This window comes from Notechis scutatus, chromosome 3 (genome assembly GCF_049901735.1).
Source record: "Notechis scutatus isolate UNSWTSFEM ecotype Mainland chromosome 3, rNotScu1.2, whole genome shotgun sequence".
Lineage (NCBI taxonomy): Eukaryota > Metazoa > Chordata > Lepidosauria > Squamata > Elapidae > Notechis > Notechis scutatus.
The window spans coordinates 51,611,410-51,672,357 of NC_142011.1; the positions used below are offsets into that span (position 1 = coordinate 51,611,410).

At 36.6% G+C, this 60,948-nt stretch overlaps 2 protein-coding genes and 1 long non-coding RNA gene across 3 annotated transcripts; 2 read left to right on the forward strand and 1 right to left on the reverse strand.

Annotated features, from left to right (window-relative positions):
- The first annotated feature begins 18,491 nt into the window (after positions 1-18,491).
- On the forward strand, positions 18,492-24,969 carry MLN (motilin). Its single transcript, XM_026680333.2, has 4 exons — positions 18,492-18,611; positions 20,195-20,281; positions 23,829-24,035; positions 24,838-24,969. The coding sequence occupies exons 1-3, from the start codon at positions 18,495-18,497 to the stop codon at positions 23,991-23,993; spliced, it is 369 nt and encodes a 122-aa protein (XP_026536118.1). The 5' UTR covers positions 18,492-18,494; the 3' UTR covers positions 23,994-24,035; positions 24,838-24,969.
- A 9,014-nt stretch (positions 24,970-33,983) lies between these two features.
- LOC148131181 (uncharacterized) lies at positions 33,984-44,007 on the reverse strand. Its single transcript, XR_015748537.1, has 3 exons — positions 43,729-44,007; positions 38,786-38,901; positions 33,984-34,101 (listed from the first exon to the last, which is right to left on the reverse strand). It is a non-coding gene; the product is annotated as an uncharacterized LOC148131181 (long non-coding RNA).
- Positions 44,008-44,029: 22 nt separating this feature from the next.
- On the forward strand, positions 44,030-60,490 carry LEMD2 (LEM domain nuclear envelope protein 2). The gene is made up of 9 exons (XM_026680392.2): positions 44,030-45,124; positions 46,384-46,424; positions 47,005-47,080; positions 50,628-50,704; positions 51,314-51,393; positions 56,277-56,422; positions 57,535-57,636; positions 57,742-57,844; positions 58,366-60,490. Exons 1-9 carry the CDS (start codon positions 44,074-44,076, stop codon positions 58,514-58,516), a joined length of 1,827 nt encoding a protein of 608 aa, XP_026536177.1. The 5' UTR covers positions 44,030-44,073; the 3' UTR covers positions 58,517-60,490.
- Positions 60,491-60,948: the final 458 nt, after the last annotated feature.

Consider the following 60,948-nt stretch of genomic DNA (forward strand, 5'->3'; position numbering starts at 1 on the left):
ACAGATGGTTGGAAGAAGAAGTAAAGATGTACCTCACGCATCCATTACATGGTGAGATTCATGGATTCAATGAGGACCAAAAATTTCATTTTGCCCAGTGCTTTACAATTCATTGCACAATAGGCTTTATGTATATTAGGGAATGGGAAGAATTTGGAAGAATGATTGTTGCCTTTTAGCTTCTATTGTTTAAATACATTGCACTGCTTTCTTGTTTAATATCAGATATATTTTAGTGCAAGCCTACCTAATGTGGTAATTTCTAAACCAATGAACAAATATAACAACAATTATCACTTAATATCTACACTTTTCCAAATATTGCTATGCTTTCTAATAAAAATGTTTACAAAAAGCTATATATTCACAACAAGGGTACACATAAGGAGAAACAATATACAAAAATGCATGTTAATTGCCAAGCTATGTATAATAGGCAATTCTGCAACCAAATAATGTATCTGAGGATGAAAGTATAAAAAAATATGTACTGTATGAATTAATATAAGATTTTTTTCTTCCTATTACAATCTTATATTAAATGTATTGAAATAAACTTAGCATTTTAAAAAATAAGAAATTGGAACAATTTCTTCTAGTGAGAGATAATTTATGGTAGTTTTATACTGAAATAACAAAAGCCATGTTTAGATATTGTTATCTATCATCTGTCTATTAGAGTAGCATTTTATTCCCATAGTAGCCAATGAGATTCCTACAGAAGGCACCAGAAGAACATGATGATTTTAGCAGCACCCAACAACTTAAGTTGTCCAGCATTTGATACCAAAGGGTTTAGTACCTCTGACATTGGAAATAATTGTATTTGTATTAGTAGCCCTTATGTCTGTGAAAATTTCTTTGAGAGGGAGGAGGAGGAGCCAGGAGATTAGGCAATGGTTATATAAAAGGCAGCTGAGCCCAGGGTTCCTTCTGAGATATTGCCATACTCCAATTCTTTCTGTGACACAGTCGGGGTGGGATTCTACCAGTTCGAACCGGTTCAGGCAAACCCCTTGCTCCGAAGATCAGCTGACGGTGAACCTACCCCTGTTCTTTCCTGTGCTTTATTTCATTTTTTAGAGCACAGCTGATTTGCACAGCAGCTGTTTTATTCACAGGGACTGCAGTAGAAGGTAAGTATTAGAGCTTTTTAAAATGTGGAGCATACATTTGGTGCATGCGTACTCACGATCACTGAACCAGTTGTTATACTGGTGGAATCCCACCCGTCGACACAGTTTCCTTGACTATTGCCTAGTCTTCTTCTCCTCTTCCTCCTCCTCCTCCTCCTCCTCCGTCTCTCAAGCTACATTCTCATAGACCACTACACCTTTATAGACTTATTATCCATGAAAATTCCTTTTAAATAATCCAAGTTGGTGACCATTATTACAATTATTTTAATATCCCCTATTTACTATGTTTCCACCTCTATGCAATTAGATTACCATTTGGGTCTTTTGCATTAAAAACTAACAGCCTCTAGAACCTGTAGCTTTGGGCAAAGAAGCCTTAGTGAGTGGCATACATTTTCACCCTTCTGTAATGAGTATAGAGCCTATCTTTCTAATAGCAAGCTCTGCACTCATATAAAGCAAATGCTTCCACCACTGATTCAATACTCTTTAGGATATGTCAGCCAACGTTTTGCCACCAATGGTGGAGAAACCTGTCCTTCCCACTAGCCTTCTTGTCCTAATCCAGTATGACCAGCTACACTGGAAAGAACAGGAGTATAAATGGCCAAAGTATCTTCCAAGCGCAATAGACAAACAGAAGTTAAGCAAACATTATCATAGCTCCTACAGGCTTAGAGACAGCTCTAAGAAGATTGGATAAAATCTGGGATCAGTGGTACTACATTATTATGAGCTTATTTTTCCAGTTTATCCCACTATACTTGGAGACACCTGCAATCTCCAAAACCTTTCCTAATTTATTTGTGTAAAATGTTTTGCAGTATAACCTGCCCCAAGATCAAAGGATACTGGACAGCCCTGAAGTAATCTCATCTGCAATCATCAGGCTTGTTGAAACGTCGCTACAACTTTAAAAGCACAACTATAATGGCGTGGGAAAACACCCGAACAAAGCTGAATACCATACATATAGATACCTGCGAAAACTTAAGAAAACAAACAGATAGATAGATAGATAGATAGATAGATAGATAGATATAGATATAGATATAGATATAGATATAGATATAGATATAGATATAGATATAGATATAGATATAGATATAGATATAGATATAGATATAGATATAGATATAGATATATTCTGTATACAGAAACCTGATGATGGCAGATGAGATTCTGCTGAAACATTGCTACAACTTTAAAAGTACAACTATAATGACGTGGGAAAATACCCGAACAAAGCTGAATACCATATATATATGGTATAACCTAGGGAGCCATTGGGTTTTTTGTAAATTAGGATGTCCAGGAAGGGAAGTTGGTTGTTGGTTTCTGTTTCCATGGTGAATTGTATTTTGGGGTGTAGGTTGTTAAGATGTGTGAAGAAGTTGTCCAGTTTTTCTTTCCCGTGTGGCCAAATTACGAAAGTGTCATCTACATATCTGAGCCAGACAATGGCTCCCTAGGTAACACTATCTACTGGAAAAAAACATACACCAACCACTACCTAAATGCACAATCCCATCACCACCCTGCACAGATCAACTCCGTAGCCAAGACCCTCATCTCCAGAACCAAATGCCTAGCTGACAAAGACCACCTGAGAACAGAACTACACAGCCTCACTAACGTATTAATTTCCAACGGATTCCAAAGAAACACAATTACCAACCTAATCCAAAGAGAGATACCCAAAAAAAAACCAAGACACAGAACAAGACAACGGTATCACACTCCTCCCCTACATCAAAGGCACCACAGACAAAATCAACAAAATTCTCCACAAACACAATATCAGGACAGCCTTCAGCACTGACCAAAAATAGCCAACATCCTAAGAAACCCCAAAGACAAGATCCAGCTAGAAAACCAAGGAGTTTATGAAATACCATGCAACAATTGCCCAGCCACATACATTGGACAAACCAACAGGAGAATAAATGCACGCATCACAGAACACAAAAATGCAGTCAGAAAAGAAGAAAATACTTCCTCCCTCTTCCAGCACCTTAAAGCCACAGGACATGAAATTAATTTTGAAGGAACCGAATTAATATCCAACACTGAACACTCCAGCAAGAGAATAATCAGGGAAGCCATCAAAATAGAGAAACACCCCCACAACATGAATAAACGGGACAATACCTCCCGACTACCAGATATCTGGAAACTATCCCTTACCAACAAACAAGTCCCAGCCACAAAAACCAACACCAGACCCAAAACAACATGGGACACCACCGCCAATCCCCCTCATCAGACCCAGGCCCAAACCCATCCTATAAATGAAGGACAACCATCATCCAGAAACCAGACCATGGCTGCTTCACCAGCTGTCGCACCCCCCGACTCCAAAACCAAACAAGCTGACACATGCCAAGAACACAGACCCGGACCCCAAACTCGAAGCCAGACCAAAAACCCAGAATGCTACATCACAGCCACCCACTCAGGATATCACATCAGAAAACTCAGGAAATTACACCACAAGAAGTTGAAACACAGCAAACGACCCAGGAAATCACAGCACAAGATCAAGGACACCGCAGCAATAAAACTCACAAGGTCATCACACAACCCATTACCCAAGCCATTACAACACAGGAGGCTAATGGAAAAGAGATCAAAACACAAACGACCCAGGAGATTACAATGCAAGACCCAGGATACCACAACAAAAGAACTCGCAAGTCCATCACACAACCCATTACCCAAGCCGTTAAAACAAGGGAGGCTAATGGAAAAAAGATCACTACAAAACAAACGACCCAGGAGATTACAGCACAAGATCCGGGATATCTCCACAACAAACCTCACAAGGCCATCACACAGCCCATTATACCAACATCAACTCCACCAACCAATCAAAAGGCAGCAGCGCAGCCAACCAGCCCAGCACACCAGCCCCCACCCCAGTATTTATAGGGAGACGGCAGCTCCAATCACACACTGCTTGCACTGGCACGAAGCCGAAAGCACCAGCCTGAGGATGGCAAGTGGGACCTCGCCGAAACGTCGCCAAGATACTCTTAATCTTACATTGTAAATGCGTTGCCTTTAAGCTGAACAATCAAACTACCCAAAGAATTACCTGTTGCAAAGCTGAGTACCAATCTGCAAAATTGTGCTTTGGAAGGCCAGTTCCATCTGGGGAATAATGGTCTTTAATATCACTTGTATGTCAAAGATAAAAATTGGCTGTCCCCAAAGATCAAACACCAATAAATCTCATTCATGAATTGCAAATAAATAATAAAATTTAACTGCATTATGATTTGGGAAACAAAACAGGCATCTGTATATTGAAAGTATTGAGAAAAAAGTGCATTGGTATTATTCAAAAATCCCCACTAATTTTACAAAAACATGAGCAGGTATTTTCTTTCATGTTAGAGTCATAATACTGGCAGCTAATTTTCTTTAACAAGACAAGGAACATTACATCTAGGACTTCAGAACCAAGACAAAACATCAGTTGGCTTCTATAGGACATTTGTGAGAGAAAAGTAGTGTCAGCCTCAAGATATCTTCCTAATAAGTATATTCTGTCTCCTAACTGTTGCTTCTCTGCTGCTATGCCAATTTACTTCTTTCGGCTGTCATGAAACGGTGGGAGGGGGGAATCTTGGAGGGGAAGAAGGCAGGAGGTGTTTTGCATTCCTTTGCTGGGTTAGCAAGGGGAGGGGGGATTCCTTTCTTTAACTTTCCATTTCTTTGCTAGCCTCTGTCCCTTTTTGCGCAACTGCGAACTTTTATCAAAATATGTCAAGGTCAACTGACAGTAGCCTCATCACCACCTGGAGATGACCACATGATCATATTCGGAAGTTTTAATTGGAAGAATCATTTGAACTTTGGGGGGTGGGAGCAATTCTATTCCTTTGTATATGTGTTCTACCCGCCAATTTCTCAGTTTCGGAATTGGCTCTGTCGTTTCCACTTTATTTTCCAGTAAAAGGATAACTTTTCTCTACACCATGGAGTCTGAGTATTTCTTTCTTGGGATTTAAAGGGAGCACAGACTGACATTATTCCGAAACTCCCAGACATGGACGCCCCTTTCGTGATCCAAGCTGATGCGAGCGATGTGGGGGTGGTCTTACTTCAGTTAAACGAGAAGGGGACACTACAACCATGCGCTTACACCTCTCGTAAATTGACTGACACTGAAAGGAGGTGGGCTGTTTGGGAGAAGGAAGCGTTTGCAGTCCGCTGGGCTTTACTAGCGTGGAGGCATTTTCTGGAAGGAGCGAGGCACCCATTTGAGGTATGGACTGACCATAAAAATCTGGAAGCTTTAAAAACTCCTCAGAAGCTATCTCCTAAGCAAGTTAGGTGGGCTCAGTTTTTCAAGCGATTCAATTTCTCCTTGAAATATATTCCAGGGGGAAAATTTTTTATGGCAGATGCTTTGTCTAGAATGCCTCAATACAACAGTATTCGTAAAGAAGTGATAAGGCCAATCGTGTCCACTACACAGCGGGCTGCCCCCGTAGTTACCCACGCGCAAAAGAGAAAACAGGAGAGAGATTTGTCCACTGACCTGATGGAACGATTTAAGGAGGTTTTGAAAACGGATGAGTGGTTCCTGGCAAATGCGAATAACTGCACCATTCGAGATGGTCTAGCCTGGATAGGTGCGAAATTGTATGTACCTCAAAACCTGAGAAGCCAAGTGTTACAACAAACTCATGATTCCAAAGTGGCTGGTCATTTTGGGTTTGTAAAGACTCTACATTTGGTCAAACGGCAGTTCTGGTGGCCTTCGTTGAAAAAGGACATCGAGACTTATGTGGCGAGTTGTCCAGTTTGCGCTTCAGCAAAAAGACCTCCTGGTAAACCACCAGGTTTGCTGCAAAATGTGGCTCGGCCAACTGCTCCTTGGAAGGAAATTTCCATGGACTTTATAGTAGACCTACCCGAGAGCAGTGGACACACAGTCATTTGGGTGGTGACTGACTTGTTCTCCAAACAAGCCCACTTCATCCCTTGCTCCAAAATCCCTTCGGCGAAGACATTGGCCAGACTGTTCATTATTCATGTCTACAGGTTGCATGGTGTACCTGAGCATGTAGTTTCTGACCGAGGAGTCCAATTTACCTCGAACTTCTGGAGGGAATTTTTGAAGTTAATAGGCTCCACCCAGAGTTTAAGCTCCGCCCACCATCCTCAAACTAATGGGGCTTGCGAGAGAACTAACGGGGTGCTAGAGCAATACCTCAGATGTTACATAAATTATCAGCAAGACAACTGGGTGGATTTACTGCCTTTTGTGGAGGTGGCATACAATAACTCTGTTCACAGCAGTACGGGGTTTACTCCTTTCAAAATAGCAACGGGGCAAGATTTTGTGCCCATACCTGAACTGCCTGGTGAAAAACCCAGTGTTCAATCGTTGAGCAACTGGATATCTCAACTTCAACTTAATTGTCCAGTCGCCCGTAAAGCTTTAGACGAAGCGCACCAGTCTCATAAAAAATTTGCTGACAGAAAGCGAGCCCCGCAGATGTTGTATAAGGTGGCCGATAAAGTATTCCTCTCGACCAAATATTTGCAGACTACCCAGAAATCGAAGAAGTTGGGTCCTAAGTATGTGGGGCCTTTTCCCATTGAGAGGATTGTAAATCCGGTGACTGTTCAACTGACTTTACCAAAGACTCTTCGTCATATTCATCCGGTTTTCCACATCAGTTTGTTGAAACCCGAACATACCTGTACCCTGAGACCGACCCAGTCTGATCCCCCCGTACCACTGTTGATTGAGGGTGAACAACATTTCGAGATTAAAGAAATTCTAGACTCTAGGAAATGGAGGGGTCGTATCCAATATCTTGTAGCTTGGAAACATTTTCCTCCGTCCTATGCTGAGTGGGTTAATGAGAAAGACATTAGGGCTCCTGAACTGCTTAAGAATTTTTATGCCAAATACCCTGATAAACCATAGAGATGTATGCCAATGTTAACATATGATTATGGTATTTTTTCTTACAGGGACTAATGTCCTTCTTCTAGGGGGTCCGAATGTCAGCCTCAAGATATCTTCCTAATAAGTACATTCTGTCTCCTAACTGTTGCTTCTCTGCTGCTATGCCAATTTACTTCTTTCGGCTGTCATGAAGCGGTGGGAGGGGGGAATCTTGGAGGGGAAGAAGGCAGGAGGTGTTTTGCATTCCTTTGCTGGGTTAGCAAGAGGAGAGGGGATTCCTTTCTTTAACTTTCCATTTCTTTGCTAGCCTCTGTCCCTTTTTGTGCAACTGCGAACTTTTATCAAAATATGTCAAGGTCAACTGACAGTAGCCTCATCACCACCTGGAGATGACCACATGATCATATTCAGAAGTTTTAATTGGAAGAATCATTTGAACTTTGGGGGGGTGGGAGCAATTCTATTCCTTTGTATATGTGTTCTACCCGCCAATTTCTCAGTTTCGGAATTGGCTCTGTCATTTCCACTTTATTTTCCAGTAAAAGGATAACTTTGCTCTACACCATGGAGTCTGAGTATTTCTTTCTTGGGATTTAAAGGGAGCACAGGCTGACAAGTAGCATTGTCAAAAATACAAAACGCTAGTTTTTAGAGAGTTAATGTTTCAATCTTTGTCAATGGCTCTCAGATATTCTGCATCACTGTCTTGCAGAGTTGAATGTACGTGTAATTTACATAGATATAGTAAAGTTCCTTCACTGTCTGCAGTGTTTTATACTATTATTGTCAGCTTGATATATTACTTTAAGATAGTGTGAAGAGAGAAAGGAAATGAGGAGCATGTTAGCCTGATAAATGTCAGGTTGAGCAAAAGGCCTCAGTGTGGTCCCCTAATAAAGTGGTCCTCAATCCCCATTCCATGGACTGGCGCCAGTCTGTGGCATGACAGCAATCAGGCCACTCAAACAAGCAAAGCCCCATCCATGGGATGTAGGCAGCATGCGAAATCAGCACCCTCCGGTCCACAGAAAAATCTTTCTCCATGGAACCGGTTCCTGGTGCCCAAAAGGTTGGGGGTCACTGCACTAATAGATATATATTAATTCTTAACATATTGATGAAGAAGCTCAACCTAGGAACATCAATGAAAATGAAGGGCCTGATTCACTCAGAGAGGATCCACCTTTCATAGGGTTGAGCCATCAGTAGCAAGTTGTAGGTTTATCTTCATTCCAACAAATTGCTTGTTTGCTTATCATCAACTTGTATGCCACCTCAGCCATAAAGTGACCCTAGTTGCTTCCAAAAATGTAGATGGTGGCTATTCTCATCCTCTATGAAAAATGACCGTAATAAGGAGAAAACAATCAGTCTCACTGAAGAAATCTGCCTAGGAAAAGCACAAAAGAGATGCACTCAGCTAGTATGAGATTATTGACTTGCAAAAATAGATTGCATTTGAACAGGCTTCGTGGTACAGGAGAGGACATCTACTTTAGTAAGATCATTAATCTGTTTTATTGGGGAGAGGGGAGGAATGATATCAAGACTCCATTGTTTGTCACAATAGATGCTCTGCTTGAAACTGAACTGGCTTTTGTTGAAATAAGTGATAATATTCCCAGATAGAATTGAACAATAGTCCTGGGATGAAGTTTGAAGCAAAGAAACTGAAGAAAGAAACAGTGCAGCAAGAAAACAATATCCCCACCAAGTGTTATTCTAATGTTGCTTTCCTTCTCAAAAAAAAACCAAAAAAAAAACAGGAGTATATAGCATTGTGGTCCAAACCCAGCAGGAGTTAAATCTTACTATTGATTATGTCTCCCATCCCTGCTATGTTCCAGTGAATGAACATGAATTACATTTGGACAGAAATTGGGAGAAATGCAAGCAGTCTGCAGGGAAGAATAGAAACACAAGTTAAAGGCTGCATATTTAAAATATTTATAATGTGTTAAAACCCACTGAATTTCAAATGTTTATGTATGGACAAAATCTAATATTAAGAAAAAATGTATTAAAAGTTGCCAAAGGCACTTTTCTTCATTAGCAAAGCTGAACATCCACAGATAAAGCACTCTGTCCAGAATGTATCTATGCATTAGCTGACACAGGCTGTAAATGTTGTTTGGATTATAATATGGCTGTTTTTCAGAAGAGATCAGCTTGTTTTCAAACCATCTGTTTAAAACTAGATATTCCTCATGAGATGGGAGAGGTATCACTCCCCATACTCTTTCTCATTCAGGATCACCATATAGCTAATAATGCTACATTATTTCTATCTCTGGATCAATCACACAAGTCACATCATTTTCTTGCATCCTAAATTCTTCTTTTTCCTATAAATGTATCTTCCATCCATCCACATTTATCCACATATAAAAATACCCCCATTTCCTTCTCATGCCCCAAACTCGTTGATCCCTGACCCCTCCACTTTTCATGTTCTCCCAGCACTTCTTCCTTGAAGATTGCCTGGCAACAGTTCCATACTGTGTGTTCAAGGAAAAGTACCTCCACTACCTTCATTTCCTAACAATGTCTCAGGATTTCTCTCACTTACTTTTGTTGTACACCCACCCAACCCAATATAGCACAACATTGTATTTAATTTGATATAGTGGTTTTCAATGCCACATTGAATATTAAACACTTGCACTTGGATAAATTCATTAACTATTTGTGATTTATGAAGCCATGGGGTGCTTCCATGATTTGTTCACAAACACTGACCTAGAGTTTTCTGTTTTAATTGTAATAAAGAATTACAAGTAACCCTCAATTTATGACAACAATTGGGACTGGAACTCCTGTCATTAAGTGAGGTGGGCGTTAAGTGAGATGCATCCTATTTTACAACCTGTTTTGCTGAGGTCCTTTAAGCAAATCATCATGTCCATTAAATAAATCATGTGGTCATTTAGGTTGCAAGTGGTGATCACATGACCCTGGGATGTGCAACCATCATAAATATAGGCTAGCTGCTAAGTGCCAAAATTTTGATCACGTGACTGTGGAGATGCTGCAACACTTGTCAGTGCGAGGACTAGTCATAAGTCACATTTTGTAGTACCATCATAACTTCAACTTCAACTTGGTCAAAGATCATAAGTTGAGGACTACCTGAAATGCAAGCTAAGTTCTTCAAGCTGATCACTATGCAGCAGAATCCAGGGACAGAAAAGGAAGACCACACAGCTATTGTGCCCATTCATGTTTTCATAAGAGTTCTAGGAACCAGGATACAGACACTGAAAAGGTCCTTTGCCCTTATTCCAACTATTTTTATGTCAATAGGACACAGGGAACCAGCAAAGATGATCTCAATAGCTCGCTGAACATTACACATGGCTTGGAAACAATCAAAAACATTTAATACTAACAACATCAAGAGGAGCTATTAGGAATCACGTTGATACAAAAACTTTATTCCATTAAATTTAATTCTGGCTACTTAGCAACTTTTGCAAGTTATGATTCTTTTTTCCTTTCATGCTACAAATAACTATTTTGCTACTGTAATGAATGGTTCCTCAGTAGCTTACACCAGGTGACAAAAGTGCTCATTTTGCCCCAAAATTACATGCTATGGAAACAGCATCTACATAATGAATTTGTTCTCCGACACTAATAGTTACAAACATGATTTATCTACTATTTTCTTCTTATTTTAAAAACTGCCCCTGATATGACTGGCAGACACATTTAAACACATTTCTCTGGCAGAAAAGGGAGGGGGATAGATGTGAAAGAGTCTGTGCTTTCAAAGAATGACCTTTCCTGATAATTAATTTGATGTTCCCAACACCATCTGCTGTCTCACAACCACATCCATCATAGTTGTAAAAAATTAAAACTCAATTAAAATGAAAACTGGTGTCACAAATTTGTCAGAGGAAGATACAAACTTCTTAGGAGCAAAGCTATTTGGCCCTTCTTGGAGGTTTACAGCTGTGGCCATTTTATAAGATTTGCAATAAACCCCAATAAATGCAAAAGGCTCTGGGGAGTGCCTTAACTACCAACACATTTTTAGAGTGTGTTTTATGTTAAACATCACATTATTGACTGGGATGATCAGTGGAAACTGGTCATAAAACCTGGGTGAAATTCCACAGTTGGACCACTTTGATTTGGGCCATTGTCAGCTATCACAGAAGAAGCACACAATTTTACCTTACTCACCCATCTTATATTCCACTACTATTTGTAATGGTGAGCCACATCCTCAAAACTAATTTAGAATTTCTCAAGAAAGACATGGCCACCCCAGTTTCTCTGCTCATAAACAGAGTAGGCTGGAGAAATTCAAAGGGCTGTTTCTAATGTAAAGTTCACCTCTTGTGGGTTTTTTAAATATCCTTCTCAATATTTTTCCCCTTTATTCCTAATCTCTCTCTCTCTCTCTCTCTCTCTCTCTCTCTCTCTCTCTCCCTCCCTCCCTCCCTCCCTCCCTCCCCAACTTCCAGGTAAGTAATCCTACACAATACAGAGACTATTCCCAGCATCAGCAGAAATCTATTGATGCTGGGTAGTGTCCGGATTCAAAATGCAAAATGCAGCCCCATCCATTTTCAGTGGCAAATTAGGAAGGTTAGACTAAAGGAAGTATGTTTCCTTCATGCTTAGAAGAAAATCAGGACTGAATATACATGCTTATACTAATGAAAGGAATAAATCAGATACTAAAACTTATAGATTTGGTCTTAAAATTATGAATGTAGATTATGAATAATAATTTGAAGAGCTATAACTAGTCTTTTATAAGCACTTGTCATACCTATATAGGTATAGAATATCAAACAGGAATGGTCAAGAATAGATTAAATGCATACATTAAATGCAACATAAATTAAATGCATACTTGGGCAACATAGTTAAATTAAATATGTCTATATGGCATATTCTATTTTGGGCAATAATTTGGGACATCATTTATGACAGCAGTAAATATCTGACTTGTAGAATCTCATTATTCACATAATTACAGTGTGACACCTTATTTATAACACCAAAAACTTGAATAAATGGTGGGATACACTAAAAGCTATAATTTATAACAGTGCATGAAAATTGATAAACATTTAAGTACCTGCTTTAAAAGAAGGCTGTACTATCTTCTTGGGATTCTGTATAATTTAAGAAAAAGAAACCTGACATACACAATAATCTGAAAATCAAGTTAACTCCTTAACCATGCAACCAGCTAACATAAAATTAAAAGTATTAGTGATAATATTCATGGAAGGTTTGTGACATACATCAAGATGTTTAAATTCTAAGGTTGTTGGGCATGCTTTGTAGCTTACAGTTAGAAAGATAAAATGATTACGTTATCTAGAGGGAGGAAGAAAAGGCAATGAAAACACAGCTCAGAATTTCCATTTGCAGCAATCAATGTGAATTAGAAACTCAGATATTTTACCAAACCCAGCTAAACAGACCAGTTTTATATTCCTATGTATCCAATCACTCCAAATTCCTCAAGGGCCCTGGGTGCCAACAAGAACAGTTGTTGATGTCATAAGGTGCTGAGAGGGATTATAAAAAAGCTGTGTGATTGCAGAGAAGAGAAAGGAGAGACAAATATCTGCAAAAAAGACAAGGCTTTCACTAGGTAAGCATGCTATACATTCATTTCTATGCTAGAAAGCTTTATAGTAAAACAATCGTGTTTGCTATTCTTCCATTTCTCCTTATGTGAATATTGTGTGAAATTTGCTGGGCAAAATTTAAACAGTATGCTAAAATGACCATAGATCTAAGTTAAACCACATTTGTTCCTCAGTTTTGTACATATACCTGACAATAATAAATTTATAAAATCTAATGCCATATTAATCAAAAAATATCTAAATAGTTGATATGACTCAAAGCCAAAAAGGGGTGATATTTGTCATGCAGTCTGTTTCTCTTATAGCTTAATTTTGTTTTAACAAATAGCTGGCTTGGGAGCTGTAACCTTCTGCTACGGTCCTGAGTGAGTTGGAAGCTCTTCTCTATTATGTGCCTACTGCTTACTAAGGAAAGAAAGCTCTTCAGTTACTTCCATTACAAATAGCAGATAGGGAATTTTTTTATCTGGATGAGGATGGGATCAAGAAAACACAACTCTACCAACTATTCTTTGGAGAAATATCAGCCAGTCGGATATTTCTCCAAGCATGAAATTATGAATATTTAAAGGGCAAATAAAAAGCAAAAATATGAATGGCAAATACAGCACCTTGTTGGGTCTCTCTAGGCTGATGGAATTATAGAGGCAAAAGCCATTGTGAAACAAGATTTTTCCTGAGCCATTGTGTCTCTTTGTACTGTTTTCCCACTCTTTTTTGTCCTAATCAATCAGAAAAGAGGGTAACAAAAATGGATCCGGCTCTCAAGATAACAATTTGGATTCTTTTGTTTTAGAAGTATTACTGATGTACAAACAGGAAACACACTGTTTGCTTGGAAGGTATAATCAGAATATTAATGTAGAGAAGTTGGCCCCAGGTAGCCAAGCAATGAAGGGGCATTCAGGGATGTAACCAATCAGACTAAAGGAAACTGAAAGGCTTTTCCTGCCCTAGCAGAGAAAGTGCAAGGAAAATCCAGGACAAGCAAAAGAGGTAAACTGATTTTTGAGCCCTGATGAATACAATAATGTATTTGTGCAAAGGTAGGTATCACTGTAAAAAGCAGGAAGCAGATTGTATTATATAGTTATGAGTATCCACCTTTTCTATCATGGCAAGCCAGAAGCCATTATTCTGGTTCACTGAGCTTTAGGGTGCAATTGGCTCAAAGAATATCCAGAAATTCATTCTGTGCTCTAGCATCCATTTTTCAGACATGTAACAGCTGTGCGTGAAATGGTGTTTACTTTGTTTTATATTTTATTATAGTATTATTATTTTACCACACAGAAGGAAAAAGCTTTGCTTACAGTCTGATACATGAAGCCCTATTTGCAGGCTGTGGGTCAGAGAGGGTGACAGAATTCCTTGTATAACGTTCTTATTTTTCTAAATCAGGGGTGTCAAACTCAAGGCCCAGGGGCCAGATCCGGCCCACGGGGTACTTAGATTTGGCCCATGGGGCCATCCTGGAAAAAAGCAAAGGACTGTCCCGCGGTGCTTCTGCCAACAAAAATGGGTTCCCGAGCTCTGTTTTCGACTGCCACAGCCTCCTGCAACCCTCTGCCAGCGAAAACGGAGCTCTGGAGCCCATTTTTGTTGGCAGAGCACTCGGGGCACCACAGTATACATGTATGTATGTATGTATGTATGTATGTATGTATGTATGTATACTGTGTATACAATATATTTAATTCCTTTTCTTCTCCCATAACCTAGATACTAAGTATATTGGTTTCAGAAACTGCACAGCATAATTAATACATGAAGGCTTGATTGGAATTAAATCTGATCCAAGAGCAGTATCCATATAACGGTAAAAGCACTTTAAAAAAAAATTAACTCCCAGGATTAAATTTTCTAAGTATTTTGACCACACTTCATTAAGTTTGTTCATGAAAGAGCATTTAATAATTAAAACAATTCCTGAAAATAGTTTAGACAACTGTTCCTTGCAATGCAGTATTGTTGTCCAGTCACGTTGAAAACTAGTTTACAATGGTCCCCTAAACTGAGGTTCCTATAAGGTGGGAGTGATAAACCATGCTCTTGGCAGTATAACCTGTCAAGGTTGATGAAGGAGTTAAGTATGCTAATGGAAAATTGACCAGATGCATTTTTAGATTTCTTCTCACTACAGATGTCTGATTTCATCCCTCTGTCAAAATGTATGGAAGGAATAAGAGACTTGAAAATATAATAACAACAATACAAAATTATATTTTCTTGCAAAAACCAGAACTTTTTTCTCATCAGGGGATAAATTACAAGAAAAAATGAAAAAGATTAATCCATGCTACAAAGTTCTCCATTTAAATACCTAAATATTATGAAATATAGTTTTAAAACTACAATAAACATTTCATTTTAGCAATACTGAGTGGCAGTTTCAAATGCCTTGAAACTCAGTTATAAATATGGTTATTTCTTAGTAACAGTCCAATGGGTTTGCAAGATCCCCTAGTCTTTATTTCATCAGCGAATAATCTAGTATTAGAGAAGAAAACAGAACCTCTAATCTCTTGTCCCAACTACAGGCATGGATCACTTTGAGTATACTAGGGACAATTTTCACTCCTTCCTTTCTCATCTCCTTGAGTTTTCCAACACCCTGATTATCAGGTTTGGCACACTATACTTGTTTCTCCGGATTGTGAAAAATTAGGCTTGATTGCCCATCAAGCTAGGCATGAACTTTAGTTGAAACAAGCTCCAGTTCTGGTCCAGAGGACAAACATAAAATATAAACCAGGTTCACACAACATATTGAACCATAATGTGAATTGGTGTAATATATCAGCCAAATAAGAGTTTGTTGATTTGGATATAATAACAACCAACCATTTGCCTGCACCCAGAAATGAACAGGGAATTGGAAAATTGAAGGCTGGAGCAAGATGAAGTTCACATGTAAGTTTAAGAATGGCCACAAACCTTAGGATTACATGTGAACTATGCCATGCTGGCATCATATATCCCACTAAACATTTATGTGATTTGATTGATTCTGGAATAACAGGATATGTTAACTCAAACACTGCAGTTTGTAAAGCATGCGCTATAGCTTAATACTAAGTGTGACCTCAATAACTCTGTTTTGTTAAGCAACCAAAAAAAAAAAGTAGAATGATGTAAGTAGCCTTCTGCTTAATCTAAACACACTATCAGATGTTCCTTAATTAGAAGATAGACTGCCTTCTATAAAGTGCTACTTGATTCCCTCTAGTCATCTTTTAAGAATGAATAGATGTAGAAAACAATTGGGTATTTTTGAAAGTGCACTTTAGTTGTTGAACACCTCAATTTTAAGGTAAATTCTCAATAATTACTTAACAAAATGTTAGAATATGGCAGAGGTATGAGGCAAACACAGATGTCCCTCAACAACTTAGAAAAATTATTAGTTTAGAGAAAGTATTTCTTGGAGCTTTTGATTTTCTTTTCAGCTCAGAGAAGAATGTTTCTAAATACATAGGACTGCCATTGCATATCAGTAGAACATTGGTGATTTACAAGCCTAAAAAAGAGATTTGTATTATTGGGTTTAAATAAGAATTTATCAAAATTATAATTTATATTTTGAACTATTTACAATTTAAAATGCTATTTGTTTAATGTATTTACATTTTGTCTTTTTATTCATTTGATAGTCAAGATTGTTGGCACAACATCTTGCATGCTGGATTGCAAATACCAATGAAAAACTGTCCTTATAAATAAATCTTGTTCATCTATTTTTTAATCCCTGTTCTATACTGAAAAGCAAAAAATTGTGATTAAAACTCCCAGAATTGCCAGCCAACATGGACTAGAAGTCCTCACATTTTGAAGATGCCAGACTAGAAAAAGCAGTTGTAAAACAGACATTCGCACATACATGGACATGAATGATAGTGATTGGGAAAAACTGAACTCCTGAGACTAACGTAGCACCTAAATCTATTGGCAGAAGTTTTTGCCTTCTGAAGATTGGTTTGTGAAAGTTCAGTCATTATGCATGCATCATCAAAATGCTAATTTCATTGGTTCAAATAAATGTTAATACATGTTAAGTTCTAAAATGGTTATGTTCACTGGGAATAATAGAAATGGAAGTCCACAAATATCTGGAGAGCACAGGTTGAACAGACCATTCTAAACAAGAGATACAGATACAGATACATATCCACGTTTAATGAATGAATTCTTTATTGGCCAAGTGTGATTAGGCACACAAGGAATCTGTCTGGTGCATATGCTCTCAGTGTACAGAAAAGAAAAGACACATTCATCAAGAATCATAAGGTACAATACTTAATGATAGTCATAGGGTACAAATAAGCAATCAAATCATACTAGGAAACAGTCAATATAAATTGTAAGGATACAAGCAACAGAGTTAAGTCATACAGTCATAAGTGGGAGGGGATGGATGATAGGAACAATGAGAGGATTGATAGTAATAGTAATGCAGACTTGGTAAATAGCTTGACGGTATTGAGGGAATTATTTGTTTAGCAGAGTGATGGCATGGAGGAAAAAACTGTTCTTGTGTCTAGTTATTCTGGTGTGCAGTGCTCTATAGCGTCGTTTTGAGAGTAGAAGTTGAAACAGTTTGTGTTCAGGATGTTATGGATCTGTAAATATTTTCATAACCCTCTTTTTGGCTTGTGCAGTATACAGGTCCATGGTGTACCATGGTGTACTGAAAAAAGCCCATTCTTGGCTAGGTTAACAGTGCAAGCAAACATAGTTTATAAAAAACAATGGTTGGAATACAGCACTGTGTTAAACCTGAACCAAACAAAGCATGAGGGCTCCTTGGAGCTCTCTGAGCTTGCTTGTTTTCTTGCTTGGAGAGCACCAAGGACCTCACATGTCAACCTTGAACTACAAATATTCTCCTTTATTAGCAAACAAGGCTTTATCATAAATTCTAATAATGCAAATAAAAACTAAAAAACATTACCATTTTAGGAGGCATCCTAAGTTGTACTTAACTCCAAGAAAAAAAAAAGTATAAATAAGATCTTAATGACATGTTTTGTTAAGAGCATGGCTTGCAGTCATATAGGTTTTATTTTATTTTATTTTATTTTTAGGCAGAAAAAAGAATGATTTAGGCCAAAGTACAAGAGAAGATTTTCCTCTTTGTGTAAAACAGTGGGGAAAGAGTTAAAACTCCCTTTTTCATTTGCTGCAGCAAATTGGGGGCTGTGCAATTAAAATTCTAAATGAAAGGGCTAAAAAGCTATATATACAAGATAATCCTACACTGATTTCATAACTGGGAACTAGCAACTGGTTTTGACCTGTACACATATTGCACATCTTAAAGTGACTCTTTTGTTTTTGAATAAGAAAGGTTGTGTGAACCTAGACATTTTAGTTGATAAAACGTGGCTTTAGGTTTAGCATGTTGGATGGACTCACCCAAACCTCCTTTTTTTTACACATACAATACATATGATTAAAGAAAAAATAGTTTAGAAAAATGTACCAAGTGACATGTAAATTGCAGAGAGTCAAAAGGCTTAAAGAAAATATTTTTTGCCAAAATAACCCCAACGAAACAGTGTACTGAAGCCATAGAACTATATTTCATAGTTATCACATTTGTGGGAGGTTCTTTCCAGCCAGGAACAAGCAACAATTGCTTAACTTAAGTCAATCATTTCTAGCTAATATATAGCCTCAGTTGAAAATATTAGACAAATATGGACTCAGAAGTCAAAGCAAGATCACCGGAAAAATCATAATCTCAGTGTCATTTTTCTCATTATTAGTAATTTGTTTTAAATTAATTTTTAAAGCTTCAGGATGGTTCCAAAAAAGATGATAACAAGTCTTCTGCTCCTCTACATAACAGCCATGATGGTTAAAGAGAGTGAAGGGTACCTTGCCTTCTATAGTCGTGAGGATTTCAGAAGAATGCAGGTGAGTCTCTTGAGAAATGGATCAGTGACCAGAAATGATATGTTGCTGAATGTGGCGGAGCTTCAAATCCAGTTCCAGGGATTTCTGAGAAGATCTGAACAATAGGGCCATCCTTTAAGAATTCCAAAGGTCAATAGCTAGACAGTTAATTTTAGCCAATACTGAGCTAAATGGACCAATGTCTGACTTGGAGTAGGATAGCTTCTTATATTCTAGTGATTGGATTGCCTTCCATTTCTTCTAATCCTATCTGTTCACCATTTTACTGCATTATTTTGTTCTCCTCTAGCAATATTTTACTATAATTTTATTCTCTAATCATTAGAAACCAGCTAGAATCTAGAATCAGAATTTGGCTTTGAGGTTAATAATTTAGATTTGCTTCCTGCCTTCAAATTTCACAGAAGCAGAACAATTGTCTATTTCTTAAAGAGCTATGATTATTCGGGTCTTGGCATTGTTGGGTTCAGCCTCTGAGGCAGTTGTCACACCATCCAAATGAACCCATGTGCATTACCTAATTAATTCAAAGGAGACAAGATAATAAGAATTTCTTTAAGAAGAAATTGCTGGAAAATTGAGCAGACCACTGTCTATATTCTCAGAGAAAAGCTTAATTTACTTTCTCAGAAAATGCCTATTAAGATATATAAAAATTCATGATAATGTATGTATGATGCCATAATGAAAGCAGGGCATATAAACCACAGGCCTTATTTAATCTTCCAAAACATCGAAAGTTACCTTCACAGCATCTTCAAAACATGCAAGTGAATTTTGTTTGTGACAGAAGGAGAAAAGTATAGTTGGTCCTTATAAATGTATTGTTCATGCATGAATTTTCTTCATGGATCAATGTGTTATGAGTGTTTTTTTCAACATATTAATAGCATTACATCAATCTAATTAACCTATGTCCTGTCTAATTAATCTCCTTCATATCCTGCCTTTCTCCATTGTTTGGTATGTGGCATACTAACAAAACAACCAATGCTGGCCTCCACATGAAAAAGGTTCCTTACACTAGTCAAAACATGTTCTATAGAAGCTCAGCAGTCAGCTAATGTATAAAGCCCAATAATTAGCTGTAAATTGCAGCTAGTCCAACAACAACATAATGAAGATTATGAGAACTAAAGCACTTCTGGTGTTTTAGCTCTTATTGATTCAATAGATTAGAGAATGCCAAAGAATCTGCAGCACAGGAATATCTTACTTATAGCATTTATCAACTTTGTGCCTCCACCAAATGTACTGCATTTTATTTTTGGTCAGGTCAACTGGAATTATGGGTTGATGCTTAACTAACCTGTACAACATCAAATTGCAAAAGTTGATCTAATATGTAGAACATGAAATAAAACTGAGCTTATGATTTGATGCAATGATGAAGAAATTGTATGCCTGTAGGTCATATTCTTCAGTAAGTAAACCAGGACTCTGAATATAAAGTTTTTAAACACATGCTGTTAAGGGAACGGAATGGACTATTGACAACTGTAACATCTATGTAGTTGCATTTCTGTCATTACCTGACCAAAAGCTGGCCTACTTGATGATTGTATCCTTCCGTACATCTCCAGGAGAAAGAAAAGAATCAAGCACAGAAGAAATTGCTTGACACAAGAGATATTGTTGAAGTTGCAGAAGATGAAGGGCAAGTAATCAAGGTACACTATTCTTTGGATTATGACAATTAAGCAGGTAGATACAGCAAGACAGCTTTTCTGAAATGTCAGTCTGTGTATCGGGGGAGGGGGGCTTACATACAGAGAAACCTAATGCAAGCCAAATTTACTGCAATATTCTTAGACTGAGATATTCACAGGCAGAATCTGCTTTATTCTTTTTTGCACAGCTTGATATCCTGTAGGTTTCCAAAAACACTTTAGCCAATAAAAAGTTCCCTTGCAGTACAAATACTATTACTATTAAACTATTCTAGTGTTCAAAATGAGATATACTTGAGTTGATTGAAAGAAAGATTATCATGAATCACTAGTCAAATATGAATGTTCATTTCTTTTCTTTGGAAAGAAGAAAGCTCACATGAAGTTCAGTTCATCTGACTCAGAGGTTGTCATTGATGAGTTTCAGTAATCAGGGACAGAAAAGTTTACTTCCCTCATTAATCAGAGGGGGGAAGTCTACTTGTTTGTTTAAGCCCAATATTGAATAATCCAGTTAATAAGGTGCCCAACACCTGGCAACAAAATGGACAAATACTCTCATCTTGAACAATCCTTAGATCTTCAAGAGACAATCTTTGACCCTGCCTATCCACTATTTTCTATCCTCTGTCTTATCAACCATTGCAGATTTCTTCTAGTCTATCATCTGTTTGAATCCTATTTTCCAAGTATGAGACTTGCTGATCTTAGAGGAGCAACTAGTCTTTATCTGGCCAGGAATAAGTGTTTGCTACACTTGTTCATTTTATTGTCTCCAAAGTCATCATTTGAAGATGCTTATCTTCTAATCGGGACTAGGAAAAGCCATTATATCAACCATTCGGATCTTGTAGTCATGGGACATCTTCATCCTCCATATTTGTCATTGCTTTCCCCTAAGATTAACACAGTTTCTGTTTTAACTATTCTTCAGCCCAAGAAAACTATTTACCAGTCACACATTAATGACAGGGAAATTGCAGCCTGAAGGAACTTATCTGGACAGGTTAGCAGAAATGCAGAGAATATAAACATCCAACCATCTTGAAAGAAAAAAAGGATAGTGAATGAATTTTTTAAAAACCAAAAACTCCTCTTTCTGGAGTCAGAATGCTAAAGAATCAGTTAAGAAATGTGTGTCATCCAAAATATTTCATTTGACCTTTGATTTTAATGCCAGTTGTCTCATTCAGTTGCACATTTTATAATATATTTGCTATATATACATTCTTGCCTTATTCCCTTCATTACTGTGAAACATTCTATCTTCAAATTCAGTTGTTACAGTAGTTTTTAGTTCATTTTAAAGATTTTTCTTATTAATAATCATGTGTTCGGGCACACCCCTTAGCCATTCCTTATTCTGCAGTGTATCATGAGCTGTTCAATACAATGCCTCACTCTATTCAAAAAAGCAAAACTAAAGCTAATTAAATTCCCTTGCTTTCTCCAGTACCCATCTTATGGATAATAATTTCTTCATGTCCCTCTATTTTTCTAAAACCTACTTGTTTATGTGGGGTTTATCTCTCCCTGTCTGATTATTTGTACAATCTTAAGCAAAACATTGCTTGTGAGACAAATTAGCACAATGGTTTGCTAATTTGCACATTCTCTTGTATCTCCATTATTCAGTATGGGCATGTACATCATTCTTTCACAATCTTTAGGCCACATGGTCTTGTTCCATACTGAGCTTTAAAACAGCCAAGTTGTTAATTCATCTATGTTTTCCTATTTGACAGGTGATCCATTGCCTCTTGTGCTTCGGTTTTAATGCAGCAGACACAGGAATAGATTCTATATCTTTCACTGTTTCTATCACACTCTAATCCTGTTTATAAAGAGTTTCCGTACTGACTTTCCTTTAATCTCATTTGTCTGTACTGGATCATTTACCTTGATTATTCTTAAATAGCTAATTTGCCTTAGACTGTCCTTTTCTGATTTTCTTCTATCAGTTAACATTCTTTTTTTGTGGGGTGAGGGGAATTGAAATTTGAAGACAATGAAAGGAGGTAGATGTAAAGTCCAGAAGTACTGCACTCAAAAACCAAGTCAGGAGACATAGAATTCCAATCCCTGTGCCCTGATAAGTAATCAGGTTTAATGAACATTTTGCAGGCCAGGAAAAAGGGGCCATTTTGACGTTAGTAGGCAAGCTATTCCAAAGTGCAGCAGCCGCAACAAGAAAGGTATGCTTTCAAGGTCCCAGCAGATTACAATTCATGAGAAAAGGGACTCAAAGCATGAAGCCTGGCCATCTTAATCTTATTGGGTATGCAGACATTACTGAGAGAAGGAGGTCCACAGATATCCAGGCCCTGAATCATGAAGGGACAACTAACACCCTGGATTGAACCCAGAAGCCAACTAGTAGCTATTGCACCTCTTGAATAGAGGTGTTACATAGGCACACCAAGATATACACATCGCTATTCAAGCTATATCATTTCAGATTAATGTATCCTTGCTCTCTTAACAATCAGAACAGGGAAAAGAAAATGCAATGTGAATTTAAGCTTGGCATACAAATTCTTCTCTTCCACCCACCAATATGCTGATTATCTATAACTATTGCCTTCAGCTGACAACTTGTACATCTTGTACTATTTTTTGTATATTTGCTTTAGATGAATAAGTGATGCACCTTGAATTTGCTGTATATTTTTGTGCCCCTAGACTATCTAGCATGCATTATGTTTACATATATCACACCATTTCCAGCAGCATGAAGGAAGATATAGAACATTTGTAACAATGTTGAAAAGGTAATTCAGGTGCCTTCATTTCAAATTTATGCCCATTATTTCCTCCTCCCCATTTCATGTGTATAATGCCAGCAACACTATTCTGAAACTGTAGATACTATCTACCATTCACTGTTAGCAAGTCCCAGCAGATAACATCCAAAGGGTGCAATTATGCAATTATGAAAATTAATCTAGACTACATACAAACCACAAGAGCCCTTTTAAATGTCCCAATCCATCCCAAAATTATTACATTTCTCATGATTCTCTTTAATCCTTCTGTGTTACTTATTAAAAATGTTCAAAAACCATGAAAGCAAGCAACAGGAGCAAATATATTCATTTTATTTGCATTCTATTCTCTGAACATTGGATTTTCAGGAGAGATTTTTCCATGCCACCTGAGGGACTCCATATTTCTTGTGTATGAAAACTAATGTTCTTGCTAGTCCAGATGTTTGAATCAATCACAGTCCAATAGTTTAATAGTTACTGATGTGCATGCATCATTGTGAACTGGACTATGGCCTCAAGACTTCAAAAAGGGATAAACTATCAAAACCTGTAAGAACAAAAAACACTGAATCTAGGTTTCACAATCACCATTTGAAAAAAGCAGCTTAACTCTATTTCACAGGTCGTTGTGATCGAGCTAAAATCTGAATCTAGAAAACCCTTTACCAATATTCATCAATAACAAATTCCCACTTATGGAATATCTATCTAGTATACATGATGCATAAGTGGTTAAAATGTTGGCTTGCCTTAGATGTTAACCAAGTTCTCCTTCATAGATGATTGCTCCAATAGAAATTGGAATACATCTGAGCTTCAAACAGTTGGAAAAATACCAAGATGTCTTGAAGGAGCTCCTGACAGAGGTGTCAGATACTAAGAATGGCACTACAGAAATCTTAAAATTGGCTTTTCTCTCTCCTTGGAAGTTATCTAAGTCCTAAGACTTCAGAAATACCTTTTGCCTTGTGTCATGTTTTTACAAGGTACTGTATAGGTTCTGTTTGTTTTTTTTAAGAAATAAATATCCCCACTTCCCTACCCCCAAAAATACACCACTAGAAATTATATTGAAGTTCGCATTAGCAAAAAAGTAGAAAGAATGTAGATCTGTATCAGTAGCAGAAAGGCCTTGTGCTTTGGAAGATTTTCAACTTTTAGAAATCATATGTCTGATGAAAGTCAATTGTACTGTCGGTTTTCATCTTCTGTACTGCATTTTACTGTACTAATTTTAGACAACTTTCCCTAAAGTTATAAGAAAATTTAAAAGCTGTGATTACAATGCATTATGACCCTAACCCTACCTTCTGCTTCAGAATAGATATTACATTTTCTCACTAAAATTATTACCAAATTTAGAAGTTAAGTGAACTCTAAGCTTGCAGGTTGCTATAGATTGTATATACATTTGATAAGGAAATACAATAAAATATGATTATCTTTCAGTTCCTCTATATTGACATAAACATGATCATTTAATAAGCCAGTATACTAGAATCCAAATTGTAGGAAATTGTGTAAAACCAGGAATCAGGAAATACTAGATAGACAATTATATCAAAAGTCTCTACAGTGTGCTGTAGCAAAATGTTCCATGTAAATCCATACCCAGAGGAAGATCTTCAAAACTATGATGGCTTCTTAATTAAAAATGTATATATCATACTGTATGCAAAGTTAGCAATAGTCTAGAGAAGAAAAATTACAACCTACCATACACATGTGATTCCTATCATAATGTCACCTGATTTCATGCACTTTTTGTTTTGCTTTTTTAACTGATAGATGAGTCAAGCTGATGTCTGCACAGTATTAATTCACAATAATGGCTTTTGGCTGTTTCATCTCTGTAGCTAACTGATATTCTAAGAATTAGAAGACTGGAAGATTTTCTGCAAATATACAAGAATCAATTTACTGGAAATGCTATTGTAAGGCACTGTACTGCAAAATAACAATGTGTATGCAAATTAATAAAATGTGAAGCTTCAGTATATGATTATTTTGTTCAGTGTATAGTCATAAAAATTTTAAAAGGCACCCAAGGATACAAAAGTTGTTGTTTCAAATAACTCTATATTTGTTTTCTAGATAACGTTCACTCAACACATCACTCTTGTAAACCCAGATTATTTCAGGTGCATTCCCATGCATTCTTGTTTATGTATACATTTAATTCATCATAACTGAATCAGATTCTTACCACTTTACACTAATTAAATGGGTTATATTTCTAGCAGACATCTCACAGGCTTGCACTTCTAGGACAATGAAACCAATTAATCTGATAGATAATACCCAACAATATGGTATCTTGTATATAATTCTGAAATTTCCCAAAATAATAATAATACTTTATTTGCGGTCACAAACTAAAACACAAGTACAACAAAAGAAAAACATGGGAAAGTTAGTCATGACCAATTGGTCACTAAAAACTTGACTAAGGGGAATTACAGCGTTCTCATCTATTTCCCAAAATAAATAACATTTCTGATTTTTTGTAGATCATATTCAATGGTCAACAATCCTGTTGATTAAAGTTTTTGCAATAATAACATCATCAATAATTTTTCCCATTCTTATTTATTTGAACTACACAGTTTCAATATCATTTAATTCAACCCTTCTCTTAACACATGCAAGTTGACTATACAACATATACAATTTATGTATTTTTGTATGTATAAAATTATTTATTTATACTACAACATAGAAAATTTAAAACAGAAGAATCAGTCATCTTTCCTTCACTAGACAATGCACCCTCAAAATCCCTAACTTACAGAACTCTCCCATAACCAATAAAAACCCACATTGAACCCTACCACACATTATTTTCTTATGAACATGTCCTTGCCCCCAAAGCATATCACCAACAGCATTCCAGTTGTATATACTGGATTCCCATCAACCTGCAGAAAACAGACTTTTTCTTTTTCCAACTTCAGCCAACAGATGAGGAAGTAGGACAGGAAATAGATGGTACAGCAATGAAAAGTAGTCCTCTACAGGGGCAATTGGGAGAATGAGAGAAATGAAGGGGGTGAAGGACATTGTACTGGGTGGTTTGGTTTTGGATAGTTCAACACATTTCCCAAAGAACAAGTCATGCAGCTCTGATTGAAAGTTTCCTCCAAACTTTTCATGTGTAACTGTTCTTTCTCTAAAGATGTGCCATGCAGCTCATATTTAGAAACTATTCCTACATACTTTATTGTGCTGTTTCTGCTCAAGACCTTTGGTATGTTGTGACTAAAATACCACAGCCATTTTTTACAAAGCCTACTGAAAGGCTCTTGTTTCAAAAAGAAGAATAGTGAAGAAAATAGAGGAGAAAAGTAGGTTGTTTTTTGGATATGATCTGAATGTTTTCCAGTGCAACTGATTATGATGTGGCATGGCTCATTGTTCTGCTTACTGACTTATTATTAATAATTATAAGCTTTGTATAAAGAATAATGTGCCTTTGACATACATCTATCATTGGGCACAAGCTTGCAAAGATATACATGTGATGAACACAGGAATAAAAGATCTTTCTTAGAGGCTTATGCTATAAATCATAATGGACTCAGCAAACTTTTCAGCCAGTGGGTAGCACCATGCAATCTTATAGAGTGATGCTGGCACCAAAATGTTAAATTAAAAATAACCACATCTTATATAATTTTATAATTATATAAAATTATATAATATATAATTTTATTAGTTACTCAGAGAACTACACATTGCTGCTCAACAACTATTGTCAAAATTTTGTCCTTAACAGAATTAATTTGTAAAAGAGAAATAAGTTGCCAAACTGTAACTAGGATAAAGACCAATATTCCCACTCCATTAGAAGATAGAGATAGGTGAGGGACTGGTGTATTGCTCAAGAAACAGCAAATAAAAAGCAAGCTTTCCAAGAACTGCACTACACTTGACTATGCTTCTTATTACCAAACAGCCCAGTGTCTCTCTTTTTAAGTCCTTTGGCTTCAGGACTGACCTTTTAGAAAAAATGGTTTTCTTCAGACATTTCATTACCAACTAGGCAACTTCATCAGTGTCAGATACAACCCTCCCATAAACTGCCCAGCAAGATGGAAAATAGCCTAAGAGATTTGGGGGTGGGGGGAATGATATGATCATGGATGCACACTCAGACTGAATAAATATCAGCACACCATGGAAAACCTCAAGGAGCAGCTTGAACAGACCATCATTCTTGAGCATCTTGAAAGGCTGAACTAGCACAGATGAGGTTACCTAGTTTGGTAATGAAAAATCTGCAAGAAAACCACCAAGATCAGAGAGCACCAAGGACCCCACAGTTCAACCTGAGCTACAAATATTCTATCAATACTTCACTTTATATTAATTGCTGACATCATTATTTGACATCTGATGAACAATTGTCACCATATAGGTGGCACAGTTTTCACAGCAGTAACATTTGAAAGGTAGAGAAAGGAAACTCAAGTGAAAGAATGACATGGGTGCCACAGATGAAATCAATCCATTTTCATACTTTTAACTTTAAAGTAAATTCTTCTGTCATTCTGAATTGTTGAGAAACTAGAGCACTGCAGCCAGAACAGCACCCAAGCCTTCTGCTCTCTAGTATGGATGCTAGTTTTCAGGAAATGCTTTTTATCTAACTGATAGCTGCAATCTCCAGTGATAGTACTGTTTCCATGTTCATAAATGTACTCAGTAGTATTTACATACCATTTCATTCTCCAACATAAATTCAAGCAGAGATAATATTCATAGAAATAACAGAATAACAGAATTGGAAGGGACCTTGAAGGTCTCCTAATCTAACCCCCTTCTCAAAAGTTATAGGGGTTTGAAATGGTTGCCCAAACCCTCTTAAAAACCTCCAGTTTTTAAAAAGTTTAATAAATGTTTGGTTAAGTAGGAATCAATTCAAAGAATTCTGGCAGTTAAAAGTTATAGATGTTTATTCATTCCTTCAAAACATTCATCCAACTGGTATTTGACTTTTCTATTCAAGCAATTCTTGTATACCTTTCCACCAATATAAAATGAGTCTCCTCCAACTCCTACCTCACAAAGTTTATAAGGAATATAATTAATCTGCTCTCAAGAATATAAATGATTTTTGCAAGAAAATCCCTTTTTTCAGTGTTCAGAATGTGAAGAAATGCCCCTTCTCTTGTTATTTCCTCTAGCTTAAGCTTTTATTGCAAACGTAGATACAAGTTGAACTATGCCTGCACCACTGAACAATGGGTAACCCATCGTCTGCAGATCCTGGGTCTTGCTGAGTATTTTTTTTTCCTAGGAAATCCCACCCATTCTTTTCACTGCTCATCTGCAAGGAGCTCAGTGGAGAGAAGGTTAAGATTTTCAGAACTGATCTAAGGCAATGATATCGCTGATCTTATCTTCCCTACTCCCAAATTTTCAATACCTTCAAATCTGTTTTTTATATTAATTGGGGCTTTTATCGGGGGGGGGGGGTGGAGATCTAGCACCATCAATAATTATGTTATTTTTATTTATTTTATTTTATTTGGTTTGTCAATTGCTTACAAGATAATAGGTATAAGTAAAAACATAGTTATGAATACATGGATACATATAAGAAAAATAAAAGAAACAATAGGACAGGGATGGTAGGCACGTTGGTGCGCTTATGCACGCCCCCTACAGACCTCTTAGGAAAGGGGTGAGGTCAATAGTAGACAGTCTAAGGTTAAAGTTTTTGGGGTTTGGGGAAGAAACCACAGAGTCAGGTAGAGTATTCCAGACATTGACCACTCTGTTGCTGTAGTCATATTTCCTGCAATCAAGTTTGGTGCGATTAACCTTGAGTTTGTATCTATTGTTTGCTCTTGTATTGTTATGGTTGAAACTGAAGTATTCATTGACAGGTAGGACATTGCAATGTATGATTTTATATACTATACTTAGATCGGACCAAAGGTGGCGTAGTTCTAGGTTTTCTAGATCGAGAATTTCAAGTCTGGTGGCATAAAGTATTCTGCAACGAGTAGAGGAGTGGAGAACTCTTCTTGTGAAATATTTCCAAACTTTCTCAACTGTGTTAATATCAGATATGATGTGGGTTCCAGACTGATGAGCTGTATTCGAGTATTGGTCTAGCAAATATTTTGTATGCTCTAGTTAGTAGTGTAATATTACCAGAGAAAAAGCTAACAACTCTTAATGCCTTTTTGGCTATGTAGTTACAGTGGGCTCTAGCACTCAGATCATTAGAGATGAGTACTCCAAGATCCTTGACAGAGTTTGGTCTTGACTATTCAGCCTGTATTTTATTTTCTGATTATTATTTTTTTGCCAATATGTAAGACAGAGCATTTATTTGTTGAGATTTGAAGTTGCCATTTGTTTGACCATTCTGATACATAGTCGAGGTCTTTTTGAAGGGTAGCATATATCAAGAGAAATTTAAAATATTATATATATTTTTATTGTAATGTAATGAAATTAATAAAACAATATCACTTTTAACCGTGCATCTGCCCAGCAATTTCATTTACTTATTTACTTCACATAAATGGTTGATTTTTGCAATTCTTTGGCTACAGCTGGCCCCTTTGGATTAGGCTGGCTTGACTGCAAATTTAAGATGTCATATTTTAGCCATTTTTGTATATAAGCATATACATTTCCTTAGAGTTCCTCTTCCTTAAAGTTTTGCCATTTGCCTCTTTCTGATGCTTTTTCTTGTAATGAGCCACAGCAGAAAGCAGACTGCAGTCCCCATCAGTATGCAAAGCAACTCAGCTTGCTGTTCAGAAACTCCTTTTTCCTCTCTCCCAATCATCAGCATTCAATTGTCCTCCCATCAGTTCCAATCATTCTTTTTCACAAGCAGCAGCTCATCCAGTTTTCCAGGTTAGCAAACTCCATTACATGGAGTAACTGCAAACAGGCTACTGAAGAAGTCTTCCTCTGTCCACACCAGATAGTTAAAAAGCGGGGGGAGGGAAATGTCACTAAAACAAACTGAGGTGATGGAAACAAAAGCAAAATCTTATTCACTGACAGCTTTAAAAATAACTAATCAGACAAAGCAAAACATCAGAATGACAGCTTCCTCTCTATGTCGCATGTGAAGGGTTACACAACATAGGAAGCATACCAAATTTTCAGTAATTTTCCAGTTAAATACAATTCATGCTAAAGACCTTCACATTTCTGAGGCACTGTTGCGCCAATTTTTTCCCCTGCCCCTCGGAATTGTTGTTTTGTTACTAAACCCAATACAATATTCCATTTGTTTGTCATATAATTCAATTCCATACACCAATGAATAGCATTGTAATTTCAAGTGGGGGGAAAGGAATTTAAAGTTCATATGTGCTCATGCAGACTACATGTTGCTTTTCCCTAAAATCATGACCTTATTGTCAAAGAAGAAAAATGGAGAAAATCATGAAATTCCTGGCATAAAATGCATGCTTTCCCTACTTTTTCCCCCAGAGTAATATCTACTGATAGAGTGGGGCATAGTGGCCTAAGTAGTGAGGACTCTTACCTCCCACTTGGAAGGTTGAGAGTTCAATACTAGGTAGCAGCAGATGTTTCCTAGGACAGTAGCCCCCAATATTTTGGGCACCAGGGACCAGGTCCATGGAGGAGGAATGGTTTCACATGCTGCCTGCACCACACAGATGGGGCTTCACTTGTTTGTGAGGCCCAGTTACTGACATGCTGCAGACCAATGCTGATCCATGGACTAGGGTTTGGGGATCCCTGTCCTAGAACACAAAGAAAAAAAAATCCTACAAATTCTGTGTGGCTTCAGGAAGGGCATCCAACCGGTAAATGCTCAGCTCCATGCCACCATCCCAACTCTACCCCAAATTAAGGGATTACAGTTGTAAATAGGAAGTTTTAATATCTAGCGATACTACTAGATTAGAATATATCTCACTCTATAATGCTTAGTAAAACAAGCAATAAAAATGATGGTAAAGTGAAAGGGAACTAGTAACAAAACAAATGATCGTAGAAACTACCATGTGAGGCTGATATTGCAACACAAAGAATCTTGCATTCATTTTTCCAACAAAACAAAATGATACAACTTGGAGAAACTTGTAATTAATTTTTGTCAACTTATCACTGTTCAAGTGCAACATGAATAAGATTTCAGGAAGAAGTAGCTGAGGGCCAAAGGTTATACAGGTAATCTTCAATTTACAGGTTGTACAGTATGTTTGTGCCTGTCTGAATAATGTTCTCACAGAGCCCATTTATGCAAGGTTGGGTTGTTATTTGAGTAACAGAGCAGTTGGTTAATATTATTAGATTTGATTATTAGATTTTTAATTTGCCATCATCTCTTCTGGTGAGAATATCCAATAAGCATAGCATGTTTTCTTTTTCCTCTGTGAATTTTATTCCTTTGAATATGTGTCTTCTCTAGTTGCTCCTTTTCTATTTTGATATACAGGCCTTGTCTACATACCAGTCATACTTTTTGCTTAGGGTGTGTCAAATTTTTCAACTTTCAATTTCCAAACATTCTGGGTGCTTTCCAAACATTTGGAAACATCAATTTCCAAACATTCTGTGACATGCCTTGGGGGTTGTAAAGATATTTTGGTTTCTTTAATATAATTTATGTCAGTACTATAATTTCTAACTGTTACGTTACAATCTCTACTAAGAATCCTGAGAGTGGTGACCTCATGGTGTTCCTCTGATTTGTGATATATCTGCCATCTGCCTATTACCTGAAAACAGGTAGTGAAGCAAAAGCTGGTGAGGTCCATGATTCTGGGTATTTCAATCTTAATGTATTTGGTTAGATTGGGTTTGCTATGTAGTACCCCTACCATGGTTTCTTTCACTAGTTCTGGATCTATGGATGTGAAGAGTGCTGTGACATTGAATGAAGACAATTTCATCTTCTATTATTTTTATTTTCTGGAGGCACTGTATTGAAGAATTGCTAAAATATTCACTCCCACTGGCTGGGTACCCCTGCCCAACAACTACTCAGGGCAGGCTGGCTCCTACAACTGCTGGCAGTTTCACAATATATTAGGCCACTTCTGTCTTTAGCAGAGCCCAGTTGTTTTGTTTTGAATACCTGATTTCTCCCTAACTTACTACTTCAGGTCTTCCAACAGTGCACCACTGAAATTGAATCCATCCACCTTGCTGCTGGTCGTCATCTTCTCTTTCCTTCCACACTAAATGTCAGTGTTCCAAGTAATACACCCATAGCAAACAGAACCCGAGCCAGGTAGATTCCCCAAAGAACAGTTATTTGGAGATATCATATTGACACAAATTGCTGAAAACCAACTCTGAGAGTTCCCACAGTTTGATTAAAAAGGAAAAGTTTCACTTTCCCCCAAACAATAAGTCACATTATCCAGTCTAGGTCCTTGATGGTTGCCTGGTTACTTCTCTCCTCCTCCTCCTCCTCTCTCCAGCCAGCTTCTGGAATGTCCTTGGTTCATAGGAGAAACTATTGTTTTGGCTACAACAGCCCAGCTAGCTCTATTCCCCCATCCCTATCCCTGAGCCCCAGTTTGGCAACACTGAAGCCTAAAAAAATGGCCTCGGTGAGGCCAGCTTCAGGGTTGACACTAAATATGTTGGTTCTATTTCTCTGCTTAACTTGGGCTGTTAAAAGGTTGTAGGCCTAGTTATTGCACTCAGTAAAATGGAAGAGGCATTTTAATTTTACATTTATAGCATGATTGCTCCATATTATTAGCTGCCATCATTTATGTATTCCAATTTGATGATGTATAGGTTTAGGCAGTTAAATGATGAAAGCTCCACTGCTTTTGTAATGTTGCAACAGCTTGATGCTACCTTCATAATTTTAACAAAAGTCTACAAGCTTCTAGACTTCTTCCTAGGTTACCGCACAAATAAGAAGAAATATTCAAGCTAGCTTCCATAAAGTGTACTAACATACCAACGAAACTAATAGTTGAGTCTATAATTTGAAGTGTTGTTTTGTTTTTATAAAACTCCCTTTGGTAAAGAAAGTTGAAATAAAGCTTGATCTGATATCTTAAATCAGAATACAACTTAAGACCAAAGGGGTCCCAAGGAAGCAGTAGTCACACAGCCAACTTCCTCTTATTCTGAACATATTTGACAGTCGAAGGGACCACTATTCATGGAAGTAGCACCAACAGGCAGCTTTTAATCAGCTGATGTAATTTTATAAAGCCTCTATGTTCTCCTCTTACAACTGAGTCAAGCAAAATGCAATGACATTTGTCATGCCTCAAAGATCATCACACTTCTTAAACAGAAATTTAAACTATATTAATAGGAGATGGATATTCCTCCACTGGTGGAATATTACAGCAGTCTAGAGATACCTTTCAGCTAATAGTCTGAGTTGCTCTGATGACTCAAAGGGGTGTTATATAAAAACTAAATAATACATACAGCATATACAATTCAATTCCCCCTGAGGCAGCATTTAAAATTATTACAATTTATATAACTTGGGAGAATAGATAGAGGATGTTTTAAATGAATAATTGAAAAGAATCTATAAAATGAGGCAATATGGCCTCCTGCTATGTTTCTAAGACTGAATATTTTCAAAAATGCAAGGTTTTCTCTTTTTTAATTTTTTTTTCCTTTTAATATGCTGGGAACAAAGTAGTATGCTTTTGAAATTGCCTGGGTAAGCTTCCAGCAATCTTTACTTAATGAATGTTCTGCCTAGTATTGGTGCTGAATTCTCATTTGGGAAGACTCAAAGGAGCTGAATTCCATAGAGATGCAGATTTTGTGACCTCGATACTAACCTGTAGGACAGTGTTTCTCAACTTCAGCAACTTTTGAGCTGTATGGACTTCAACTCCCAGAATTCCCCAGCCAGGGGAATTCTGGGAGTTGAAGTCCATACATCTTAAAGTTGCTGAGGTTGAGAAACACTGCTTCAGGAAATCCCAGCAGACTCAACATTACTTAATGTTGCATAAAAATATATTAACTGTCTTATAATAAGTCAGAACTTTGAACCATCCACTCCATTAGAAACAACTCTCTGGGTTTTAGGCTGGAGCTTTATTACACCTATGTGGGGATACAAGGGATTGAATCTTGGTTAAATCATGTACCACTGAGCCACAATCCCTCATAGTGGCCTTAGTTAGTGTAAAAAGCCACCTCTCCATACACCAGTGATAGAAACAATACTAGCAGTTCTGTATCCCAGCATGGAACAATTCATTTCCAGATTGACAACTTAATCAATAATAGCAATAAACTTGTATGTTAGAGTCATTTATGATTTCAGACGCATCCATAGTATATATTTCATATATTTCCCCAAGAATTATTTTGCTAAGATTTATAGCAAGACAGAGTAATGAATAGTAGATATTAACATATCTACCTGATACAAAATAAGAAAAGAAAACGCAATTTAGTGGCTTAAGGTTATGCATTTTATACATTTTTTCATAGAGTGTTGACAATGCAGACTGCAAACAATGAGTCATAGTTCACAGCTTTAATAGCTTTCATGAAGAATAAGAATCAATTTAAACATCTCCTATAACCTAATTATTATCAGGAGTCCATAATTCTCAAAAACTGTAAACATTTAAATTTATAGAGAGAATAAAGTATAAAACCCCATAAATAAATGCAAATAAAAACCTGACAGAAAATTAAGCTCCCCAATTTTAAATATAAATATAAAATGTGTAGGTGGGAGCACTCATCATTTCAGAGCACTTTTAGTGAATGCAAATGAAAAGATGCTGAACACTGACAATTTATCAAAGCTCTGAAAAAAATAAATCTATAAAAACCAAAGTGTTATACAGAAAAATTGAATTGCTGGCATTACCTAAGAAAAAGATTGTTATTGCTAGTAAATTTGTTCTAGAATCAGCGCAATCCCATAGATTCTATCTCAATCACAGAACTCTGAGGGTTTCTAGCCATGACTAAGATTCTGTTTTTTGAATAGTATCACAAGAATTGGGATTACAGATAATCTTCAATTTATAGCCACAATTGAAATTTCTGAATTTCCATTGTTAAGCAAGGCAATTGTTCAGTGTGTCACGCCTAATTTTATGACCTTTTTTGTCATGGTTGTTCAGCGACCAACCATAGTGGTTAAGTGAAGTGAATCTATCTTCCCCCACTGATTTTGCTTGTTGGAAGCCTGTGATGACCTGGAGTGTAACACAAACGTAACAAAATCCAAACGTAAATAAATAAAGGAGGCCTTTAATGCCTCCAACTTGGCCCCACTGTTCAATAATTCTCAGTTGGAGATAAAACTTAGTCAAAAATAGTCTTCAAAAGAAAGCAATATAGTCCAAACTTAATGAACAGATAAAGATGAAATAAAAAACCAAAACAAACTACAATGAAGGAAATTCCACAATGGACTAGGATAAGTAATTACCAACTTCAAGGAAATAACAAGGCACAGTCTGTTGGAAAGACTCCAAACAAGATAACTTCAGCCCAAAATAAAACACACTTTGCTTCTGGCAATGCTGTGTTTTAACCGTCTCTCTTATATACTATTCTCCCCAGCTGCAACCAATGAGGGGGATCATGGCCACTTCCTCTCTCGTAAGCAAAGTTGTTTCCTTCTCTGTTCCTCCCTGCATGTCCTAGGATGAAGAGGGGATGGGCCTGGTTCTTCTTTTGACTGCCCAGCCGGCCTCTGCCCTTCCCCAGCCTCCTCCACAACCTCCGGAGCCACATCTCCACTCCCCGTTGGCTGTTCCTCCTCTCCCTCAGAGTCCAACTCTAACAAGGGCATGACAAAGCCAGTTGACAAGGTCACAAATGGTGATCACATGACCCAGGAACACTGGAATCCTTGTAAATCCATGGGGATGCTGCAATGGTTGTAACTCCTAAAACCGGTTGTAAGTTACTTTTTTCAGTGCTGTTGTAACTTCAACAGTCACTAAACAAATGGTTGTATGTCAAGGATTGGAAACAATGATTAATGTCTACTGCAGTGTCACAAAACCAGGATTCTTCATAGGTTTTTTTTAAAATAATACTGTAATACTAATAATAATCCAGCCTAATTTGTCACGTAACCCAGGAGCGAGAGCCATAATTGACTGCTGCTGAAAATATTATGTAAAATTGTTCAGCAGCCTAGTAATGATTGGAAATAAGTTGTGCTGGGTTATAGCCGAGATAATTCATTTAAAGGACTTTGGGAGTACTGCAGAGCTTGCAATCTACTTCATAAACCTAGCTTGTAGTAAGTGGCTATATAATAGGTTTGCAATCAAAAGATGTCATAGCAGATAGGCTATATGCATCATTTATCACTTCAGGAAATAGTTATCTCACTGCAAACCCATTTAACAAAGTCTGGTGATGAACCTTAAGTCAAACCTGCACTCTACTGATGATGAATTGAGGTTGCTCAACCTCCTGGCCCAGTCAAAACATAAAATTAAAAGGTTATGTTGGAGCTCAAGTGCTGGAGCAAAGAATAACTCTTTTCACTCCAGCAACACCTCTGTAGGAAGGTCTGCCTCTTATTCATGATACTGAAAGTGAGCAGTCATTAAGTCATTATGAGAAACATTAGTCACTATTTCTGCCTGATCTTTAATTAAATTCAAATATTAAGCAGCAATATCTCTGTTTTCATTTATTTTTTATAGATGTCTCTATGACTCTGATGTACTAAATTTAATTTTCAAATCACTGCTTTGGTTTTTTTTTTATTAATTATGAGTCTTCTCATCTATTCCCTATAGGAAAAAAAGTCCAGGCCTCTATGTCCTCTTAATTCGATGCTAGATAATCAGATTTTATCTATATTAAATAGGAAATCACAGAAGGGAATCTAACTAAATTTATTTCAGAATGCTATAAAAGATCAGATTTTTAAACAGAGTCAAGCAGTATATCTCTATTATTTTCCACAAATTTTTTTACATTGTTTATTAATCTTTCTCCCTAAACCTTCTGCAAGTTTTTTTACTGAATTTTGAAAATAAATGTCATTTTCTGCTGTCTATCTGATACTACATCATGCCAACATTTGGACTCCACTACATCATATCTGACACTAAATTTTTAGAGTATTATATGAAGAGGAAAAATATTCTTGGAAGAGAACAGGTTATATTTTCCCTTAGAATCATCACTTCTTAAGAAATACATGATTATGACATATATTTGGAGTTTTCAGGGTACAGTACAGTATGTAGTAGAACCTTGCACATACACAGCAGGGATGTAGGGTGGCCCTTATTACACACACACACACACACACTTACTACGGATACAGTAAAATTAGATTCAGAATACTCAAAATAAGAGAAATCCATAAAATAACTCAACCAAAGGATCCTAATCCACACCTTCTTCTTCATTTGCTATGTTTATTTATTCTCCAATTCTTTTCCAGATATGAGGGCTATTTTTACCTGGTTGAAGCATTATGTCTCCTCCATGATGTCTAAGGAAGGAATAAAGGCAAAATGGAATTTCTTTATTCTCTTTTTAAAGCTCTCCAGAAGAGAGGGTTTTTTTCTGTTCCTGATAATAATAATGTTTCTGAACTCTGATGATGGCCTACAGTGGTGTATTAACCATCAGACAAAGCATGTGCTTAGGGCACCAGGCCCAAAGGGGGCACCCCAAAGTTGAGAAAGAAAGAAAAAACAATGAAGATTTGTAAAAAAATCTTGTATGTACAAAGGAGAGGGGCACCAAGATTTGTCAGTGCTTACGGCACCAGTGAGCCTTAATCCGCCACTGATGGACTAATAGCCCGATAGTCTAATGAAGATCCAGTTTGAGTTTTTTAATACTTTTGGCACTGAATGAGGAGGGCTTAGAACTGGTCTTCAAAGTTGCAGCCATTGCTGCATCCCCGTGGCCTCATGATCATCACTGGATCCATAGCGCCCATCCACAATTCCTCCCCACCTATACCCCATACCATTAACCCTTCCATAGCTCTCATCCATAGGCTTGTTTGCCTGGATTGTCACTTCTTCCCACATCACAGTCACATCAGGTTCTCACATGAAGACACATATGGTTTTGGGGGTTACTGTGTACAATAGTAACCAGGTCTTCTGGGAGAGCTGTCACTAAGTGATGCGATCATAAAATATTGAACCTTACAACCACATTATTTAGCAATGGAAATTCCAGCATCAATTGCTGTCATAACCCAAGGGCTACCTCATTTATTTAAAAGATTTGTATGGGCACTCATAATATAGAAAATAAACCTAGAACAGTTTAACAACAGATAAACAATACAACAGATTAAAAATTCTCTCATACCAACAAGTGCCATCAGAGTCCCATCACAGAACTTAAAATGCAAGGCCCGTTTCCCCTCCTCACCCAGTGCTACGAGAAAAGCAAGATCTTCCTCAGTCCTATCAGATGGCATTTAAGGGTGGGCACTTGGAGTGAGCCGTATAATTAGTCTTAAAATTACCTTAACTTTTACTTGATTAAGCTCTTTACTATTGCAAGTCTTACTTTGCCCTGAACTGGATTATAAACTGTGTACCTGAGAAATATTTTTTTTCTGTTGACTGTGTGTGTAATATGCAGTACATTTCATACAATGCCATACCATTTCTGTCTTTAAAAGAGTGAATAATCAGAATGACAGGAATTGAAAAATAATAAATAAAAAAATGTCTTTCTATCACAAGGGTTGTCATATCTTCAGTATAACAGGAGCGTTCCACTTTGAAAATACCACAATCAATTTATAAATCCATACCTCTTTCTTCCTAGATGTCTAGGAAATTGAACAGTTAACAGAATGTTTGGATGACAAGCTGGAAGTAAACTTTATAGAGCGATTTCATTAAATAACATCTTGAGGTATTAATATATCTGCCAAAAAGAAGAAAGGAAAGAAGAAAACAAAAATGAGATAACAATGGTAAAAAGATATATTCCAGAGATGGCAAACCTTTCAGCGCCAAGTGCCTAAACTGGGATGCGTGCGCGCACCAGAATGCTGGAAACCAAAGACCAGCTGGGTGGGACGCATGCACGCACCAGAAACCAGAAGAGCAGCTGGCGAAGGCACATGTGCCCACGGAGAGGGCTCTGCATACCACCTCTGGCATGTGCGCCATAGGTTTGCCATCACGGATATATTCCATAAGCTGAATGCCCCTGGGCAGTGTAACAAAATAAAAGTACATTGTGATACACTGCTCTAAACCAAAGTGGAGAAATAACTCTGCCTGCTTCTGCATACAAGACACACACGCATGTGATGAGTTGCACACTTGCAGCCTACCTTGACATCATTTGCAGCCCACCCTAATATCACCTCCAACTCTCCTTGATGCGATGAGATCTTAAGCCATCTTTGAAAACAGCCAATCAACTTTGCAAACATTTTGCAAAGCTTCCTCTATAGCTACTGATCTAGATTCCATTTTCCTGGAAGGAACTCCTACTTAATCCACTCTAGTCTCTAGGTTTCCTTCGTTTCAAAAGACATCCTATTTTACTGAAAGAAGGAGGTCTCCTTCATCCAAGATAAGGTAAGGTAAGGCTGGGGACTAAATGAAAATTGTTTATTATGGTTGACCCTCAAAATGGTTAATTGAGAAGTGAGTGAACCACCACTTCTTTAAAGGTTGACTTTTTCTCAAGAAAAAAAAAACATTATATATCATCTCTTGTAAACCCTTAGTGAACCAGAAGGAACATAGATGCCAAAAACCCTAATCACTTCATCACATCCCAAAAAATCAAACTCCTCCTATATAACCAAGACAGACTAAGCCTCACTTACCTCCATAAGACCTGCTTCAAGATTAGAATCCATCTTTGGAGTGAATCTAGGCAAATTTATCTGAAATAAATTTGGCATATCCCTTACAGTAACCCTCCAAGGCATTGTCTCCCTTAAATGAGGTCACTGAATGGCCATCCACTGGTGGAATAAGCACAGATGAATCTTGGCACTTTGCCACCTTACTACTAGGAGATAGGCCTAGCTGTTATTTATATGATTAGTCAGGATCCCTCTTCCATATCCTTCAGTTAAATCCAAGGCATCTCTTCACCTATTATAAGCAACATGATGCACAGAAAAATAAAGGTGGAGAAAAAAGGAATCTAATTAAATATATTTTATATCAATGCCATACATTCATGAACATACATTTGGGCAAACTCCATGGAAGATTGGGGAGTGGTGTCTGGTGTGCTATGGACATGACTTAGAAAATGAACAACAATATTTTTCAACCCTTGTAACCTTTTTGTTTCTACCATGTCCACATACTCATTCATACATTTGTTCTTCTATTTTGGAGATATCAAAAAAACCAACCAAGATTTTTTCAGTCTTCTATTTTCAAATTGTTTACTTATCCTTCATATATTCTGTTTGATGCTCATTCATTCTTTCAGGATAATCAAACCACCTCAATATACTTCTTTTACATTACGCCATCATTTCTATTTTGAATCCACATTCATTCAATACCCAATTATTCTTGAGCTATTCTTGTTTTGCCACACAGTTTTAGCAACAAATTATCACTGCATTAAGTTTACAGTCATACTGTGATGATCCGTAGTCTCTCAAAATAACCCAAAACCCAAAACATACATTGAAGTCCGGTAATGCCTTCAACTTAACTTCACTGTTTTATTAGGCACAGTTTAAAGTCACAAAAGTAAATAATGAGGCAAAAAGAAAACCAAAACAAACCGCATTGACGAGAGTTCCGAAGCAAGCCAAGACAATTAATCATACATTCTAGGAAGATAACCGAGTAGAGTCCATGGGAAGAACGCCAGCAAAGATAAACCTCTTTCAAAGTACACACTAAACTTTGACTCCAGCAATTCTGACTATGCAGTGACAAACTTATATACATAGTGTTGTGACTGGAAGGTTTTAGCCTGCTGTGAGCTTTGAGTCTGATGTATCAGAAGACACAGGTTCGAGTGATGAGGAAGGTTTGGCATTGGAATTGGAGCCTGCTTTAATGAGAGATGCAGACATGAGCCAGGAGGATGAGGGAGTGTCGGAATCACCATCCTCTCCGGAACCTTCCACATCAATCATGCCTCAGGTGTCAGCAGCTGATCCACAGAACATACCAGAGTCCTTGAGTGATGATCAAAATGACGAATGTTGGGTGGATGCAAGGACTAGATGCAGGTTGAGACGTCAAGCACAATTTGAAAGGAAACGTCAAGTCAGAGACTAATTAGAGAGACTGACACGCCCCTTCAAGGAATATAAGGAGGCGTGTTAGCTAACGATCCTTGTCCGGATCAAACTTCGTTAGTTACTTAGCAGCTTGGAAGAAGCCTTCTGTTTCTGAATTATCTTGCGGCTCGTTATCTCGGTTTGAAGACAGTTTCTGGGAAAGCTGCCAACGACGATTACAGAGAAAAGTTAACTCTGTGGTTTCTGATATTATTTGTTCGTGTTTATTTCTTTGGGACATTTGGACTCTCACTTTGTGGCTACAGGTGAGACAGAACATATAGCTCCCAGCTGCAAGCCACGAGGAGGATCATGGTAATCTCCTGAGTAGACCTCACTTTTTCCTGATCCTCTCCTCCCTGTGTGACCTAGGATGGATAGGGGATGGGCCTGGATCCTCCTCCAACTGTTCAGCCGGCCTCTGCCCTTCCCCAGCCTCCTCCACCACCTCTGGAGCCATACTCCCACTCCCTGTTGGCTGTTCCTCCTCTTCCTCAGAGTCAGTCTCCACCAGGGGCATGACACATACCTTGATTTAACAGACTAGCAGATTTTGAATGCAGTGGACCAAATTATATTCAAAAATCCATCCAAAACAAATACTCTTGTTAAATTAATGTTAAACCTATACTAATCGTTTTATTTGCAGCAATTACATCACTCATTTGGAATGTAATAGTTTGGACAGTTCTAGAGTCTTTCCACACAATTCCAATGCTTTGTGTGAAGGACTTTTCACTGGCTCCTACCTTGAAGTGCTGAAATACTGTACTCTAAACACAATCCCCCTATTATCTTTCTTCCCTTATTACTCCTCCCTACAGCCCTATTTAATCCTTACCCCTCCCTTTGGGTCTTCTTTCTGTTCTTGTCAGAATCACAAGTTCGGAGCTTTTAGGGACCTGACCCTAGAACTCTGGAATCAGCTTTGTCCCTCCCTTTACCTCTCTGTAAAGTCCTGTGTCTGGTGGCTTTTAATAGAGTTTGATTTATTTATTATGTTTATTTTGTTGTGAACTGTTTTACTTGGTTAGTTGTTAAACTGTAAACCAATGTACTAAATGGAATTTTTACTTGTTTGTCTTTTGATATGTGCCATGCTTGATAAAAGCAATTGCTATAATTACATTATTAATCTTCTAATACTTTTGCACATAGAATTCATACTTTGAGTCATTCTAATTTAACACTCATTTATTTTCCTTCTTTTCTCTTCATCTAAGCCTATTTTTATTGAGATTCACTATTAATAATGTGGATATTTCTTCCATTCAGAATTTCTGTCTTTGTATTGTTCCCAATTTTTTTCTATTTTCCATTGTAAGCTATTTAATCTACCATCTTTCTAGAGTAATTCTTCTGTCATATGTTTGAAATTTTACTAACTCCTTTTTCAAAGCTAATACTTCAGCAACCATATTCATTCAATCACTTTTTCTAACTCTTCTTGTTCCTACCGATACATTCATAACACCTTATAAAGTAACTTTTTTCCAGACATCATTTTTTTCTAAATTTATTCCTAGTTCTTTCATTATCACCATTCACTGGTAAACAATATGTAACTATATAACTCACAATTCCTATTTTCAGATGCCTCTACCACAACAAATCCATATGACATAAATTCTTTCATTCTAACATATATTATTCGTCTTTCATCCATAATTAAATGTACATCTTCACTTCCCTGTATAAGTTCATTAACTCTACATCATTACCTTCATTCTGATGTATTACATCTCCTTTCTCTTAATCTTACATATATACAATGTATCTGGGGTTTTTTCTTGTATTTTTTATGCAATTAATATAGATCAACACCATCCAATATGGTTTTGGCCAACTGAGGCTTTCATAAGATCCAACTGTTTACTAGCTTTCATTGTATCCCTTTTATATGTAAGCAAACATTCATCTCAGTTTTGAAATATATGCCACAAATGAAAGCAAAATCTAGTTCTACTCCTAGCTTACTTATCCTAGATAGATAGATATAGATATATAAATATAGATGTAGATATATAGATATATATAGATTCCAAGCTTTGAAGTGTAGATTATTTTAGCATAGGATAAATAACCTAGGAGCAGAACTAGCTTGCTAAAATGTCCAAATAATAAAAATAAATTAGATTACAAGATCATTTATAGTTTTGGTCAGAGTAATACTCTCCCTATTGATAGTAATTACTTGCATTCCTTACATTTTTACTATACAAAGAGCCCTTTCACAAAATGCTTTAAAATTAAAACTATTTATTCTATGAGAAATAAACATGTTCCCATCGGTATGTAAGTTCCCATAATAAGCTGCCCAGAATCACTTTTTAGAGTGAGGGGGGCAGCGTATAAATTATGTAGGTAAGCAAAGAAACACAATATTTCACTCTTAACCTTTGTGGAACGCGTGTGTATCGTATGCATGATAGATAGGGAACCCAGCTGTTGAATTTAAAAATAGAAATTAACACCTTCTTTTAAACTTTCCATTTCAATGAGCATTTTTCTAAAACTTTTTCAGTTTACACAGCAAGCTTCTTCAGTGTGATGTAAAAGAAAGTGCGTTTCTCGAGGCTGGGTTTGTACTTTTTAAAACGTATTTTATAAACCAAAAAGGGCGCTTCTCATCCTAGCGCGGTCCGACTTCGACCTCCTCGATATGGAGATGCAAAACGTAAGAGCGGAACTCGGCCAGGTTTCTGTAAGAAGGGGCACTCCGAAGCTTTGCCACCAACCGAGATGGCGCGAGTACTTCCTTGGTCGAGGGTACCACTTCCGGGTTGTCCAGGGTCTCGATTCCTCCTCTCTCTCCGACGATGGCCGCAACTGAATTATCCGATGCAAAGCTGCGGGCGGAGCTGCTTGCCCTGGGCTACCAGCCGGGACCGATTACCGATTCCACCCGAAAACTTTACGCCAAGAAACTCACTCGTCTGCGGGCTGAGGTGGCGGCCGGGCAAAGGAGCCGCACCAGCTCCAGAGCGGTCCCTCCGAGCTCAAGTAGCTCGGTGAGGCCCGCAGCCTCCGCCCAGGTTGGCCCCAAAGCGGCTCCCCGGGCCCGCATCTGGGTTAGGAGGGAGAGCGAGGACGAAGAGGGCGAGGACGAAGAGGAGAGCAACGACTTTTCGTCGTCGCGCAGGGAGGGCGCGACGGGGAGTAGTAGAAGGTTTATTGACGGGCCCCATTGGCCGACAGAGACTCCTTTCACCCCGGAGAGGATCCACTTGCCGGCGAGAGAGGTGGATCCACTTAGCAGCCCCTGGAGGCCAAGTGCTGGATTCGCTTCCAAAAGGACCCAGTTAGAGGCTGATGAGGCCTTTACGTCCCCCTATCAGAGGGAGACGGTGGTAGGTAGATTAGCTTCTAGTACCCCGTGGAGACCAACTCCCTCCAACCAAGAGAGTGTAAGCTCCGGCAAGTGGTGGGAAAAGGAGCCGAGCGTGAAGCCCAGCGCTTCTTGGAAACCACGAACAGAAGAAACCACTGGAGGGTTGAGCAATTGGGTCAGCTACACAAGCCAGAGATGGGCAGCTCCCAGCCCCTCGATAACCGAGAGAATCGGAGAAGAATTAACCTGTAGGCTGCCCAGAGGAGGAGGAGAGAAAGAAGGAACTTCCAGAAGTACCAAAACGGTCTTGGGGACAAGACCAGAAAGAGATTTAAATGTTGGTACCCGTTGGGACGGGACTCAGAGATATGTAGGTCAGAAACATCAAGCTCAGAGCCCTGGGAAAAAGGGCCAAAGTCTAGAATTTTATTTGTCCTGGTTCCTGTGGGTGGCAACCTTAGTGCTGCTGGTGATTTTCTTGGGCATCCTTTGGGTGAAGATGATGGGACCTGCTCATCAGGAAGGGTCCATGGAGAATTGTACGTGTAGTATTTAACCCTCTTGTAAACATAATTTGTCTCTTTTTTTTCCAGTCTCAATGCTATCCTCCTCCTCAAATCATAGTTTCATTCTGTGTATAGATATATTGCATTGACAAGTAAAATTGGCTTCAGACTTTTCAAGGCTAATAATGGATATGAGCTATGATGTTAGGGTTCCCCCCCCCCCCAGAACATTAGCTTAGAATAACCTACCTATTTGTTTTGAGACCAAATATTTTAGAGGCTTTATATTATCGTTTTGAGAGCCTAATATGTGTGCTTGCCCACATTACCTCATGCTGACTGCATAGGAAAATGGAGTTTTAAGTAGCTTTTATTGAATATTTTTAGGATATCAAACCACTACTACAGAATCATAATAATTACTTCAACAAAGAGAGTCCATGATTATTGAGCACACAGTAAGAACATTTTGCTTTTGTAAAACTTTTAGGAAAAAAAGTGTACTTACTGAGCCCAAAGAGTTTTAAACAATGCTCCTGTTAAAAAAAAAAGTAGCATTCATTTCCATTTGGCAGAGAACGCAAGATTGGGCCCTTGTGTCAACAAAAAACTTATCTGCTAGGGTGCACCCAACTTGGCAGGGAGGAGGAATCAAGCACAGAGCTAATCTTGAGTCACTGTGCTACCTTAAAAGGACCAGAATGGTCCTCCCTGAATTCCTTGGAATTTTATCTCATTTTTCCCAAGGGACACCTGCCAAACTGGGAAGATCCCTGTATTAAAAGCAGAATATAATAAAATAGCTTGAACTCCGTATATGTAGGCTTGGCTGTTCACAGCTTACACTCTCAGTAACCAACTAATGTGGGTATTAGTACATTTATGACTGGACAAGCTATAAGCTTTCATTGATATAATATGCTACAGTACAGCAGCATAAGTTTCTGTCAAAAAATATGTTTTAAGGCATAAAAATTGAAGAATTGAAATGGCACTTTTAATGTTGTCCCAGATAACCTTCAAAGTAAATGACTTCTTATTTTGACATGAATCAGAATGTGTTTATTTTCTTGTTTAATATCATTGGTTTGTGGATAATTTCTTTTAAATTAGTGGCATTAGTTGCAGTTTTAATATTTAATTTCTACACATTTAACTTGGTTAAGGCCTATTCAGTAGAATGGGTATTTTCAAGAAACATGTCAGATTCACACTTATTGTGAAGGAATAAGAAAAATATCTATTCTGTATATGCTTTGTCAAATAACTTAATTATTTATTTTCATTCACAGTAAAACTGTTGACCGTGGATTGTGAAAAAAGCACAGATAGTGTAAGTTAAATATCATTTAAATTTAATTCTTAACCATGGTGTATTGGCCACTTAATACTAGTGATATTGTATAAATAAGCCTATTCCATTTTCCAAATATAATTTAATAATTCACTGATATGGGAATTACAGACTATTTTTGTCAGGTTAATATAAAGAATCATTCAAATGCTATAAATCTATAGTTCTGCAGAGTTAAATCCTTGTCTTTATGTAAATATGCTTTAATTTATAAAAACAAGATTTTTGACAAGGATTTTATCAGTTACTTTTCAAAGCAAGCTAAAATAGAGTTGGCAGTCTAAATATCTGTTGTTTGTGGCTATAGTTCCAAAGTAGCCGAAAGTACATAGCTGAAAAAGACAAATCCCAATATAGAATTGTGTTTAAATTGCTAACTCTGTGATTTTATGGTATCATGCCTAAGCTATATGTTTTTAAGGTTCATGCTTGTAGGGTATTTGCACTTTGGAGATTAGGAAGGGGACCGAAACCTACTAAAGATATTTCCTGTTGCCATGCAAAATGATTCAATAATTTAAAAGAGCTATTTACTGTTCTTTTCCTCCTCCTTTTTCAGTATTGTCGGGAAAAACAAGAAGAAATTACAACAACCATATTGTATGAGTTATACAACTATCTTGCAATTCAAGCTGGTAAGATCTGATCAATCAGTATGAAAATGATTATTTCTATTAATTGGAGTATTTTCAAATTAAATATAAATACAATTTTATACGTGGTGAATAAAAGGCATCCTGGAATCAGGCTTTAAGACACCACTCTATTTCTATAAGGATCATCTGTATATCTACTAGAAGCCTAAAAATAGGACATAATGCAACCAGAGCTCCACTTTTGCTTAGAATTAAGAGACATACTGCTTGGAATGCTAAAAGAAATAAAGAGCTATTCTGACCTAGAATCAGTGATATCTTTTGAATCCCAGGTTAAACATACCCAAGGTGGCAGCCCTGGCTAATATTTAACTATGTGCTAGGTAGAAAAGTACTTCCTTTTATCCCTTTTAAATGTCCTACCGTTCAATGTCATTTTTCAAACAGTACATTTTTATTCATATAATAAAAACTAATACAAACTAATATAAAATTTACAAAAAATAAAAAGGAGAAAACTAAAAGTGCAAAAGAAAAATGGAAAAGAAAAAATGATACAAAGTTTCTGATCTTCTTTACAGCAGTAATAAATGTATCTCTTACTCTATGGTTACAACATAACTTTTTTAATACTGTTTTTTATATTCATCAAAACTATAAATCATAAGTTCATTTTTTTGTGGTTTCATCTAAAAAGTTTTCACCCAGAAATAAACCTAGATATGGTATTTTCTCTGATCAAAGAAGTCAGTTTAGCCATCCCAGAAAGTTTCATCACCTTTACCAACCATTCCTCCTTTGTTGTTACTGCTGAATCTTTGTATATAGTACAGTTACTATATACAAAAACAAAGTTCCATAAGTTTTTCCAACTATTTCTCCAATCCCAAAAGAAAAACTTCTGGTCTCAGTTGTATATTAATCTTTAAAATCTTCTGAAACTGTGTATGTATTTGAATCCAAAATTTTCTAGCTGCTTTATACATCCACCAAACATGAAATGTTCCTTCTTCTTGTTCACATTTCTGACATAAATGTGAAGTACCTTATATATTCTGGATAATTTTCTGACATATATTAGTGGTACTGGTATATTCTGATATCAATGGTACTGGTATATTCTGACATATCAGTGGTACATTACTTTATAAATGTTCTCTTTAAGATTATAACTTGATATTAATTTCAACCCCTCAGCTATATATTTTACCATTGTTCCATCTTTATATTATAATAAAAGACTTTAATCCACCTTGTCATCCATATTTGAATGTATTGTTTTAGCAATTATTCATAATTTGTATACAATTTTATTTCAAGCTCATTCTTAACAGTGTTTGAAATCATAAATTATTTTGTCTACTTTAAGTCTTTCTAGTAATTGTAAATAAGAGAACCATCAGCTACTATAACCTCTGCTATTATAACAGTTCTTTTCCTTATTTTGTAATCCCCCTGAAAAGCTCTAGCATCTTGTGATAAGTTAACCATTTGTATTTGCCTATATTTCTCTGCTTCTTGTGCTGAGATCTACACAGGGCAGAACCTGAGATCTCAATATGGCAAATCTAACATAATTATTTTTAAAATCCACATTAACCTTGACTTTGTCATACCACAGAAATCCACCCAGATCTCAGGTCATGTCTTTCCAAAAAGTCCAAGTCCAAAAGCCTTCTATTTCTCAGCATTACCCACTCTTTTATCCAAAGCAAATAGCAAACTGCAAAATACAATTTCAGATCAGGTAAATCCAATGCTCCTCTTTCTCTTGCATCTTGTAACACTTTACTGTTAACTTGTAATTTTTTCCTCTGCCACACACATTTAACTGTATCTTTCTGCCACTGTTTAAATTGTCAAAATAGTTATTGACTGAAACAAAACATCATTGTAGACAAGACATTCATTTTTTCCCCAGAAATTCTCCCCAACAATGACAGTTGTAGTTTATTCCATCTTAACATATCTTTTTTTAACTTCATTCCATGCCTTAACATAGTTATTTTGAAATAACATACAATTCATATTTGTCATAATGATACCCAGATATTTTACCCTTTTAGCAGTCTAAAACCCATACTATTCATCAGTCCTGCTTGATCATTACTTTCACATTTTTGTTAACATCTTTGTCTAATGTTTATTAATCATGAAACCTAATAATGCACCAAAAAGAATTTTAATTTGCCCATTAAAATTTCAGTTCCCTTTAAAAGATATTCTGGGGCCAACCCCAAGTCATCTGCAAAAGCCCTTAATTTATATGTTTCTTCTTTTTGATCTTTACTCTCATAATCCTTTTGTCTTATATCTCTATTCAGTATTTCAAGAATCAAAATAAACATTTATTCCTCTCTTGTTTCTTTTTGTATCTTATAGTAAAAAGTATATTTACACTGTGAAGTGTAAATCAGTTTTACCCATTTTATAAAGTTCTGTTCCAAACTTTGAACGAGAAAACCCACTTGAAATTACCAAAGATTCTCTGCATCTAAGAAGATCAGTGTGTTTTCATTATGTCGCTCCAAAATGTTCAGCACATTTCTAACATAATTCTTTAATTGTCTTTTAGTAAAAACCAAACTGATTCTTATGAATAAATTCTTGCAAAATATTTTGAGTCTACCAGCTAGAACTGTTATGTCACTCCAACTTTGTTTTCTGGTTAAAGTAAAATCTTGTTTTTCTTTATTAATGCTATACTAGCCTTTTTCCAACTCTCTGGTAACTTTCTTCCCTGTAGGGTAGAGTTTATCATGCATTGTGAAGGTTTTGACATTATATATTATATAAGGAAGTTTCTGAAGTTATAAAAGAGATTAAATTAGGAAAAGTACCTGAATGGATTATCAGGTTCTTATTATAAATGTTTAGGGGAATTAACCTTTATAATCTTTATAAAACATGATGAATTCCAGATAGTATTGTGATGTAAAGATTTTTATTTTTTTCCCTTTTTGATTGTAGCAGTCCCTATAACTCCTTTCTTTCAGGCTTATTCATTTTTCTCTGTCAATGTTCCTTATAGTCTGCACTGCAGAACTGAATATCTTCTTGGTAAATGTTTTCTTGTTAAAATGAAAATTATTGTCAGGTAACAACCTAGATTGCAATCCTATGCACACTTGGTTGGAATAAGTCCAAAGAAGCATGATTAGACAGGGTGCCTAAAATGTTTGGTAAAAATAAATTTAATTCCATTTCTCTCTTCTACTCTAAGATTATAATCTACAAATACATGATATAGAAAGAAAAGGGAATTGGGAAGGGAAAATAATTTTTTTAAAAAAGTTTGTTTTAGGCTGCTCTTTTAGAGCGTGTGTTTTGCAGAAAGCATTACTTGTTTCTCCATTTCTCTAGTATTTCCTTAGATGATGATTTACATGAGAATATTAATTAATTTTGCTAGGCCTTATAAACATGCACACATACATGCATACATAATAAGCATATGATCTACAGATGTACTTCTAACCAATTATACAAATTATGCAGTGGAAATTCTTGACTCATATTTGGCAGATTTCATAATTGTCTAAAGCTGGATTCTTTCCATCTGGGTAACTTTTTTTCTTTTTCCTAGGCAATTTTGAATGTGGAAATCCTGAGAATTTAGAAAGTAAATGTATACCATTTAGTGAAGCCAAGGACTATATTGAGGTAAGGAGTAATAGAATATATTGTATTTGTTATCTTCAAGAAATGCTTTCATTTGATTGTGCTACCTCCCACCCACCCCATTGGTTTCTGTGGTTTTCTCCAAAGCCATTTCTTTTCAGTTTATTTCTTTGAGAAAGAAGCCCAAATAATGTGTTTGCCCATATTTGCTCTTCTTTTTCCCCTGAGAAGCCAAATAATTCCTATATTTTAGAGCAGCTAGTAATTACCTATTTCTGTTTAAAAACATGTTTCCCCTTTTTAGTTTCTAGTAATGCCTGTAGCTAAAAATATTACATTTATATAAAATCACTGCAATGTATTTTGTGGTTATAAAATTGTACTTTATTATAAATATTCAGCTTTTCAACAAGTTATATTCATGTAAATGCATTTATAAGGTAATAGTTGTATAGTATCCATAATCAGATGGTACAGATAAAAACAAAGGTAAAAGAAATAATATTATACATATTATACATATACATATTATCTTTAATTTTCTTGAGGACAAACAATAGAATAATAATGTAAATAGAGAATAGTAATAGTAATATTTCATTAATAGATTAATGTAGATGACCTTAAATTTGTGGGCATGCTTTCTTACAGAATGTGACTGGCTATTCAATAAAAAAATTTGAAGATGCATTACAGTGGTTATTAGACAGTGATCAGGATTCAGGAATTTGGTGAGTTATTAAGAACAATTTGTTCTAAATATACAAGAATCCCTTGAAATCTGACAACATGCTTGCTCCTTTTTCTGTAAATCTGAAAGCATTGAAATGGTTTGGAATATAAGAGGGATTTTTTTTCTCTGAAAAAAATTCTGTTTCCTAGAATCTGACAAAATCTGGCACTCACTATATGACACTTTTATTTAGATTGGGGGTGTCAAACTCAATTTCATTGGGGGCCGCATCAGGGTTGTGTTTGATCTCGGGCCGGGGTAGTTGTGACCATCTAGACATCACTCATGTCAGAGGCGCCTGTGGTGGCCTGAGTGCTCTGCCAGTGAAAACGGACTCCCAAGCTCCATAAAACAGAGCTCTGTTTTTCGCTGACAGTGGCATCGCTATTTCAAAGGTGGCCCCATGGGCCAGATCTAAGCACCCCTCTGGCCAGATCTGGCCCCTGGGCCTTGAGTTTGACACCCCTGATTTAGATCAACATTAATATAGCCTGCATATGTTGAAATTCATCAAGTTACCTGCCTCATTTTGTGAAAATGTAAATTATCAAGCATCTGCAATGTCCCAATTTGATGCTGGATAGTCTGCTGTTTAATAGAACATAAAATGTAAGGATTTTTGTAAGAATGGTTAAATTCTCTATGTCAGTGGCAGCTTAAGCAACCTAGCTTAGTTTATTTTAGCTTTAGTTAAAAGATAACTCTGAATTAGGAATTTGCTCATCTTGGATCTCCTGTCATACAGAATTGTTGCAAGTAATTATACATGAAGGGCTTTTAATTGTCCTGAAGTATATAAAAGCTAAGTATTATTTTTAGGTCATCACATCATTAGAGAAATACAAATTTGAATCCAAATGAAATGAAATAGAAAATTTTACTTCACTTTCAGATGATAATCTCTGTTATTATAGGCACTATTTTAAAAGAGACATTCTGCAACAGAAAACCTTTTCAAAGATGGTATCTTTTCCTTCTCTTCCATGGTTAAAAAATAATATTAAATTTTTTTTTTTTAAGTGTTGTCCAGCTAATCATGAACAATTTGTCAATCGATCAAAGATTTCTGACAGTTTATTAATCTAACCAATTAATCAAATGTTGCTGTGCTAATTATTATTTTTAGTCGTTTTCACTGACTGCTTTATTATGAAGTGCCAGACGTTTGAAAACTATGAGCTAAACTTCTGCATAATAAATTATTTACCCAAACATACATATTAACAATTAAAATATACTGACCAGGTGTCATTCCTTAGCCGAAAACCTCATTAGATCATTTTATATAGTCTAGATCTCATTGTTTTAGAAATAAAAACCTGAAATTCTGAAAGGTTTCCCAACACCCTTCCTGTCTGCACTGAAGAAGAAAAATGGAAAGAAATGTTAGAATTGTAGGGACAATATTTGCTTTATACATCTAAACTGTTGATAGCTATGATTAAAAAAAAATATTTTCCATATGTTTGGCTGAAATGGCAAAGTTGTACTATAGCTTTTCTCAATAGGAGAGGAAAGCCTGATTGGGTCAGGTTTCTCACTGAGTGAAGAAATTTTTCAGACATAAATCAATATAGGACCTGATTGTTGAATGTACAGTTGGGAAACATTTCCATTGCATCTTGCACTGGTGAGGGCAAAATCAAGTAGCGCTCTTCCCAGATTCTTTCAACATGGAGGTTGGGATAGAATGACATGAACCCTGCTTCTCTCTATGTTGTCTGAAATACCAGGGGTTGGAAATGTAAAAACATTTTTGGAATAAAAATATAGTTTCTGATTTTATGTGAAAAATAATACATATTCCAATCCCCTGTTCTCTGCTCTTAGTATTTTTAGTATTTAATGTTTAATATCCTGGGTTATTTTTTAAGTAGTTGGAATATGAATTTAGTAAGTATGGTTTCATATGGGGCATTTTATGGAGATTTACTGGAGATACTCCATTTACTTATGTGGGATAGCTCATATTTTACAAATGGGCTACATATTAAAACCTGGATGGTCTCAACAGCACGTTTGGAGAGCATTCTCATTGGCATGCTTAATGACATCGTTGCTGACTTGAATTAATTCTCCGTGAACCAGCATATTCCCTTTGTATTTGAAGTTTATTGGCTGTATAACTGTATCTGGAGACTAAACATTATTCTGTGCAAAGCACCCTTAAGTTTTGCTTAGTGTTAAAGTATCTCTGAGTGCCTATTATATATTTATAAGGACTTTTTGTCTGTCTCCTCCTAATACTATAGAGTATTCTCTTGAACTATGAAGGAGATATCAAGAGCTACTCAATATAGAAAGGGAACCCACCTGAATACTTAGTTCTCAGATGCAGATGAGTTGTTTGAAAGCATATTAATTTTATTGACAAGAAAAATAGATAGTAACAATTTGAAATGCATCCCTTTGCAGTTATTTGGGTACAAGTCAGCAAGTATGGTAAAATTACTCTATTCAAAAGTATCTTAACTGTTTCTTTGTGCTAAAAATGCTTTCTTTGGAAATGTGAATTTGAAATTCTGCTTAGAAAAGTTGCTATTGAAGCTCACAACTTTTTTTAATTATATTCACCATTCTAATTTCAACTTGCTATCATTTTGGAATTACTTTTGTTTGTAGAGGCATGATTTTATGCCTTTTATACTAGATTTATTTGTTTGCTTTTTATATATTAAATATATTTACATGGCCACCCTACCAAAGGAATTATTGTTAAGCCTGCTTAATAATAATTGCTTCAGTTCTCACAAAATAATTACTCTTAATTCTTAGGCTCTTTCAGAAAAATCTCAAGTCACTTGGCATTCACTACTATAGCTCTAATTATGTAAAAATAATTTTCATTTGTGGTATTATGTGCTAAGTTCTTTAATGAAATCCTTCACTGAAGCAAAACATGTCATATTTCTATATAGAAATTATTTACTGTTATAGCAGTGTTGAAATCCATCAGAAAGTTTGTTCAGAATTGTAAACTGGCAGAATGTAAATATTAAGGCTATAAATGTACTGGTTTGAAAGTGATTATCAATACAGAGCTGTAGTTCCCTAGTTTTTATCACATATCAGAATTAATGTCTTAACATTGTTAGTTTTGTCCAATCTATGGAATTGTTGGTATACGTGAAACTTCAGCAATTGCAAAATACTACTACTCCTTAATCTCATTATTTAAATTTATTTAATTTGCTGTAATGATTTGAAACTCTGTTGTGTTTCTCCATTCTTTGTATGTGAAGAATCCCTCCTGTTACACACTATTCCATTAGGAACTTGCTTAGGGTGGCTGGTAGGATGGAATTGTGATTTGCTTCAGTATTACAGCTTCGAAAAACAAAATATACTCTCTACCCCTTTGCTCAGCATAATTAAGAATTCCATCAACGTTTAACAGAGATTAAGCTACCAGAACGGGATCAATGTGAAAATAAGAAAGTACAGTGTTTTTAAAAGCTGTTGCTAATTTTTTAATACATGCCTTACTTAATGGTGTTCTGTTACTAGCAAATATGTAGCAGAGCTTATCTACATATTCAGATTTTTAGTCTGTAGATAATGAATCAAATAAGTAAAACTGATGAAATGTGCCAGTTTGAAAATGCATTTGTTTCGCCTATGATTTTCTGTGTTTCATTTATAACTTACAGCTCTGGTGTAACATCAGTTAGCTATCCAAAATATGGTCATCTGGATTGGTTGGTTAATGCTTTTTTTGGTTAAAAGGAATTGGAAACTGGGACTTCTATTGCATTTCTCAGATTTTAATTCAAGTGCAGTTAGTCCTTGCTTAACTATAATTTGTTTCACAACTGTTTGAAGTTACAACAGTATTGAACAAGGGGGCGTATGGGCAGTCCACAAAATTGCAGTTGTCATGATGTCCCCATGTTCATAATTAAAGTACTTGTTAACTGGCTCACATTTGCAATAGTTGTGGTCATACAAAGGCCATTTGTGACCTTCCCAGCCAGCTCCTGAGAAGCAAAGTCAGTGTGGAAGCCAGCAAGAAGTTGCAAGTTGCAGCTATGTGACATCGCACGTGATATAACCAAGCATGGTTTGCCTAATAGCTGCAACCCTATTGCCATCATAAGTTGACATGGTCATGTGAGTGATTTCCAATTACGATCATTAACTGTGGACTACCTGGTTTTTTTTTTTTTTCTAATTTTAATCATTTCTTCAAAGAAACATAGTCTGGCATGAATACTATATACTATATATCTGCAGTCACAGGGAGAGTCCCATTTAAAAACATGATAGGTAGTTCCCGACTTATAACAGTTTGTTTAGTGACCGTTCAAAGTTACAACAGCAGTGAAAAAAAGTGACCTATGACCATTTTTCACACTTATGACCGTTGGAGCACCCCCATTATCACGTGAGTTACATTTGGATGCTTGACAACTGATTCACATTTATGACGCAGTGTCCCAGGATCATGCAATCGCCTTTTGTGTCCCACTGACAAGCAAAGTCAGTGGGGAAGCCAGATTCCCCTAACAACCGTGTTACGAATTTAACAACAGCAATGACTCACTTAACAAATTTCTCATTTAGTAACATACATTCTGGGCTCAATTGTGGTTTTAAGTTGAGGACTACCTGTATCTTGTATGCTGAAGAAAACTATGAGGAGGCGTTTTTGTTTTTGCTTTTTTGCCGGGTGACATTGCTGTGCTATTGCTTTCCAGAGCCTCCTCTGATACATTATTAAGAAGCATAGAGGTTACAGATAGTCTGTACAACCCAGTCTTTCAAAACTTTGAAAAATGAGAAACCTCAATGGTTTGTTTGTTTTTTAATACTGATTACTGTGACTTGTTAGGTGTTCCACATTGTTCAAAGGGGATCTTTTTTTTTTTCCCTATCTGTCAGGTTACAAGGCAAAGAGCCTTCAGAGCCTGTAACCTCTGTGAAGCAAGTGGTGTGTCTTGAATCTGCTCATCCCCGGATGGGGTTAGGCTGCCGATTTCATCGAGCACTCTGCACAGCAGTTACAAACTTATTTATATTCTTTTGGAGTAAGTTTTTTTTGAGGGGGGCTGCGGTGGTGGGAGGAAAGTGTTGCTGATAGTCTATGTGCCTCGTATGCAATTCAAGACTTTAAAAAGCTGAAGAGAGAAAGTGGTTACTAAAAATTCTGAATAATTAGTCTTGTGATCTAATTTCAGAGAGGAGGCTAATAATTGTTTCCTCTATTATGTAAAAAAAACCCACGAGTTTCTATGTGTGCTGTGCACTACCACTTTACAATTTTTGTTTCAAGTGTTTGTAGTAGAGTGAATGTTCTTCTCCATCTTACTAGACAATTGTTGAAACCTATTATGTTTCTTATTAGTTAAATATTTATTATTCTGAGTCATATATTATGATGGTAGTTCAGAGAAGGTTAGACAGTTCTAGTATATTCACAAGGGGGGGGAAATTCCCTACAGAGATTCCCTACAAAAGTTATGAATAATATAAATGATAGCAAGAATAAGGAGACGTGATCTGGTTTTGGAGCTGCATTATGCTATAGTGAACATAAGTTTGGAGTACATGATGTGAAAAAGCTGGGATTCAGATTCCCCTTTAGTTTTGAAGTCAGTGTAAATTTAATAAGATTAATAATCTCATATTTTTTGCTTTAATTATATAAATAGAAGAATGTAGAAGTAATTAGGCCTTTATAAAAGCATAAACACAACAACATATAATTGTTGCAGCAAACCAAGCTGTAAAGTTTTATAGCATTTTAAAGGCTAACAAATTTGGTATGGGACAAACTTTAAGGGATTATAATCCACTTCAGTTGGATGCAAAATGCATGTTTCTTGCAATAATACATGTGTTGGATGCTACAAGATTCCTTATTAGTTTAAGAATGTACTGTAAGTACATGATGAGACAAATGCAACCCCAGGTACTAAAGCTACATCGTATTTTTGAGACGTGGTCAGATTTTATGAAATCTGCAAGTAATACAATCTTTATAGATATTTGGCAGCTATCAAGCCCCTCAGTATAAAAATACAATTGTCTTTAGAACAATGCATAGCTAAGACATGGCAACAGATTCCTTTCTCAAAATCTTATACGCAAGGCAGCTCATTTGTTTTTTGTTTTTTTATCTTCGTGCTTCCTCTCACAGGTTTAGCTTTCCTTTGGGGGATTCTGATTCTTCTGAAATACTATTGGCGGAAAAGGGAAGAACAAGAGGAGGCCATGTATGAGATGGTACAGAAAATCATAGGTAATGCTCCCCCTCCCTCCCTCCCTCTCTCTCTTTCTCTAAAATATTTGCTTAGTTTCATGTTCAGTAATGTTTTCTTAATTACTTATACTGAATTTTTCATAGCTGCTGTCCAAAATCACTACAAAGAGTGGGAGCAGAATCTGGAACGATACCCATATGTTGGCATCCTTCATATCAGAGATACACTCATCCCACCTCAGGAAAGGTGAGCTTTTCTTCAGGGCTGTTAATACATTCCCACTGTAGATGTTGTAGCCTCATAAGCAGCAAACCAATGGTCTCTAGACACCAACCAACTTGCCCTATGATTTGCCAAAAGTATTTTGGTGTACGGAAGAATGGTTTTTATCTTCATGTTTATAAAAAAAACTAAGATTGATTTCCTTAACTTCAGTTTCATCCATTTCACGCGAAAAGGCTTCCTTTCCTACTTGACTAATCTCGATACTGAATTGTATTTGTTGTCCTAAAATTCTAATCTTTTGATTGGTTCTACATGTAACTTAAACATTTTAAAGTTTTATCTTGGATTTTTATCAGTTGGTTGATTCCACATTGATGCTGTCTTCTGTGGTCCAAATCAGAGTACTTTATAACTCACTTATCGGCTTTCGGTTAGCACACAAAGCTATAAAACATATTTAAAAGGTGATACATACTCTTTATGCATACATGCATGCATAATTTTACATAATCTATTTCCCTCCCTCTCTCCTCTCCCCCCAGGAGAAAAATGAAGCACATTTGGGATCGAGCAAAGGGTTTTCTTGCCTCCAATGAGTCACGGATTCAGACTGAATTACACAGGGTCGCAGGAGAGGACATGCTGGTTTGGCGTTGGACACAACCATCTTATCTATCTGACTCTGATCATTAGCTGTCAGATGAGGCAAGACTATGTTTCAGCACTGCAGACCGACTGGCTAGGGAAGATCCTGTCGTCCATACTCAGGTGCACTCCAGATACTAATGCTTTTTTTAAAAAAAATAGAAACGATGCTTCAGGGTAGCCATTTTCTGTAAGAGACGTAAAGGTTGATGTGTTGGGACATATCCGATGTATAAATATCTTCTCTAATATAATTTAAAAAGAATCACTTTCTTAACTGAGAGCTGTCGTTAAGAACTTTTTCTCTGATTCTATGGACCTCTGTTACTTGTACTGAAACTGCTAAAAGGTTTCTGTAGAGAAAAAAGAAGTTCGTTATTCAAATGCCATAGTCAAAAACAGACATATACTCAAGTTTGCAGGGAATTGCATTGTTGTGTCAAATGCTGATGCCTGCTTAATAGCATGAGAGGTGAGAAGGGGCATGCCTTTGGAGACAAATTGGGAAAATGGAAAGGAGGGGCTTTGTGCTTTTTTCTTAGCTAAGAGAACCTAATTGAACATGTAAAATATTAAAGATTTTACTATATTTAAAGTGGCTTGGTGAAGAGCACTATAAAGCAACATATTAATATTATAGAGAGAAATCAATTAGGGATTCCTGCAGTGTTGGCTTCAAACAGAAGACTCTGTGAACAAGCATTTAGGCAATGCTTCCATACAAATTGTTCTCTTTCAATGTGATGGTGTGGTTTTTGTACAGGTCACCTTTGTCTCCAGGCTCAGCTTTCTGCCAATTATTTTAATAAGGGGGAAAAAACCTTGCAGCGAAACACCATACACCTTTGCTGTAAAGTCTGGAGAACTTGTATAATGACATGCCATAGATGGTTCTAGATTCCTTTTTCTTAATGAATTTATCCTACTGTTCCACACAAGTAGCTAGAGTACATATGTATTCATAATAATATATACATACACGGACCCCTTGATAAATATTTGATCGAGGATTTTTATGACTTTTGGCATTTTTTTAACTAGCATGTTTTATTTTTAAAAACTGGTGGTATTAGCTTTAAATTTGTTCTTCTCCTCCCCCTGCTGGCCAAATTAAACATTTTATGGATGAAATTTGCTATCTCTGCTATTCACAGCAGTTCATTATGTGCCTCCTGCTGAAATCAGCTGAAATTTGATGCAGAATAGATAAATCTCCCCCCCCCCCCTTAACTTATTGGTTAAGTGGAAGAAAAAACTGAATTGCCCTGAATTTGTAGCATAGATTGTATATTAGAGCAAAGACATCTAACAGATGTCTATGTTATTAGCCATTTTAATACACATGCATACACTCTTCATAGGATGGAATGAAATAAATCCCTGTTTTAAATATGTTTGTAACTTCTGCTGGTATGTGCAAAAACTTCCACAGTGCCTACATCTTTATGGCTTTGAATACTAGATCTGCAGCCCCTTTGAAAAATGATTCACATTTTGAGTGAGCAATTCCAATATTCATTAAAATACTCTTTTTTCCAGACTACCATAATACTTCAGTCCTCAACAGAGAGATGTTTTACTCACACATAGGACTGAAGCACTTCTTTGAATCATTTTCAAAGCATGTACAGCCCTGTTAAGTATGCACACATTCATTATACTGTGGTATTTTACTATCTGACATCAAACAGAAAATGCCAAACAAAATTTTGTATGGTTGATTAAACTGCTCATTTATTTTTATGTAAACAGGCTGGTGCTATTTATTAAATACTTGATCTCTATACATTTTATCAAGGAAATAAAAATTTGGTACAAATAGGTCTGGCTGTTATTATTGGAATCCTCCATCAAAGAAGTTTAATTCCCTGGTTAGGGTTTGTTAATGGTGTTTAAGTTCAGCTTATGCAGCAGTGGTACTGAAAATCTATTAAATCAAAATGTATTGAGAATATAGGTCACTCATAACAACACTTATACAAACTAAGGACATAAAATAGAAGGATTGTCTTAAACCTTGTACTTCTTCTTTGGATTTTTTTTCCCCTCCGTTGTTACATGGGGATTACTTACTGAGAATTTATGACAGTCATTTTTTTCCCTTTTCTGTGGTCTAAATAATATAAGTGTGAATACCTGCCTAAAATTTTCCAATATCTAAAAGGCTGCCACAAAGAAGCGTGGGTCACCTATTCTCCAAAGCACCTGAAGCAACGGATGGAAACTAACAAAGGAGAAAGCCAGCATAGAACTAAGGAGAAATTTCTGACAGCTAGAACAACTTACCTCCAGAAGTTGTGGGTGCTGTATCACTAGAGGTTTTTAAGAAGAAATTGGACAACCATTTATCTGAAATGATACAGGGTTTCCTGCTTCAGCAGAGGGTTGGATTAAAAGACTTCCAAGGTCCCTTCCAACTCTTATTCTTTTATTTTGAGATAACCTAATTTTTCTCATTCCAGAGTACAGGAGACAGAATA

Bases quoted from the DNA above. Each gene is read 5' to 3' on its own strand.
- MLN (XM_026680333.2), top strand. From the start codon at position 18,495: ATGGTTCCAAAAAAGATGATAACAAGTCTTCTGCTCCTCTACATAACA. The intron at 18,612-20,194 runs GTGAGTCTCTTG...GTACATCTCCAG, and splicing joins AGGATTTCAGAAGAATGCAG to GAGAAAGAAAAGAATCAAGC. The intron at 20,282-23,828 runs GTACACTATTCT...TCTCCTTCATAG, and splicing joins ATGAAGGGCAAGTAATCAAG to ATGATTGCTCCAATAGAAAT.
- LEMD2 (XM_026680392.2), top strand. From the start codon at position 44,074: ATGGCCGCAACTGAATTATCCGATGCAAAGCTGCGGGCGGAGCTGCTT. The intron at 47,081-50,627 runs GTAAGATCTGAT...TCTTTTTCCTAG, and splicing joins CTATCTTGCAATTCAAGCTG to GCAATTTTGAATGTGGAAAT. The intron at 57,845-58,365 runs GTGAGCTTTTCT...CTCTCCCCCCAG, and splicing joins CTCATCCCACCTCAGGAAAG to GAGAAAAATGAAGCACATTT.